This window comes from Lissotriton vulgaris, chromosome 2_1, assembly GCF_964263255.1.
Source record: "Lissotriton vulgaris chromosome 2_1, aLisVul1.2, whole genome shotgun sequence".
NCBI classification, from domain to species: domain Eukaryota; kingdom Metazoa; phylum Chordata; class Amphibia; order Caudata; family Salamandridae; genus Lissotriton; species Lissotriton vulgaris.
The window spans coordinates 909,846,779-909,918,867 of record NC_141687.1 but is presented as its reverse complement, the minus strand read 5'-3'; the positions used below and the strand labels follow the sequence as shown (position 1 = coordinate 909,918,867).

Sequence of the window (72,089 nt, the reverse complement as noted above, 5' to 3'; positions counted from 1 at the left end):
AGTGCAGATTTTAATATTCAACAATGTAAAAACATTCGCCACTGAACCTGAGTGACTAATTCAAAGGATAGATGAATTTCATTTACTACGAGTAAATCCCTTTTGTTTACTCTTCATATACTACGAGTAGATCCCTTCCGCCTACCCTTCATGCAAGCATTAGAGAACATGTTACTCCTTCAGACTTATCCACTCCGGGATATATACTAAGACCAAAGTTTCACCAGCGAACCCCTTTGCTATCAATCAAGCTCAGACGAACCTGCTACTCCTTCCGTGTGACACTTTCTAGGTGACATCACACTAAAAGTTTTGCTAGCGTACTCTTTGCTATCATTTATTCACACATTCATACAGAAAAACCCTAAATAGTGCTTCCGGTTTTACCTTAACCATGCACTAACTTCATCTAGGTAAGCGACCTCACTGCAGTGTGGCTTCCATTTACCACCGGCTATTCTGCCCCCGGGGATTCCAGACAAAACATATAACAGGTACGGACAATTTTGGTTAAGACATAAAATCAATACAGCATCAACAGAATCAATAAAATTTAAATAATACCACATTTTATCGATCAACAGTAATATCATGACCAACTAACTACCTATCTTTAACTAACCCCTAACCTTACCTCTGCTACCAAAAGAATATACAGATACAGCGCGCAGGTCACCAGACTATAATTTTATCATACTCACCTGGGCACATAATCAATAACTCAATTTTACTTAATCAGGTAACCTTCGCTCTACTACCAGATATTTTTACCTACTAGGTCCTATACCATTGACTTACAAAAATCCTTGTCGCTGGTACCTGTAACCTATTGGATCAGGAAGTTCGTTTTAAGATAGTTCGATAAAGTAAAATGTACACTCATATAATACCCACAGACCTGGGAAGTTTTAAACTCTTTATCTAAATGTCATAAATGGTCATGATCCAGAGATTAAACACCAAAGGACTCTCAATAATGAAAATCTGAATTAATGTATAACTATGCAAAATATATATTATACTAATCATTTAACAATAAGGGAAGGTAAGAAAGGGGAACATGCTATATAATCAAACAATATGAGCTGTCAAATTTAAAGGGGCAGTAAGAAAAGGAACACGCTAAATAAATCAATTTTATCATTCAACTATAGGGAAGAGAAGAAAATGGAACACACTATTAAATTGAAACGAATTGATCATTTACTAATGGGATGGGTAAGAAAAAAGGAACATACTATTCAAGAATTTCTCTTAAAAGATTTAACCATAGGGTGGGTGAGAAAAGGAACATATATATATATATATATATAATCAAAACTTCACATTAGGGAGGGTAAAGAGAAGGAACAAGATATACGATGACAAACCCACACAGATTTATATTTACCTAAAATGGTGTGAAGACCAACACTGGCCACGGGTCAGTTGAAAAACAGAAACCCCAAAGGTTGCAGTTGCCAGTAGGCCAGCAGGTGAATATCAGAATCAGGACAGGAAAACCAGATTTAGATCAGGACAGGACCACCAAAAGGTTAAGACCAGGACCCGCAGTTCAGTTGCAACGCCTGCGCTACTCCCTCTCTGCAGCTATCAAACAGAACCCTGATTGGGTTATCGATTTCACGACAAAGTGCTTTGCCAGCACCTCAGCTTCTTAGAACCCCGATTGGGTCCGCGAATCTTCTGACAGAGTGCTCCGCAGCCCTCTGCTCTGAGTCACCTATTGAGTGCGTTGGGTCACTGACAGGGCAGCTATTCGGACAAGTCGGACAAATTAACTCACACCACACCAAATTCTCATACTTCAGTGTTGAATATTAATTTTACATTTTCGCCCATCAATTTATTTTCTCATGACATCTTTATTCCACCCAACAATGGAGGTTCTATTGGCAAATACATTGTTATAACATTGTAAAAATTTGAGTTCAATAGTTCATGTTCCCAGGAGCATCTTCTAGTCAGTCAGCTCCTTGGCTGCAGTCCAAAGGTCAGAGACTTGAGATTTTTGCACAGTCGCAGTTTCAACAAAGATGGAGTACAGCATTACAAATCAGGCCAGTTTTCAGAGTGTAACATGAAATGGAAAAGAAACAGTTTTAGAACACAGAATAAATGAATACACTGTATACCATGCATCTCTACTGTATACCCATTATTTTATATTTAACTATAGCTTTAAGATTAGGCAACTCATTCAGCTTAGCAAAAGCAGCAGTGCAAGCTTCTCGCATGTGAGGACGCAGAACAGCAATTTTAGTTCTAGTGCGCAGAAGCGACAGATCCCCTCCTGAGCAAATATACGTAATGTCATGTGAGAATGACAAACGCATGCGCAGTAGAAACCCTCGCTTAGCAGCAGCCATCTTAGATGCAACCGTATTACAGTTAGTAAAACACATAAGCAAGCTTCACTTGAACACAGAAATGTTTATGTAAATTGTGATATTAGTAAAACAAACATGTTGATTAATCCATTAACGTTATTCGAGGTTCATGAATACAAGCAAGTTGCTTCACGTGCAAATCCTTGCTCCATCACAGCGAACTAGATATGTTGCAAATTAATTCCACTGTACACACCCACTCCAACCCCCTGCATTCTCTAACTACACTTTTTTCTCCTGCTTTACAAACTGAACATTAAAAAACTACTAAATTACACAATATTACATCATGGTCAGATTGATGTAACAGATTGTTTTTAAATCGCACTTGCTGAGAAAGCTGTGTGTCCTCATTGCTTAATATCATAACAGAGTAAAAACATTGTAGATTATTGGAGGGGATCAGTTCCCTACCTTAGTGCACCTCCAATACATGTGTTCCTCGTCTCAATGGTGATAGGTCTCAGTCTCAGTACAGACACGTCCTCAACCACAGTTGAATGGTCTAGCGGGCAATTGGACAAAATATTGAAGCTTTATATGTTGTTTAAAATATAGAGTTTTTTTTAATATTGATGTAGTAAATTTCATTCGTGATATCTTTTTCTACTGGTAAATAGTGTGTTATAATTTGTTTTGATGTTATAAATGCTTATTTATATAATGTTTTATAATTTTTAAATACGTTAATCTATAAAAAAAATAGTTTGTAATTTAAAATGTATTAATGTTGTTTTCAGATATTTCAAAATATTTTTAGTAGCAGGATGTTGGGTTTATTGCGGGTAAGGGTGTGTAGATTTTTTAAAATTATCTATTAATGTTTAGTTGCAAACATTTTTTTTACATTTCATTCTAAAATTGAATAAACATTTTTAGGAATGTGCACATTTGATAAAAGCCGATTGCTAACTATTTTATTTTAAATTAGAGTTTTTATTATTAAAAACAATCTTTTTTTTAAATGTAGTAGTATTTGTTTCAAAAATGTAATGAGTGGTAGAACATAGTTTAAAACATTTAGAAAATAGTTTTGTGCATTTGTAAAAATAATAATTTGGTATTGATATATTCTATAGTAGTTGCAAATAGTGTGCTATAATATGAAAGTTTAGTCAAAATGGAAACATTATTTATTTGGATAATGTGTAATATAAATTAAGTATTATGTATTTTTTTTAAATAAAATTGTCTTTAAGGAAATTAATTTTTGATTTGAAATAATTTAATTTGTATTTTTTATTTTATTAAATGTTTCTTACATTTATTTACATTACTTTGGGAATATTAAATGTAACCCCTTTAGTGTGCAACACCTTCCTTGAGTTGGTTTGTACTGAAGTGGGAACAGTAAACCCTTTAGAGGTCGATTGCGACGCTGTTCTAAAAGGCTCCTAATCGAGTTCGGGTCTGCCGAATCGAATTCGGAAGCCTTATTTCCGACTGATTCAGAAACATTTCCAAATGACCAATTATGATGTTGGACTTTCTAAATCAGTTCTGAATCCGAACTGGACAGCATTCAGAAAGTCCGAGACATCGTGTGTGTCTATGGACTGCGTTTCTGAACGACTGAAAAACTTTCCGACCGAGCGATTACGATGTCAGATTCGTACAGCCTTTCCGAATCGGTTGTTCTGAATCGGATCGGCTGTTGGAATCTGACTTTGGAGAGCCGTAGCAGCCACCCTTCAGCCCGAGCCTCCCAAATAGGGCCTGTGGTGTTGCCCAAGGGACTCCCCTTTCCAACCATGCACAGTGTGGCAGGCACTAAGGGGTTCCTGCCACAGGGTGCACAATTTTCTCCAGCCACCCCTTTCTTCAATGGGAGCCTGTGTGTTCGGTCAGAACACAGGCTCTCATTAAAGTGAATGGGAGATCGGCCAAAACGTATCCAGAAGCATACAGATGCATTGTAATTGGTCGGTCGGACTTCCTGGATCTGATTCACTTGGAAACCATTCCAAGACCTATTCGGTTGGAATACTTTCTGCCTGCATCTTAATTGACCCCCTAGTGTCCAACACCTTCCCCTAGTTGGTTTGAAGTGAAGTGGTAATAGTAAGTTTTATTTTTCTAGTGTCAAATACCTTCTCTGAATTTTTTTGTATTGGATTGTGAATATAACATTTTATTTTTGTACTATTATTATTTATATATCATTAAGTATAATAAATAAATCACCCACATTTAAAAAAAATATTTTCTTAACAAATAACATTTATTAAATAATGTAAGTAGTTGTCAAATCCATTTGTTAAATAAAATAGTACTAAATTTTCATGTAAATACATCACATATTTCTTTTAATTGTAAAATAAGAAAACTTTAGTTTTTTTTACATTTTTGCATAATAAACATTTTCATATTTCTTTATTCTAAATACTATTGCACATTTTTGGTAACTGTTTTACATACATGTTGTAGGTGTTGTTTAACATGTGTATTATTAGTATATATTAAATAATTGTATACATGTCATACTATTCATTAATCGCCAGACTCGTAATAAGCCCTTGTTATTGTTAGATGTGTTAATATGTTTATGTTCCTCTATGTTCTAGGAACAGGTGGGGTGTTGCTGGTGGCCTTTTTAGTGTGTGTGATTAGCCATTTTAAGGTGGAGATTGATGGTAGTTGGTCCGTTATTTGTTCAGGGACTTTTTGTAGTATATGTTTTTAGGATTTGGCTTATTGACAACTAGTGCTTGCTTTTCTAATGTCATGCAACATTTTTCTCACTACTATCTCTGTGACATTTGTGGGATGGTTATGCTTTCTTAGGTTAATTGCATCATTTTCTTTTGTAGTTACCCTCCCACAACATGCATTGGAATAACATTTAGTACATTTCCAGTTAATACTTTCTCCAGATGCACTTTCTTGGCAGTAGGTGTATCCCATATGACTGAATAAATGTTTTTTTTTTGTGAAGAGATAAAATTGGTGTCTTGTGTCAATATTTCTATAATTGCTATAATAACATAAATATAAAATGTAGTTACATGACACTTCTTGTTTATGAATATATATTTAAAGATGTATTTACCATTTTTTTTATTTACTTTTATGTCTTTTTAGAGAAGTATTGTATGAGTTTGCAGTGTTTTTTTCAGCGTGTTTGAAAATGAACCAGGTGTTTCTTTTCTATTGGAAGAGAAAAAATGTAATCAATTTCATTTGGTATATTTTTTTATGTTTGACGAGGTTTAGGGGGTTAGGAATTTTTTGAAATGCAAAAATGTGATGACTTTAAAATTAATATTTATTTATACTTACTTTATTTTGTAATTTTCCATGTGTTGTTTTTTAGCAGGTTGGTCTGGCAGATTCCCCTTCTAATTTAGTAATGCTGTGCAAAACTATAAAAGTTAAACATTGTGTTAGCATTTCTTTGTGTATTGATAATTTTTTCGTTTAGCATAATTTGACTTTTTAGATTAAATGTGATTGTTACTTACTTGGATATGCAGTTGTATATTTTGCAGTGTTTTGTTTTTTAGCAATAAACCTGCAGAGTTTCCTCCTCTTCAAATATTTGTTGTTTTTTAGTTTTTATTTGGTTTAATTAGGGTGACTTTTATATCGTTTGTTTAATTGTTTAAGGCACTTGCTTGGTTAAAGTTGTTTATAGTTTGATTTTACTGTTGATTTAGTCGAAATCAAATTATTTTTGTCAGTTAAATCTTTTTTGAGTAAGCATTTGTTTGGAAATAATTGTTTGTATTGCTCATTTTCTTAAACCGTTTAAACTATGTAAATCTGTTTTAAATATGTGTATTGTATATTTTATAGGTGTACTATTTGTTTTGTTTATTGATAACCAGCATAAAGAGGAAAGGCATTACAGGTGTCCTATTTTTATAGGGTTTAAGTTTTATTTTTGGGTCATCTAAAATGTTATTATTTATAATTATAGAAGGGTATTAAAATTGTAGGATATATTTATTGTTGTTTGCTTGTGTAAATATTAGGCGTTTGGTGTGTTTTAATTGTATTTACTAGTCGTGTTGACAATAATTTTGTAGTCAATATTGCTGTAATTGATATTTTTGACATAGGAAATGTTTATTTATAAAGCAAGATATTTGTTTCCAATATTTTTGTCCTCGATATATGTAAAAGTTGATGTTTTTGTTAGTGATATTTAAGTGTACGATATAAGTGACTTTTATAGTTATGTATAGGGACTCAATATTTTTGTAATAGATATTACATTTTTGAGAATTGTGTGACTTGATATTTGTTGTGCCGATATTATGTCATTGATTCGGTCTGGCCTCAGTGGGGCATTTCCCTTCTCATTGTGCTCTTGTCCATTATTAAACTTAGTACAAAAACGTAGATAGAAGCCAGTAAACAATGAAGAGGAATCTTCATTGTTTACTGGCTTCTATATCCGTTTTAACCAGTCCATATTTGTTTATAACGTTTTATAAAGCGCGAACAAGATCCTGAAGGATATCAGAGCGCTTTACAATAAGTTGGAAGAGGGGACAAAATGAAATATGCTCAGCAATTGTAGATAAAAAAATTGATTAACAGTAAACAATGGTACACATATAAGGTATAATATTATGCAGAAGAGACGATCCGTGAGTGTTAGTTGCGCCATGGAGTTAGAAACCAAGAAACAGCCGCCTCATGAGTGCCTCCACCCCTTATGGTAAGAATTTGCTCATTAAGAATCTTTTGGCTTCCAGTTTGAAAGCCGTCGTTGTGGAGAGCCTGCGTACATACAGAGGAAGAGAGTTCCATATTTTAGGGGCAGCACAAGAGAAGGCTTGTGACAAGTTCTCTTTTTGCTAAGGATGGTCAGTTTCAGGGGAGAGTAGAGCAGCTTCTAGATGCCCTCACCCCACAGGAAAATTCAAGTTTTTGCGCAAGATACGTGGGAGTATTGTAGTGAAGGGCTTTGTATGTCAGGATTGCAATCTTTAGCTGGATTTGTGCTTCAAAGGGTAGCCAGTTGAGAGATATAAGGACTGGGGATATGTGCTCATTTCGTTTGGGGCCTGTAATTAGTCTTGCTGCAGAGTTCAGTGATGCCCTAATTGGAGCCAAAGCGTATTTAGGAAGGTCACAGAGAGTTGCAATGCCATAGTCTAACTTTGGTAAGATAAGAGCTTATACCACCTGCTTGAAATCCTTTTGTGGCAGGAAGGGTTTGATATTTCTGAGTGTCCTCATCAAGTGATTCGCTCCCTTACAAACATTGGTGACATGAGTCTTCATACTCAGGTGCTTGTCCACTGTGACGCCGATCGATTTGGCTGAGTCTATGATGAGCGGAGTGTAGTACCCTAGTGCTGCTTTAGCCACAAAGATACTTCCAGAGAGACACAGATGCCAGAGACCATGGGGTGTTCCCTTGTACGCTGAACTGCTGGGGAATGCAACAGAAGTACTATTACCTGTGACCCCTTTTTCAGCTGTGATGATGTCCTGCCATGCCAGTCTAAGAAAGTATTATGCTTTTGTAGACTCTAAACTCACACATAAGGAAATGGGTATTGTGTAAGCATGGGCATAAAATCTGGTCCGTTGGCGGAATTTGCGGATTTTTTGCAATTTTGCGGTCCGCGAATCTCACGAAATTGCGTGCAGAACGGATTTTCAAAAACTGAAGTACATGAAGCACTTACAGGGTTACAGCAGGTGCCCAAGTTGAAGATAATTTCTTTGTAACCATTTGCAAAGTGGTTACAAAGAAATTAACTTCAACTTGGGCACCTGCTGTAACTCTGTAAGTGCTTCCTGAGTGGCGCCTCCAGAGTTGTTGCCTACTTGCAACTATTCTCTGACCCTGCTCTGACCCTCGAAGCAGGGTCAGAGAATAGTTACAAGTATGGCACAATGCACCAGGCTGTCACAAAAATTAAACCACAACAGGAAGCACTTACAGATAAGGAATCAGGTGCCGGACTTGAAGCTAAAATTCAGTAACACATTAACCAGCCCACGGTTGAGGCTGGGCAGATGTGCTTTCTCCCCATAATCTACAGTGGTGAACCAGAGGGTGCTGTGATGAACCGGAAGGTTCAGTTGTGAACCAGAGGGTGCTGTGATGAACCAGAGGGTGGCAGTGGTGAATCAGAGGGTGCTGTGATGAACCAGAAGGTGCAGTTGTGAACCAGAGGGTGCTGTGATGAACCAGAGGGTGGCAGTGGTGACCCAGAATGTGGCAGTGGTGAACCAGAGGGTGCTGTGATGAACCAGAGGGTGGCAGTGATGAACCAGAGGGAGGCAGTGATTAACCAGATGGTGGCAGTGATGAACCAGAGGGAGGCAGTGATTAACCAGATGGTGGCAGGGGTGAACAAGAGGGTGGCAGTGGTGAACCAGAGGGTGGCAGGGATGAACCAGAGGGAGGCAGTGGTGAACCAGAGGGTGGCTGTGGTGAACCAGAGGGTATCAGTGGTGAACCAGAGCGTGCTCTGATGAACCAGAGGGTGGCAGTGATGAACCAGAGGGTGACAGTGATGAACCAGAGGGGGGCAGTGGTGAACCGGAGTTTGGCAGTGATGAACCAGAGGGTGGCAATGGTGAACCAGAGGGTGGCAGTGGTGAACCAGAGGGTGGCAGTGATGAACCAGAGGGTGGCAGTGATGAACCAGATGGTGGCAGGGGTGAACCAGAGGGTGGCAGTGGTGAACTAGAGGGTGCTGTGATGAACCAAAGGGTGGCAGTGGTGAACCAGAGGGTGGCAGTTGGAAACCAGAGGGTGGCAGTGATGAACCAGAGGGTGGCAGTGATGAACCAGATGGTGGAAGGCGTGAACCAGAGGGTGGCAGTGGTAAACCAGAGGGTGGCAGTGGTGAACCAGAGGGTAGCAGAGATGAACCAGAGGGTGGCAGTGATGCACCAGAGGGTGACAGTGGTGAACCAGAGGATGACAGTGGGGAACCAGAGGGTGCTGTGATGAACCAGATGGTGGCAGGGGTGAACCAGAGGGTGGCAGTGATGAACCAGAGGGTGGCAGTGGTGAACCAGAGGGTGGCAGTGGTGAACCAGAGGGTGGCAGTGGTGAACCAGAGGGTGGCAGTGATGAACCAGAGGGTGGCAGGGGTGAACCAGAGGGTGCTGTGATGAACCAGAGGATGGCAGTGATCAACCAGAGGGTGGCAGTAGTGAATCAGAGGGTGGCAGTGATGAACCAGAGGGTGGCAGTGGTGAACCAGAGGGTGACAGTGATGACCCAGAGGGTGACAGTGATGAACCAGAGGTTGACAGTAGTGAACCAGAGGGTGACAGTGGTGAACCAGAGGGTGGCAGTGGTGAACCAGAGGGTGGCAGTGATGAACTAGAGGGTGGCAGTGGTGTACCAGAGGATGACAGTGATGAACCAGAGGGTGGCAGTGATGAACCAGAGGGTGGTACTGCTAAACTGCCCGGGAGCCCTGTGGGTGTGAGCCCCCACGATGCTGAGCCGCCCAGTGGTTGTGAGCCCACGTGCTACTGAAATGCCCCGGGGCCCAGTGGGTGTGAGCCCAAACATTGTGCCAAGTGCCCCCCTGCCCCCAGTTCATATATACCCGTACCGCACAGCACCATTATGCTCTTGCACCATGAAGTCTGGTGGCTGGATGCTCCTGATCCATGCAGGTGGTACCACCGTCTGGTGCAGTCAAAATGTAAAGTCATAACTTGCTACACAGCACCAATAAACACGTGTCCCCCTGGTACCGGTATGTGCACGTACCAGGCGTGGAGCACCCGCATGCCACTGCACCCTATTGCCCAGCACCAGAATATTCCTGTAGGGGGTAGTTTAGTATGAGATGTGACATTGTCCAGCAGCAGCAGTTGCATGTGCCTGAACCCACTGAGCAGGATCAGAATGGCTTTGTACCAACACGCGCAGCAGAGCTAACTTGGACATCTGAAGGATTCTGGGGTCCTGTGCCAAACGTATTTTTGCATCCATGAGTTTCCCGAGCGCCATCCCGTGTAGCTCCTGTGACCAGGAGGCTGCTATCTCCTCATCTGCTGCTCTGCTTGGTCTCTGACCCTTTATAAACAAGATGCATGTGAACTCCCTTAGAAGCCTCGCCCGTTTGGCCCCGTCCACCACACACTAGCGGAATGAAACATCTTACCGCCCGTCCCCACTATAATGGCCTGCTCACTCAAGGGACCACGGCGCCTTTTGGCGCGCTGGCAAAGTTACAGGCACACGTGGTCACATATTCGTGCACATGGCACAAAAATTTGCGAGTTCGCTGGAAAATTCCCAAACTCGCTGATTTTTTTTGCCATTTCGCACGAATTCGCGGACCGCGAATTCGCAAAACTTCACCCATACTTAGTATTGTTGCAGTGATCATCCCATGGCATGATGGTTTTTCAACATCAGTGCAATAAATAAATAAATGAGTACATTCAGCTGTTTCTCAGGAACTGCAATTTGTGGGAAGTGTTAGTAACACATCACGCAATCCAGTGGCATACATTGTCCTACTGAGGTCCAGAGCCATCAGGGCAGTGCTGCTTTTCACTGCTATGCCTCACCCTGATTCAGTCCTTTTGCTTTTCTTGGTCTCCCACTCTGCTCCTATTCTTGTCATCTCTCAGGGTGTTGTGCAAGCACTAGAGTTGAGCAGAGGCAATCTCTGAGATACTGCCTGGACCTTGTCCAGAATCCTCTACACCAGCGAGGTCTGGTAGCTTCTGCCCAGATTCACTCTCAATAATAAGACTGGTCAGTGAGTAGCTGAATGTTCTTTTTCCTGCCCTGCCTCTACTTGCTAGAGTCACATTGCTTGAATGCTCTTAACCTACTCACCCACTAGTCACTTCGCAGGGTGTTGTCCGTGAGGTGACCTGTGAGATGGTTCTGTCCAGTACAATGCTCACTGGCACAACCTATATCCCCCAGCCCTGACTCTATGACAGTCACAGCCAAAAGGAGGCTGGGATAGGCCTCCCCTCTTGGTCTTGACTTAAGAATTCTGTGGACTATCTGCTGTTGAGGGGTTAATGGCCAACCAATAAGCTGGTGAAAAAAATTAGGAGTACAGTATAGTGAACTATGTATTTTCATTGATAATACGGGCAAGAGAATAACTAAAGTATCAGTACATCCCTAAAAAAATAGTTGCAAAGGAATTCCTAGTGATTTTCTTTTCCAAAAAGCTGAAGGTGGAATTAATGATAAAGTAGCTCTGTCACAATCCTAAGTAGTATCATAGGAGATATAGCCTATCACAGGAGCCATTGACTTTAGAACTAAGGGATCAGGTACTAGAAGGGCCATACTGAGGAGGAAAAAGAAGCCCTAGCAGAAATACTCAAATCAACGCTTGTCCCTTCGTCTCCTTGCACTGCGTCTCTCTATCAATCCATTCCTTCTCCCTCTCTCTCCTCCTGTCTCTGGTCGCTTTCTCTCAGCCTTTCCCACTCCCTCTTTTTCCCTCTCTTGAAGTCTCCCGGTGCCTGCTGCAAAGGCCATAAACCTCATGGAGCTGGGAAAGTGACAGAGAAACCAGGAGCGGCCCAGGGTTTTTGTAGCTGGCCACTGGGGAATTGCCCATTTGGAATAAAATGCCTGAGCCCTGGGTTCTAGTCACTTGATTTCCTATTTCATGACTATGAGCAAATCACTTAATTTACCTGTGCTTACAAAAAATGAATCTGACCATGTTGTGCTCTTTTGAAACACTGTAATGCAGTGGGCCAAGCTTTCTCTCTATAAAACTGCAAAACAATCCATACAGGAAGAACGCACATCTAACATTACTCGCTCCTTTTTGTCATGGATTGCAGTCTGCTGCCTAAACTGTCTCACTGGGTGAGAGGGAAGCAGCACAGATTACCTACTCATTTTTGTGTTTGAAAAAGGAAACTTTATTGAAGACAGGTGCGCATCTCATACAAAGCGCGAGGCCATTTGCCCTACAAAACTAAACCTCACTATACAGCAATTCACCTACTGTCACTGCTCCCCCCACCCCTAACACTTCCTGCCCATTGACATATTATCCTGCAAATGTCTAACTCCTCTTGCTACACTATTAAACTTGTAATCTTTAACTCCCCTACCACTTAACCTACATCTATCAACATCTAACAATCTAAATTTCGTAACTCGTAACTTTTGTTTCTTGCCTAATCCAGATGTGGTCTTGTTTACCCCCTCCTATTTTCCCTGACTTGCTGAGGGTAAGAACAAAAGACAATCTAGAACCAGGCCAACTTATCAACCAACCGCCATGCACATTTAACATATCCTCACTTTGCACACCGGAATCCAACTGAAGCTACCCTATCAAAATGGGCCTAACATGATCCCACCTATAAGTAAGAGAAGGGTGTATGGGGAAATGTTTTGCTTCACTATCCCAGCTACTGTTTCACCTTCCTCCAAATGTGCTGGTTTGCTGGAAATTGGCGATTATATACTTGGGCTATCTTTTACATATGGAACAAACCAAAAATAGCCCATAAAGAGCCAGGGCTGTGGCACTCTCCCAATCACCCTAGGGAGCATACCTCCGTCTAGTCGGCTGCTGCCACCAAAACCCACTGGGTGAGAGGATGAGCACACATGGACCACATATTCATGTTTGGATATGAGACAAGGCTTAACATACATCTATCAACATCTAACTATCTAAGTATCCTACAGTGTAACTTTTGTTTCGTGCCTCATTCAGGTGTAGCCTTGTTTACACCCTTCTATTTTTTCTGACCTGCCGATTGCAAAAACAATAAACTTAATCTAGAATCAGGCCAAATTATTAACCAACGGCCACTCAGCAAAGTCCTAGCCCCTTTTCTGAACCCCAAGTATGCCCAGCTGCTTCACTTGTGAATGTTCAGTGTTCTAGCCAAAACCTCCTTCAACAGTAACAAGTATAGCACCTTACTGTAGCAAGACAAATTAACCCCATACAAATGCTCAACCCTACCCAATCCTTCTGCTGAAAAAACTCATCTCTCTATTAGGTTGTCTCCTGGCTTTATCAATTGAAGAGGGCCTCTTTCCCCCTCCACTCTCTTCTGGAAATACACTCCATCAAGATGTCAGAACACCCAGACCACTGCAGTTTAACTACTTCATATCTCTCTTCATCTCCTTCAACAACACCAAATCCTTGCAGATGACCATGTCATTTTCTCCCAAGTGAAAAATCAACACATCCAGGCACCTATGCCTACTCAACAAGTTATTTAAACATTATCATAGCTCGCCCAATCTCATCTCTCATTTGCATGCCATGAGCCCTTCACCAAACTTTTGTCGAAACCCAAGTTTGTGCCTTGACCTCCCTGTGCCCTGTGCCTCTCTGCCCACTAAACAAATAAGTGACTAACAATCCAGACTGAAAGTTTGACAGCCTCCGGAGCCACAGCTGCACCTGGAAACATATGTGGGTAATGCAGAGAAAACTCAAACTTAGAGTTAACAACTCCCCCCCAATCTTGGAGGGTCATGGCCTGAAAGCATGCCTGCCTAGACTTGTTTTAGGTGAGCTTCTTGCGGCGGCCAGATTCCTGTAACAATCCTTCCTTATCCTGTACTCCTGCTGATCCCGGACTGCAGCCTGGGGTGATCTCAAAGAGATCCCTGAGCTGAATGAGCAGCAACAAGACACAAAATACTGGGACTTCTGCTCTACGTGACGGCGCCATCTTGATTCACCGAGCTCTAAACCGTGACCCTGCGATGGGGGGGGTCAAGTGTGCGGGTGCTCCGGAGATTCCTTTGCTGCACCGGCTGCAGAGCAACGTGCGACTCCAGAGCCCTTTGTTGGTCGAGCCACTCTTCCTTCTGAGGTGTGGCGTATCCTGCGCCATCGGCGGACTGCTGAGGCCCGATGATGAGAGCTCGTGCCCGGGACCGGGGGTGGGGCCCGGTTTCTGCCCTGAGTGGATCCGCCGGTGGTCTGATTGACTTTGACGATCAAAGCGATGACAACGATCACAATGACGCGGTGGTAAGTAGTCTCAAAAACTTCCTAATCGCTCTTGACCTCACCCAAATCTGCAACAGCCCCACCCATGACCAAGGCTCTATCCTCAACCTTATCATCTCCAAAGAGGACTCTACCCAACTTGGGTCAATCCAACCCTGTGACTGGTCAGACCACCACATTATCACATTCCTCATCAACAAAAAAGTTAAATTTAACCCGGTTCAATCCACCAAATCCAAGGTCTGGAAAAGGGACCTGAAGAAACTCAATCCCAACTCTTTACCTTCCCATAGCTGCAATCTCCTCCTTCCCCATACCAGCGCCTCAGACGTTCAAGCTCTGACCGACCACTACCTCAACTCTATGACCTCAATAATTAATGAGACCGCCCCCTTGCAACTGAAAAGAGTCTCCACTAAGAACTCTAACCCATGGTATGATGGTAGACTCAACGAAGATAGACGTACCATGCGAATGGCAGAGCGCACCTGGAGATCAGCCCCTTCTGCATTGCACCTTAAAGCTCTTAAGAAAAAGAGAAACGCCTACTTTAGGAAAATCAAGCGCTCAAAATCAGATTTCATCAGCCTCCAGCTCGACCAAGCAAAAAACCGGCCAAGAAAACTGTATGAACTAATCAAAACACAATCCAAGGAACAACCCCAACTATCACATAGCACAATGGGCAATATACCATCCTGTGAAGACTTCTCTGCTTTCTTTAATCTAAAGACTGTTAACATAAGGAGTGATCTCCTCAATGACGTAAGCTTTTACTCCAGCCCCCACAGCATAACACCCACTGAACCAAAAAACAATGCTGCATGGTCGTCCTTTGACACCTACTCAGAAGGAACAATTGGCAAACTGCTTGGCACATTGAAACCTTCTAATCACCTCACAGACCCCCTTCCTGCTAATGCTGTAAAGGACTTCATCCCATTGCTCCTCCCACTTTGGACCAAAATTATTAACAGTTCACTTCAACAAGGACTCATCCCCGACTCCCTCAAAGTGGGACAAGTCACGCCGATACTCAAGAAACCAACAGCTGACCCTACTGACCTCGTCCTATTACCAATATCCTCACCCTGGCTAAACTGTTGGAAAAATGCATACAACTCCAATTGACAAAACACATTGATCAGTTTGACCTCCTCAACCCTCATCAATCAGGCTTCCGAGTAGGACACAGTACAGAAACAGCTATGACACACATAATTGATGATGACCTCCAAATCCTAGATCAAAACGATACCTGTCTCCTCATCCTACTTGATCTCTCCTCAGCATTTGACAAAGTCAAGCACGAGAACTTACTCGAGCTGTTAAATATCAGAGTGGGTCTATCAGGGACTGTACTCAAGTGGTTCACTTCCTTTCTGCATAACCAGTCTCAGAAATTCAAGATCAACAACTTGATGTCCCCACCTGTGCCTGTAACATTAGGCGTCCCACAAGGATATTCCCTATCCCCAACATTGTTCAACCTAGTCATGGAGCCACTCACCACTTTGTTACAAGCATCCAATGTACACTTTCACATGTACGCTGACGACACCCAACTCTATATCAAATTACAATCCCCCGAAGACATCAAATTTCTGAACTCACCGCTCAGAAACACCCAATCATGGCTGGCCGAAAATCACCTCAAACTCAATGCTCTGAAAACTGAGTTCCATCTGATCTCATCTCACGCGAAATCTCCACCACTCAAACATGGCTTAAGCATCTAACTGCACTCAATGTCCAAACTACCATCGTGAACTTCGCGAAATCCTTAGGCATAACCCTTGACACCAATCTCAATATGCAACAGCATATCAGCAAGGCAACTAAGGGAGATAATTTCCAAATCAATACTTTGAGGAAGCGTAAACCCTTCCTCCCAGCTATAGATTTCCAAACTGCAGTACAAGCCCAAGTCATTCCTCGCATAGACTACGAAAGCGTCGCTCTCTGCGGACTCCCCCTATCAACAACCGTACCCCTAAGAGCCTCTTTGAACGGTGCAGCGAGACTTATCACTGGATCAAAAAAATGCTCGCATATTTCCCCTGACTTTAAATCCCTGAACTGGCTGCCTTTTGAAGCCAGAATCCATCTGAAAATTGCCTGCAGGACACGCATGGCTGTACATCACAACTCGCCCAGCTACCTCACTCAGAAGCTGACAATATCAGGTGGCTCATGAGCCACTAGAAGCACTAAAAGTCTTCTTCTGAAACCTCGAAGATTCCGGAAGGAAAAAACGTACAAACGCTCCTTTTCAGGAATGGCACCGAGGATCTGGAATGCACTCCCTCCAGAAACCAGACTTATCTCCTTCACTGCATTTTTCAAGAAAGAAGTAAAAGCTATCCTCATGGCTAAATTCACCTGAACTTTTACTTTAGATCTATTTGAGACTCTGCACCTACTTGTACTATTTGTTTTGTCTAATCGACTATGCTCCTTCATGTACCTACCCTATCTTGCTACCTTATTACCTACAGCTATTCTGTGCTCAAAAATCTGTTAAACACTCTCTTGTTTTTCTTACCCCCTTGTTTTTGTAAAGCGCTCTGATATCTGCAAAGATCTTGTTTGCGCTATATAAAATTTTCAAACCAAAACAAAGCCTTGCCAGCAGTGGGAGGACTCTCCCTTACTGGGTGAGAGGTGGAGGATCGTTGCTTGACGCCCTCTGAGGGGGTTAAGGAAGTTGCTGGGCCCTGTCTACAATTGTTGGTGAGTGCATCCCTCATGTGGGGCCTGTGACATTGAGGGGTCCTGACGGTCACAGTGTCTTACACGGCCTCCGGACGGTGTCGGACCATTGTGGTCCTGGGTCGTGTTGGGTGTCCTCTCCGCCCCACTGGAGTTATTTTATGGCATACGACCCCCACCTGTATCTATAGCGCATAAACAAGACATTCTGGAGTGTTGTGCATTCCCTCAATTAACATACTCATACTCTAAGTCTGCAGACTGGGCAGCGGAGGTGCACAGCATTTGGCACCTGGGGACTCCTGCGCACACCTTCTGTCATCTAATGCTGCATGTTCAATTACAGGCACCCACTGGTGAGATGGGAGTTGCATACCAGTAACCCCGGTACACATGGAAAATCATGTGAAGAGTCTGAAGCACCTGGGTGGGAAGCAGTCCCTGAGGCGGCGCAGAACTGTGACGTGGGGCAGACTGTGATTTGAACGCTGCTTGAGTTGATCTGCCACCTTCTCCTGGTAGAGAGACAATGTGAGGGGTTCTTTTTCATGGATCCTTGGGGCGGTCTCGTTGCTGGCTACTGAGCATTGCTGAGTGACGACCTGAGGCTTACACTGAGCGAGTAGTCCAAGTCCCCCGCGGCACAGCTCTTGCCCCAGCTGACACTAAACCGGTGTGTAGAGCCAGACCGGGCAGGAGACTGGACGTGTCCCATGCGAGACTGTGGATGATTCAGTGAAGTGCCTTGATTATTCTCTCGGAGGCAGTGTTGTCCAGGGCAAGTTCCTGCTCGGCAACCGAGTATCATGGGGAAAGACAAACCAGCGAAATCTCAACCTAATAAAATATCGAACTACGCTCAGCTGGTTTTCCGTGGTCCTGCGGATAACACTGGGAATAAAGTAATGAATGTAGGTGCCCTGGTAGAGGGGGCTGTGGAGACACAGACGCGGATGGATGTCCTACGTTCCATCCAGACTACCAGAGATATGATGATTAAAAAATTTGACGCCATTGACGTCAATCTCCTGCGTTGTGACCTCCGTAAAGGTCTCGGACAGAGTAATGGTCACGCAAAATAATACTGACACACTGAAAGAAGAAGTTACAAGTCTTAGTGCCATGGTGGTGGAGCTGAAGCGTCAAGTGATTAAACTTGATGACCGGGCAGAGGATTCTGAAGGGCGGTTACGCCAGGGGAATCTACGGTTTGTGCGTTTTAGTGAAAAAGCAGAGGGACCCGCAGTAGACCTGTTTTTGGAGGACTCGTTTACCCACGAGATAGCACTTACACAGTTATTTAAATTCTTCAGTGTGGAGAAGGCGCATTGAGCGTTGGCGGCCCCTCCAAGGCCTGGAGCATCCCTCCGGGCTATCATCGCCAAGTTATTTAATTTTAGATTGGGACATTCTGCTCCTGCTCTCTCTCAGTGGACAAAGTTTCTTTTTTGAAGGCCATTCCATTACTGTATATCGCGATTACAAGCAATGTATTCAAGATCAGAGGAAGTCCTTTGTGGCGATGAAGTGGAGCCTTTTTGATCTGAATTTGAAATACAGCCTTATGTTCCCGGCGATACTCCGGGTGGTGAGTGAGGGCCGAGTTCTGTTCTTTTTCTCTGCGGAGGAGGCGAGAGACTGGTTAGACACTAGAGCCCCGGAGAGACGACAGCTGGTGCCTTTCATAAGCTCTAATGGTATGCCTTCCTTACAGCCCTCGCTGGGAGGCTGCAGACAGTCCACCCGTCACCAACTCAAAAAGAGAACAATGAGCCTGAGCTGGGTCATGGTGTGTTGTGATGGAACAGTACAAGCTTCTGCCTCTGAGGTGGTTCTGGACTCTCTACCGATCTTGCACATATTTGGCATACACCGCACTTACAGGATAGGGACTGGGCCTTGTGCTTATTAGATATGAAGCAAGCCTTTGACACGGTTGAATGGGGGGATGTCTGGGCATTGCTTACTAAAATGCGGTTGTGTGACAAATATTTGAACTGGTTGAAGCTTCATTACACCGGACCGACGGCTTGAATCTGTTTGCGCAACCAGGTGTCTGACAGTTTTGCACTTCAGAGGGGTACTCGACAGGGTTGCCCCCTGTCACAGCTCCTCTACTCCTTGGCGATGGAGCCATTGGGAGCTGCATTGTGACACAAAATGACACAATGGGGTATTCAGCTGGGTCCCACGGTGCACGTTGTGTCAAAGTATGCCGACTATACACTGGTGTATCTCCAACGTGCAGAGGAGGCGGTCCCAGAGCTCCTCAGTATATTTACTACTTTTAGTGCAATCTCAGGCATCTGCCTTTATCCGGGAAAGTCAAAGCTTTTCCCTATGGGAAACCTGAGTGACAAAGCAGCAGAGGAACTGCCTGCAGTGAGGATGAGCTGGATCACCGGTACCTGGGAGTTCGGCTGATACATACACCGGAGGCTTACTTGGAACATAATATGGGGTGTTGTGTGGAGGGTCTCTACAAATCAGTGGAAATCTGGCATACATTCCCCCTATCACTGACATATTGCTCAGATTAAAATGGTGGTCCTCCCGAGGTGTTTATACGGTACGCATAACTCACTCTATCAGATACCGCGGGAGAACTTTCTCCAGTTCTCGTGTGCTTCCCCGTGGCCCTTCTCTCCTTCTTGTGAGCCCTGTGCCTGCCTTTGATCACTCTCTGATACCAGGGGCTCTGCTGGTGTGCCCGGCCCGGTGGAGCTGCCCCACCCCCCATACATCCCCCCCCCCAGCTACACCACTTTACCCACAGGTTGTCTCCCCCTCTTTTTTTCCCATCGGAATGCCACTGTTCACCGCCGCTTAGTTCCCATTTGGGATCCCTGTGGACCAGAGCCAACATTATCTCTGTCTGCGGCCAATCTGACCGGGCCCACCTTTTGATGACTTCCAGACCCCTGTTCCTCCGTAGGCACCTGCTCTGCAGACGCCCACTTCCTTAAATTTCTTAAATCGGCCTGTGCAGCCCTATTCACGTGCCGCAGCATTAGGAGCCTGGGATGTGCCACTCTCCCAATCCACCTGAGAAGTACACCTCCCTCTAGTTGGCTGCCCCCCAAAGCCCAGTGAAGTAGAGGCAAATTAAATAAAAAATTCTGCTGTTCTCCAGTTCTGTGGGAGGGCTTAAGGTGAAACAGGTTATGGTATTTTACGCAGACATTGCAAAGGTAGTTTCTGATATTTTGAAACCATTGTCATGTAAACAAAATGCTTTCACTTATGGAGTCCACGTTTCACTTCATCGTCTCATAACTACCGCAGACTGAAAAGAAAATAGGGAAGTCTCATTTTATTATATCCCCCAAAACCTTCAGATTTACTTAGTTCTTCTGTTTGGAAAGACTCAGAAGCAAGCTGGAGTCACAGATTTCGGTTGAATGCCTAATCAAATATAAAATCACAGTTTTTTCAGGGTATATGGACTCCAGCAGACTGCTTTCTAGCAGGCTCACAATGTTACAATGTTCTAATATGCCATCAAATCCAGCTAGTCCTACTGAGGGTTTGAACATATTAGTATGTTTGGAGTTGGGATTCCACTCTTGAAACTATTGAAGAATATCTAATCTGTGGAAGTCAAATGTGCTGGTCTTAGTGTGACCATTGTCAGTTTGTTTACAAATAGTTTTCAGGCCATGCAAAAATACCTTTCGAGGTTATATATTTAACGTGAGATATCAAAAGACCACTAAAGGTGCTGTAATTGCAGGGGATTTTAATTCAAAGGTAGGTGTTGGAATATAATTATTCTTGGTGGGATATAGTACTGAGACACCGTTGACACTTATGAACATGCAGTCACATGATTTCAGTGTAGAAACAATTACCTCTATTAGAGTTGGTTGATGTTGTGGCACTGCTTGGTGACTTTAAATGGCCATTCTACATAAGATATATCTCCCAAGCTAGCATTTGTTTCTACTGAAGCAAGTGGCATTTTTGTTTGTAGTCTTTATTTGTGTGTGGCAATAAGCATGACCTAAAGTTAGTTTTGCAAATTGACCAGAGAGTGATCCCGATCCATAATCCGTCATTTTCAAAAGAGCAACAACAAAGTGAATTTCTAAATTATAATTCCTACCGATGAAAGAATAACACACACCGAATCTAAAAAAAAGTATTCGTCAACGATTAACAATAACACTTTCTTTGTAGAATTTATAAAGACCACAATACAAGAATATCTAGCTTGCTTAGCGGAAGCAGTAATAGATACAAGGTTGTGGCTTCCTTTCCAGGAATTAACCAAACAGTATCAAATTAACTGATTGATCACAAGTATAGGAAAATAAACTGATTGTCTACTACTAATAAGCGGTTTGATAAGTAATGCAATAAAATCAGAAAAAAATATGGAAGATTCCGAATATCAAATAAAGATAAAAAAGAGGAGTTTAATAAATACTTTGACATATGTGTGGGAATCCCGAGGAATAGTAAGAAGCAGTTGCAATGCTAACCCTAGCACCAATAAACCCTGCTGGTCAAGAGCACTCAACAAAAGTCAGCTTTGTATAACATAGCAAAGAATGAAATAAACTATAAGCCACATATAGGCCAAGAGACACTGCTAATGTTTGTACTAAAGAGACCTAATTAGAGCTGAATTGTGCTTTAGATGTCCATACACCAGGAAACACCTGGGCTAGTCATCTCCGAAATGTACAACCCCTTTTTAGAAACCCAGCAGGATCCTGAAAATCACAAATGTCCCTCATGAGAAAAACTTTAAAATGTCATTAGAATTTCTATTGTCTCAATGGCATTCAAACTCTAAAAGCCCACACACAGATGGTATCCTCCTAGATCTGTGCAGGTATAATGTGTAACTAGGTACCCCTGTTGACAAGAGCATTAGCATTTAATGCATTGATGGTGCAGAAATGGTGGCTCTAGTTGGCAGCGGTTTGCACCTTGTTCAAGTAGGGACCCTTACTCTAGTCAGGGCAAGGGAGTAACACAGCAAAGATAGCCCCTAGCCACCCCGTTGGTAGTCAGGTTTATCTCAGAGACAATGTGTAAAGCATTTGTACAAACACATAGACTAACACAGTAAAAACACAACAAACTGAGCCCTCACCAGTTTAGAAAAATCACCAATATGTATCTGACAAAAACAAGTCCAAAACGACAAAATCAAACATACACAAGCAAAGATGTCACTTTTAAATGATTAACTAAGTTCAGTCCATGGAAAAAAATATGGATGTGGTTGTTGTAGCACAAAGGACCTTAGATGCATCAAAATCAAAGATGAAAACAGGCGCAGGGGAGGTGAGGTGCTGCAAAACAAAAGCAATGTGTCAATTCCCTAATCCCAGGGGAAGCGAGGCATCAGGTCCTTATTGCTAGGCAGGGGAAGTGCTGCATCAAATCCTTACTGCAAGGGGAGGTGATGCATCAATTTCTGAACACGATGCCTCACTTCCATACTATGACCCAGCGTGGTTGAGGAGATGGGGTAAAATGACGATGCGCTGAAAATCCAGATGCACTGCGTCAATGTGATGGCGGCAATACAGGTATGGTATTGATTTCACAGCCACAAAGCAGGCGGTGCATTGATTGTTCAGTCACACTACATTGTTCTGCATTCTGTCCATCAACTGTGGTTTTTGCATTTGCCACCACGAGTGGGATGGGTATGCTCAGACGTGAGTCCCATGCACTCAACACCACTGGATTCAAGCAAGTCGGGCGGAAGACGGCTGGAATGCCAGAAACCGGTCCTCGGAAGCTTGTTTCCGGTCCAGGGAAGGCATGGCTTGGCAGTTTGGGCTGGACTGTTCCCATGAGGCACAGGGACAGACTGATTTGCATATGGCCATGTCTGAACTGGGGTGGAGTGTAGTGCAAAAAAACGATGGATTTGGGCCCAGATCTCTGTACTGGGGTGAATGTATGACATTGTTCTGCATTCTGTCCATCAACTGTGGTTTTTGCATTTGTCACCCCGAGTGGGATGGGTATGCTCAGACGTGAGTCCCATGCTCTCCACACCACTGGATTTAAGCAAGCCGGGCTGAAGACGGCTGGAATGCCAGAAACCGGTCCTCAGAAGCTTGTTTCCGGTCCAGGGAAGGCATGACTTGGCAGTTCGGGCTGGACTGTTCCCTTGAGGCACAGGGTCAGACTGATTTGCATATAGCCATGTCTGAACTGGGGTGGCAGAGTGGGCTAAAGAACGGTGATGGATTAAACCCAGATCTTTTGACTGGGTGTGAGTGTTTGATTGGTTCAGATGCTCCGTCCATTACCACCCCCTTTTGTACCGCATCAATTCCCCAGCTGTACCACAGGTGCAGCGTAGAAGCTTCGGCTGCATGGCGGTGCTTTATTGATTCCTCAGCCCCATGTCGATGCTGTGTTGGGAAAATGGGCACTGAGAGTTGATCCATGGATTTTCTCAAGTCAGGATTCTCAGCAGAAGAGCCCAAGCACTGGTAAGTGAAGGTTTGATGACCCTTTTTAACAGGGGGCAACCATGCACAAGCCCTTGGAGAACCTTGGAATCAGGATGTAGAAAGTAAAGTCCAGTCCTTTCACTCTGAGAACAGAAGCAGCAAGCAGCAAGCCACCACAACAAATAAACAGGTAAAGTGCCAGCCCCTCCTACAGCATCCTGCTCTTCTTCCTAACAGAATGTCCTTTAGTCCAGATGTGTTCTGATTTGAGAGGGTCAAAGGTCCAAGGAAAGTCTTTGTAGTGCACAAGGCCCTAGCTTTCTGGCTACAAGTACACTACAGGGGGTTGGAGACGGCTTTGTGTGAGGACAGTCACAGCCCTATTCAGGTGTCAGTGACAACTCCTCCCTCCACTCTAGCTCAGGAAGGCCCATCAGCCTGGTGATGGCCCAACCGGATATGCAAGGCACACCTCACCTTCGTTTGTGTGACGTCTAGAGTGAATGGCCCACCTGTCAAACATAGCCATACGTAGATTCTACAGACAGGAGGAGGCACAGAATGGTAAAACAAGAAAATGCACACTTTCTAAAAGTGGTATTTTCAATCACGCAATTAAAAAATCAACTTCACCAAATGATGTACTTTTAAGTTGTTAGTTCAGAGACCCCAAACTCCAAATCTCAATCTATTCCCAATTGGAAGATACACTTGTAAGATGTTACAAGGCAGCTCCAATGATACCAGAGGAGAGAGATAGTCCTTGCTGCAGGGAAAACCGAAATTAGAAGTATTTCTCTATCAGGACATGTAAAACACAACAGTACATGTCCTACTTTTAAAATACATTGCACCCTACCCATGGGGCTGCCTTTTGCCAAGCTTGGTGGTTACTTACATGTGGTAAAAGGTAAGTTTTGGGCCTGGCAAGTGGGTGCACTTGCCAGGTAGACATGGCAGTTTAGAACTGCACACAGAGACAGTGCAGTGGCAGGTCTGAGACAAGTTTGCATGGGTACTCTTGTGGGTTGCACAATCGGTGGTGCAGGCCCACTAGTAGCATTTGATCTGCAGGCCCTGGGTACCCCTGGTTCACTATACTAGGGTCTTACTAGTAAATCAAATAGGTCATTCATGGGTAAACCAATCACAAATATAATTTGCACTGGGAACACTTGCACTTTAGCATTAGTCAGCAGTGGTAAAGTGCCCAGAGTCCTAAATCGAGCAAAAGCAAAATGAATGACACAGTCAAAAAAAACAGGTCAGAAGCAAAAAGACAAGAGAAAAACATGCCAAAGAGGCAGGTCTAAAAATAATCCTACAGGTAGTTCCTGAATCCCTGGCCTACATCTACCATTATTTCATTTTTAAAAACAGGAGACAGATAACACCGTAGCAGCTATTGCAAGACTGCACACATGGACAGACATTAATTTTATTTCAGTTGATAGACAAATGTGGTTATAGTAAGTCGGGGGAACATCCTTTACAACGCAACTTTTACCATGCAGTGCCTTTACGATGCAACTTTTACAACGCAAACCATTACAACGCATTGCGCTGGGGGGCGCTCTAGGATAGGGAATACGTTTAATTTACTATCCAACACCTTCCCTAGTGTCCACGGGGACTGGAGTTGGAATAGTAAATTAAACTTTTTACTATCCAGCACCCCAAAGCGCTATGCGTTGTAAAGGTTTTCGTTGTAAAAACCGCGTTGTAAAGGCATGCGTGGTAAAAGCATGCGTTGTAACGTCATACATTCAGTAGGTCGTTCCCTGAAACTGCTGCTGTCAGTAGAAAAACAAAGAACTCTTTATATAAAGGTACGATCCAGCTTGGGTTCTTGGATTTATCTGCAGCCTATGAGATCATAATCGGAGCAAACTCCGAGTTTTTTTAAAGGAAATTAGGAAGTGTAGATGGTTTATTGACCATCCTAAAAAGCATTGGTGCCCAACTGTTTCCTACATTAGGATTCGCTATGCAAGGAGAAGTCACTGAAAGATTTACTTCAATAAGAGGAGTCAGAAGGCTGTATAGCAATGAGTTTGGGAAGTGCTGAAGAAGAAATGTGAATAATGTATTTGTACAGGGATGACAAAGGTCTCTAAAACGCAATAGACTCCAATGTATATTTCTTGGTTTCATTGCACATGTGCATCCATTAACTTTTTGACGGAAGTGAGAGTAATTGTGTAAATCAGCAGCGCTCTTGCTATACCAAGCATTCCAGGTAGAGTCAGGAAAAGTGCTGGGTTTCTGTGGGTGGAGCCTCTGATGACTCCGCCTTCAGAAACCTCTGACCTGACTGCTTATTTGCCACAGTGCCTCCAGGTGACAGTGCATGCCCCTCCCAATTTTGGTAGAGAGTCTACTACTTGATTTCCACTCTTGGCACCACTATCCAAGGGGTGGTGATTTCAGGCAAATAAACACCCTATGGCCCAAACAAAAATGGAGAAAGTGCTCCGCTTGGTGGGGTCATGGATTGTTTTGTTTTTCATGAAGAAACTCCCGGTTTGGGAGTTGACGCTTCAAAAGCAATTTACTTTGCTGAGTGGAAGCCTCAAACATAGTGTCTGCTCTGTACAGCTTCAGTACCTTCAATGTAGCCATGGGGTTTTCTGCTGGAAAGGCAGAGGCGATGGCTCCCTCTCGGCTTGGCAGACTGTCCTCACACATTAAATCACCCCTTTAGTGACCAGTGTTTGAAAACCTTTTGTGACGGCACTGGTCCCTAGGTGTGAAAATAAAATCCATAAGAGCTAAGGAGTCAGCTGTAAAGAAAGTACATACAATGTCTATTTCTTATATGGGATAACTTTTGATGTTAAAGTTGGTTCACACGAAATTCTTGGTGCTATACGCAGGGTCCATCTTTTTGCCATAGTCTCATTTAGTAGGACTCTTGGCCGAAAAACCGTTCACACTAATGCTAATAATTTCTTGACCACATTGTGTTATGGGTTATCATAGAGTTAGTATTTGAAACTATGACATAACTTGAGCCCTACAAATATAGGTGTTTTGGGTGATTTACTTCCACAGCATCAATTAATGCAATGCGCCAGAGAACATTATTAAACTGCTCTAAGCGTTGCTTTGAATGGGTACCTGGTTTATGTGTCAAAATGTTAATGAATATGCAAGAAACTGGGACACTCTTTTTGTCTAACACACATTAGAATTGGAAATCACAATAGAAGATCTGGGCAAAAAGGTAGTTTCTGCTTTTACAAATGACTGAATATGAATTTAGCAAAAACTGTAGTATGGGGGTATTTACTTCATGCACTTTATTTTTTCTGAGTAAGACATTCTTATGACAGAAACATGTAGTCCAGATTTAGACTTGGGCTTATACAATTCTCTGAGAGACGTATTATCAAGCCCAATTTCACCGCTTTAGTGGGCGTTTTTGGCCGAACAGCAGCAATTTAATTATCGCTCTAGTATATCGGACACGCTAAATTGTGTTTCCTTGAATTAGCAGCTGTCTTTTCTCCACTTTACATGTCAGCGATATATATCGCTAATGACATGCAAAGTGGGCGATCCTCCCTAAACCTACCTGGAAACAGTCGCAGACACAACTACTCACTATTTACAATGCGGCCGCGGACCCGCAATGCGATACTAAAAATTAGTGCTAAGGGGGATTATTATCGCAGGATTTTAACACTGCTTTATTCTTGACTTAACCATCAATTGCATGGGAGGTGGATTGAATGGTTAAGTGCACACTTGCCTATTATTAAGCTGTTCAGTAGCAATGTACAATTAGCGCTGCATTTTCAACATTATTGCCGGTTAGCGTCGTCTATCGCAGGATTTTACATCGCCTGTGAGCTAAGCATTGCTGATACGCCGCTAACAGGGCGATGTATTCCAGCGATAGATGGAGATAAGTCACCAGTATGAGAGCAGTGTTGTGATTGCTCATCCATTCCAGACAGCCTGGCTTTACCACTGATGGCGTTAAGTGTTACTTCTTTGCTGGCGCCCTCATTGACCTACTTTTTCCACATATTCCTTCACCACTACCCTCAATTGGAGAGGTTGTAGCGATATGGCCAAAGCTGCCGTCATCAGAACTGGGGAACCAGGTTCAAGTCTCTGTGTCGGCTGAATATTCTGTGATTCTGGGCAAATAACTCTTTACCTGTGCCTGAAAATGAATACAACCTTGTGTAATGTAACTGGTGCTCATGTAAAGCACTTCAAGAAACTGCGATCAAACCTCACTATAAAAATTGCAAAAAAATAAGGCTTCCCTTAACCTTTCTATAGCCCCTCTCTCATGTAATTTCTTTTATAGCACAACTTATACCAATGTAGGATGACAGAGCATTTCACATCACTCACACATTTTACAGAAACAATGAATCATACAAGTGTGTAAATCAATGTATAGGAAATGTTACGTAAGACTACAAAGACTACAAGGTGTAGGGGTCAAATGCCATCCATACCAGCAGGCAGTATATTTTAAGAGTACTTGGTCTGGAGAAGCACAAACTCATCATAGATAAAGAAAGAAAGGGATTTACAAAGAAAAGGATTTGTGTGACAACATCAGTAACTCACCAAGCTATTGATGAAAACAAATCTGTGACCTGCATTTTACACGTGCTTTGCGGCTGGCACATTAACCCTCTGCACTAATTTATGATGAGTCAAAGATGTGACAAGACAAAACTCAGTTCTCTCCAGTAGGTAAATTATTTACCAGCGTTATCATGACAGTTTTAGCATTGCCTGAAAATTACTGCCCATGGATCTCTGCTGTAGGTGCTTTTGATCCATAAGATATTACAAAATGGTGTGTCTACCCCTGACCCACAGCCACGAGCTTCACGGCCACCACTGTGGCACTGGTCACACCACCACAAAGTCAGCACTGCGTCCTGGGCAGGAAAATAGGAGACAGTTGCGCTGCCCCAAAGAGCAAAGGCCAGTTCTGGGGTAACGGGTTACTGGCTAATGGTTTTTGGTGGTGGATATGGCCGAAGCTCTACCAATGGGAACCCGTCAGTACGGCCACTTTTAAAGACAAGAGTAGTGGATGAGGGATGTCCCGCACCCACCAACCTCCAAAAGACCCCTTTAGTATGTTAGGCGCATGGAAATGCAGGATTTAAGATAGGGGTATTTATTCAAGACTAGCAGTTAAAATGTTTTTAAAAAATGCGCTGAATCTGTTGTTTTTTTAACTATCTATTGAAATGTTTTTGTTATATTTTTACAAATGGTTTAATGCTTTCAAAATTATTGTGTGCGGCTTCATTACAAAATTTGACATGGAGTTAAATTGACTGACTCCCCCACATCCACATCAGTAAAAGGCATTGACCGAAGTGTATATCTCCAGCTTCATTTGTACTTCCATCAACCTCTGTTTGACTGCGTGTCAATAAGTGAAACTGAAGCAATGCAAAAAGATAAAGCCTCGTTCGTCGAAGTAATAACAGCACTACCACAATCTGCCCATCAAACCCTGAAAGGGCCTTTATCATTGACGATTACCATACAAATATATTAAATGGAAAGTAAAAATATACGTTGAAAGGAAAGTAGACAACAGAGGTCAAAAGTGAATAGCGATCAACTATTACAATAGCTTTAAAATGTACACAGGCGCGCACCTTTTCTTCCTTATCAACTTTTTCCGCTGCGGGGCCTAGTGTGAGCAGACTGCCCTTGAAGTGCGTGAGACATTGAAGGGTAACGCTGACGCACCAGTAGGTCATTGGCTGATAGGGGTTGGTGGTGGGCGGGCGGGGAGGCGGTCCAGCTTTCTATAAAAGCTTGGTTGAGGCCTTTTTTCTACATCCAGCGCCTCGTTCTTCTCCTGAATTTGGCTGGTCCTTTGGGGTACCATGAAGTTCCTCATCCTTGCGCTGGTCTGCCTCCAGCTCGCCGAAGGGCTGGTCAGGTGTGTATGCCAGAGAGCTGTGCATTAGTGAAGCAATTATGGCTGCTTGTGAAGAGTGGGGGTTGACTTTTCAAAGGAACATGCTCTCGTTTATACTTTAAATGGTTCTTTTGTAATACTAAAGGTCCCATTTCTTTTCCTTATTGCAAGGCGCTGCTGAACTACCACCTGCTATATCTTGCAAAATCAGTACTTCAAGACCTATTTTGCCTTCATCAAAGTGGTTTGCAATGTAGATCTGTGGTGTATAAATTTATTTTTCATAAATGCCTTCATTTACTGTAGAATGTCTTTGTGACCATTGAACAGAAGTTTTTGGGCAATTTGTTATACTAGCGGGTATCAAAAGTAATAAAGAAGATGGTGATTTCTCATTCAAAAGAGAATTGTACATCTATTCTCCCAGGTTTGCAATATTGGAGACTGAATCTGGTCTCTGGATTACCTATCAATTGCTGTTAGAGCCTTCATAGCCCCTTTGGTAGCTGATAAATTCTGATGAATTTTCGGCTTGAAAGGCGGTTGAGCACTACTTTTTCTGGGACCGCAGGTGGTGGAGGAGCATAAGAAGGACATTTCATGTGAGCTCTTCTTTCTCCTGATGCAGGGTCCCTCTTCACAAGTTCAAGCCCATGCGGCAGGTGATGGCTGAACATGGAGTGAAGGCCCCCCGGGTGGATCCTGGGACCAAGTATCGGTTCAATAACTTTGCAGTGGGCTATGAACCTCTCTCTAACTACATGGACGTAAGTGACACTTTATTCACACGATACTCTTCGCTTTCTCTATTTTCTTAGCTCTTAGGCCTGATCCCTTGCGTACTCTCAATCTCTCCCTCTCTAAATTATCCCTTTTTCATCTCAATGTTTCATTCTTCCAGTCGTCATTCTTTATTGACGCCAGTAGAGTAACTCTAAAGTTCACGCACATGTTGAAAAGATCTTTGTGTAACCTTTGGGTAACTGGAATGAACCACTGCAAAACTGGCTCTGTCTTTTATCTTGTTGAATCAATAACACCTCTCTGGGGAAGGTAACTGCAACACCCATTCCCTGTGTCTTAATAGAAAATTCTACCTGTGCTTTGTGATAAGCAGGTGGTTCATATGTGAATTTGACCCTTCTCTTTTCATCATTTTTGATTCTTCTTTTATCTTGTGATCCTTGACGTTGTCTCTATGGTTCTACTAAATCCATACTAATGAATGCTTCTAAAAAATGAATTATACCTTTTACATATGTTTACTTCTTCAATGCTATGTAAAGTCACATATTACTCTATCAATATCCATCATTCTCTCATGTGCGAACTGAATCAATCACTCAATCTCACACATGCTAACACTTCTGATTAAGCAGGGAGACTCGAGGTATGGTGCCAAAAATAATGTTAATTGAATTTTCCCCCTAGAATCCAAAGATATTGGGGAAAAAAATAAAAGTGTCTCCTTTTTGGGTTGTTATGGCTTTGGAAATACACTCATGCATTCACTTGAAATCTATCAATCTTGCTGCATCCCTGTCACTGCCTAAATCATTCTCATGAACTGATGTCAGTTTCTGTCTTACTGTTTCGATTCTTCTTTCTCACACTATCTTTATCAGTCTCTACTATCTCACCACATCGAACCTCTCCATTTCACTTTGTGTCTCACTGTCCCTTTCATTATACCACTCTTCTATTCTCTCTTGCAATCTTGACCTTTCTTCTCAATTTTTGCTTCCTAGCATATTTTCTTCAGCATCCCCCTCAAAAATTGTTTTCAAAAGGGAATAACTTATTAAGTGTGGTAAGCATGGTAGCATGGCAACTACGGTCAGAGTCAAAGGTAATATGTGAGCAATGCTCCTGACCAGCAGATTGGCGATGGACACCAAAGGTGAACATTTAAAAGAAAGGCTGGGTATCTGCATTGTAACATGAGCACATTGGGCCTTTGATGGAGAAAGGGAATCACAAAATGGCACCAGTGTGAAAGGAGCCGAGAAATGATCTGTTGGCAGAATCGCACTCCTTAGCCACGCAAGGAATGATATTTTGGGTGAAAGATGTGGTTGTTACTATCGATGAAGCCAACAGAGAAGAGTTGTATATAAAAAATATTTTGAATGGGAGAAAACTGTGCAACGTTTTAAGATAATGGCGGCAGAAAGATGATTAGTGTTTTTAATTGCCTAGTAGGTACCAAGGTAATCCCGGATACTAAGCAGTTCTTCATTTTCAGTAGGTCTCTCTATTTTAGAGGGTTAATGGGCTTTGAAATCCATTTTGCAAAACCAAGTAAGTAAACATTGTTGTCAGTGATAATTGTTTCCAAACATGGAGCCTCTTGAATCATGAATGTACCTGGTGCTCTGAAGGGCTTCTGAAGCCACAGGTGGAGGGGTTCAGGGGGCTTTCTTCATGAACTCCCCTTTCCTCCACAGATGTCCTACTATGGTGAAATCAGCATCGGCACACCACCACAGAACTTCCTGGTCCTCTTTGACACCGGCTCCTCCAACCTCTGGGTGGCTTCAACCTACTGCTCTAGCACTGCCTGCAGTAAGTATGGATCACAGCCTTTCGCAATCTGAACAACGCACACCTACTTTTCAAAGCGAAGATGGTTTACCTCTATGTTTAACCAGTTGGACATATAGATGATGCTTACAATTCTGGAGTTGTGGTCCTTTGTGAGTCAATGACGAGTGGGTGGGGGAGGGGGATGACAAGGGAAGACCAGGCAGTAAGGAAACAAGGAGCTGTTTGCCAACATGCTGGATGGACAGTCACCGATGTTTGCCTGGCCTGACATATGAATGACTCTACTCCAGCACACCTGCGTCTGCATGTTGGACAGTGCTTTGTCCAAGCAGTGTAAGGTTTTAGCCTGTAGAGAATAGAGTCTTGGAAAGCAGTCACCTGCACCCTCCCAGTGGTAATTGACACCTTGTTCTCTTCTCTTGATACAGCCAACCACGCAACCTTCAACCCCAGCCAATCATCCACCTACACCAGCAATAACCAGCAGTTTTCCATCCAGTATGGGACAGGCAGTCTGACTGGCATCCTGGGTTTCGATACTGTGTCCGTGAGTACCACGTTTACCATCCACTAATGAATAATCCATAAAAGACTAACGAGAGCCACAATCTTCCTCAGGAGGTTGTCTTGTTCACCACTACTGGGTATACCTATTTCCATGACTAGCACAAACACTGCCGCTCTGGGTGCTCCTGGCCACAGACTGCATTGTTAGCCCTAGACTGATCCAAAAGCAGTGATGGAGCTGGTGAACTTTTAAAATGGTGGGGTTAAAATATCTACCTTTGAATTGGACCATGCAAGCAGGTGAAGAGTCACGTCTATCTGTTTCTTGGAGGGTTGGGGGGTGCTCTCCTTCTGTCAGACAGCCCGTGCACTTCCATGGATTATTGGACCCGCCACAATAGCTGTTTGAATCAATTTCCGAACCTCCTCCTTTCTTACCTGATTTTAAGGCAGCGCCAAGCCACCACTGGGGTATTAAAGCGCATTATAAAATATATTAACATAACAAGAAATATGCAAAGAGGTAGGTGTGACCAAGCAACAAAGATTAACAATAATACTACCCAGCTATGCATAAATTAGCCATCAAATACAAGCTTTTAATTGTGAAATACAATTTTAAAATACATTCATTTGGTCTGAAATATCAGCTTTACCACTAAGGAGGAGAGCGGGAGATACAAATTAAGGCATGTCCAGGCACCATCCCAATATATACCTCATTAGTCACAGACGAACTGTTATGGCATAAGTGTGAATGCTTTTATGCTGGATGCTTCCTTGTCTAAAACCTCTTAGATCTAGGGAACTCTATTGATGGAGACGGAGACTGATAATAAAGGCACTCACTATTAAAAGAACCCAAAACCCTCACCCACCTAAGTTGCTTGCTTCATCCCATGGCATTTGCTCATCATCCCAGGTTTTCTCACATCGCCTGGGGTGGACTTATGTATAGAGGAGCGCTTGACTGTTGCTTAGTTTTCACCTTGTATTCACAAGGAGATAGGAAACAGTCAGATCTGTAAATTTATGAAGGAATAGGGCCTGTTTATTAAAATTGCCCATGGTAGACCAAATGTGAAAACTTTATTGGTGTCTTCACACAGTATTTTATTTTTTAAACCAAGAGGATTGATTATGAGGGCTGATTATAACGCGTCATGCCCTTTAACTCAGAACGTTTCTTGACATTTTGTGCCCACTAAACAGTCAGCGGCAATTCATCAAGACACATGGCCCTTACTTACTACCTACCCTTTGACCAGTGGCGGCCCGTGCAGGTAAGCACAGTGGGGCGGGGTTGGAGGTGGAAGTTACAAATGACAGAATAGCCCTTACCTTGCGTTCTCCGCATCTCTGACTCTACAATGCAGCGAGCACACGGTACATGGTTATATTTCTTTCTTTCTTTTATTTTCACTATTCCATCATTCATCACTTCCACCCCAGCCCTCGCCCTGCCCTTTCCCCCACCACGCTTACCTGCACGGGCCAACACTGCCCTTGACTACCTATCTCATATGGCGTCTGGTAATGTGTAGGGCAAAATGTTTTGTTAAATAAAAAAATGGCGTGTATCACAGCCATCTTGTGTTGTCACTGGTAGTAATAACATTCCTGCAAACAGCATTATTTGAACTATTCATCATTACTATTTCACCAGTAGCCATTAGATTGGAGCTAAGTATTCAGCCTTACTTTTGAGGGCTAAATTACTATCCTCCTTGTAATAACTACTTCATGTACCCCAGTTCATGTTAGCTGCATGCTTATTCTTCCTAAAAAATAATAAGTAAACACAGAACTTTTTAGTTTTCAGTGATAACCTGCAGCACACACACTCACGGACATAGCATGTTCTATGTGGTTAATGAAACATCAGTGTCTGAAAATAGACATTTCAAACAGAAATTCAAAAGTTTCATTAGGGTATATAGGTTTAACTTTCCATCTTCACCCCGCACAATTTCTTGTTGAATGCCAGATTTTAATTTTTACTCAATACATGTTTGGCACCCAAACAATAGCATTTTATTTTCACCTGTCTCTCACATGTCACAGGTTAGATTGTACCTGTGACACGATTTAGCACAATCATCAAACACCAGAGATGTTCATCTAATGCCAGGGATTTTCCTCACCATTACATCAGGGATATCCTGAACTATGTCAAAAAGTGCGGCACTATGACAAAGATAACCACTAATTCGAAAGTGTCAGTGTTGCATAATGAATAGCACCAATTATGTCAGGAACACCCACAAAACGTTAAGGATGGTGTAGAAAACTGGGTTGTTGTTACAGTACCACACCACACATTTTTTGACTAGCATTCGGTGCAACTTTGTCTGTAGTGTACTGGGTATACCTACTAAACAGGTCCCAAGTGCCAGTATTCTTTCCCAAACGTGCACAATTGTTCCCCCAAGTGTCCATACCTTTAGCAACCTCTATAAGTCCCTAGTAAATGGGCGTGAAGAATCAAACAGGGTCCTCCATGGGCTGGAACATGAATTGTGCCAGCCTAAGAGACCCCTAACCAAACTCGTGCTGGGCTGCGATAGCAGGCTGTGTGTTTTGGTGCAAACAATAGTGAAAACACGACCTGACAAACATCCTTGTGTGCCATCCCCCTAACACTGCATGTAGTACTTGAAAGTCACCCATATAGCAAGCCTTACAGCCCTAAGGTAGGGTGCTTGTTATTACATGTGAGGGCATACCTGCATGATTAGATATGCTCCAATGGTGGTCAGTTCCATTACTGCCAGTGCAAGTAAACAGGGAAGCCATTTTAGAACATGGGCGGGACACTGGTGAAAACGAGTTCTCTAGCTACATGATGGTTCACTGAAAATAGGCATGTTTGGTATCAAACATCTCATATTGATAAACCCACACTGATTCCAGTGTTAGATTGAACAATACATGGAAACATAGGGCACCTTAGAGGAGCCCCCGGAAAACCTACCAGACTCTGGTGTGGTCAGTGATTGTTTTCTGGCAGTCCGCCTTGGGAGACACTGTTCTAACCTTCTAGTGTGAAAGCCTTTTGCTCTGAGGAGACTCCGAACAAAAGCCGGTCCAGGAAGAGGGTGTCACACCCCTTCCCACAGGATGAGCTGCTGATTAGCCTTCCTAGGTCAGCAAGCTTCAAAGAGCTACTGCGATTGAAATACAAATGTGCCTCCCCTCATTGGAGAGGAAGACTCCGCAACTGACTTGGCTCTACCTCTGTCAGCCTTCCTACTGACTTCATCTATTGCCCCAAAATTCGACTTGTCCTGAAGCTGCTGATACCACAAAACCCAGGATACCTGCCAACCTTTGCCCAGGAACCAAGACCCCCTGAGGAACAGCGGAACTCTCCCCTGCATCCTGCAGACAGCACAAGAAAGACAAAAAGGACTCTGGCCCCTTCAAAACCCAACATCGCCAAGGACTTCCGCACCCAAGCCCCCAGCCCTTGTCGAAGAGGGCCAAAGGTGTCAGCGTGGTCTCCAAGCCAGCCCTCAAGGTAAGAATCCCTGGTGGAGTAACTACTTGTGAACTCTCCAACATCGCCTGCAGCCTCTGTTGGCAGGCCCCTTCAAAAGCAAGTGTTGCTGGATGGAGAAACCGGACACCCCAAAGACCCTCTACACCCAAATGCCCCAACCCGAGGAGAAGGGGCGGGTAAAGTTTGCGCTATATAAATTTGCATTAAATAAATTAAATAAGCGGACCAATGGTGTCCCCATGTCCCCCAATACAATAAGAACCGAAGACACTCGTTAGTTTCACCGGAATGGTTCCCCAGTCCTCCCCTGCAGCCTCTTCCTACCCCAACCATTCTCCATAAGATAACATTGGGCACCCAATGCTGTTTGGTACCTCTGCACCCAGTAGCCCTTGTGCCACTGGTAGTGTTCTGCTGACAAGAACTGGTGAACCGCACACAATGTCCATCCCATAGGATAATATTGAAGAACTGAAAATAATTCATATTTAAAAACATACTTACATGAACAATTGTCTTCTGATGCTTAAACATATATAAAGATACTTACCAGTTTTATAAATTGGTTTGCATCTTCTTTTTTAAGTTGTGTGTCTCATTTGTTGACCATTGGGTGTATTTTCAAATGTCTTGCACCCCTCTGTGTTAAGCCTAAGACTGCTCAACTACACAACCCCCTAACTTAGCACCTTGGGATTGCCATAGAAATCCCCCTGTCCACACATAAGGGAAACCCTGGACTCTTTACACGATATATCGCATCCTGATATATCATATAAAGAGTCAGCTTCACACAGATGGGTTACTATTTTGCCTCGGATAGCCATATTGTTTTATAAAAATGTATACTACAAATTCAAGGATGGGATAATATTATGCAAGGGATAGCCACAATATTGGCAAGCATATATGCAATTTCATAGAAGGCCTACATTACAATAAGCTACCCCAGTGAGACTGCATTTGGCCACTGCAAAGATTTTCAAAGCTCAGTCACATCACCAATTTCCCATGCTTGGAGTGGGTGGTGGCAAAAATGTGAGTGTTGCATTAATCTGTGGTTAAGAACTGACAAACCAGGCATTGCGTGGTTGATGTTATATAGAAGGTGCTTGCAGAGTCTGGGCTCACGCATAGTGGGTGGGGTCTGGGCTCAGCTAGCATAGGAGGTATGCTTAGACATGGGGTGCAAGATAGGATGCAGAAACATACATCTCACTAATCTGTGCATGTTGCACTTCCAAAAAATAAAATCAACCAATAGAGGCTCTAGCATGTGTCAGGCTGGGTGAGATTCTGTATCACTCAGTAAATTGCATGGAGGCATGTTGGGTTACAATGCCATTGTCAATGATAGATGGATGACTGTGATGTTCAAATACATCTAGGCCAAGAGACACTACTGTTGCATCATGTCTCATTCTTGGCCTGATAGTAGACCATGCATTTTTCACAAAATTAGGAAACAAACTGTCTGGTTAACATGTTGCTCGTATCACAAAATATTCCTGTTTTCAGAAATAAGCTCTGTGCTCATGAAAGAAACACGCTATGCACTGTGGCTCCTCCAGATGCAATTTCTGTGAAATTTCATTTGATTACAATGTTTTTTTTTATCATTCTTCAGATCCAGGGCATCACAATCACACAGCAAGAATTTGCCTTGAGTGTCAACGAACCTGGCACCAACTTTGTCTATGCTCAGTTTGATGGAATCTTGGGTTTGGCCTACCCCTCAATTGCAGCTGATGGTGCCTCCACTATCATGGAAGGCATGATGAACCAAGGCCTACTGTCCCAAAACATCTTTGGTTTCTATCTGGGGTATGTGACTGTGAGCTCCTAGAGCTGCAATGCATATATTGTCAAGACACGTAGATGTGACGTTAAGACTAGCAAATCCATTCTTACTCATATGCTCTTACCACAGTGAAATGCTGGTAGCTGATATGATATTCTGGATACAATTTTATTGCAGGATGTTAAAAAATATATTATATTTTGAAATGCAAGTGGATATTAATGCTGTATTCCTTTCTCCCCATCTTTTCTGCTTCAAAATCCTGCTGTGTGGTGTTTTTGAAATTTAGATGTAAGAATGCTATGTGATGTTGTGTACTGAAAAAATCCAGTTCCCTCTCCTTTGTCATATGACTCAGTGCCACTTACAGTTTTGTTTAGGGTCAGGAATGTTGCAGGAATGCAATGTTTCCAAAGGTATGTTTAATAACACCGAAATCATGTCTCATTTGTCTTTTTTGTATGTTATCTCTTGTCAGCCAACAAGGCAGCCAGTCAGGAGGTGAGCTTGTCTTTGGTGGAGTGGATTCTAATTACTACACTGGTCAAATCACCTGGACACCGGTCACACAGCAGATGTACTGGCAGATCGGTATTTCAGGGTGAGCACCTCTTAGTTGAAATGAACTAGTCTGACTTTTCTCTTTCATTATGTTTTTCTTCTGTCTCTTTCTTTTTGTTCATGAACACACCACAATTATCCATAATTTATAAACTGTCAGGCATTGTTTATCTTCCTTTACATGGTAACACATGGATGGCCATGACTTTTTTTAGATTGTACAGATAAGTTTAGTTTAATATGGTTTCCATGGTGAAAAATGGTTGACTATGGTTTATTAACCTTGGCTACAAAGTCATCCAGGGTTGACTGTTGTTTTACCTGATTTATATGGTCAATCATGGTTGCTCATGGTTTATTCGTTTTTACAAAGGTTATGGCACAAGGAAGAGATGATAGGTTACCATATATGCTTACATATGTTAAATAGGATTGCCTAGTTTGCGTACACCTGAGATGAAAGGTTCAATTAGAGAGTTTTCTGCTAGGATTGTTTGGGTCACTGGTGAGTAAGTTTAATATGGGGATTTATAGGAATGCTGATTCTCCAAACGTGAGTGTAAAACAATTGAGATTTCATTAAAAACAAGGAGGCTAGTATTATGCATGTCACCCTACATGTACTGCTCTGCAGCACTCAGAAGAAACCACAAGAACATCCGAACCATATTTGAGCACACAATAGCACACTCCTGCCTACATAAACTCTCCATCCTCCTTTTTTCCTCTTCTATTGTACAGCCCTGAGGTAGATAAATATCCTATGCTGCCTTTCAATTGGTGGGTTTTAGCTATTCATTCTGTTAAAATAATTGCATATATTTTAATACTAGGAGCATCTGGGTTATTTATGAACGGTTTTTGTTTATTTTGTAGTCAGCCTTCGATTTGGTATGTTTAGTAGTACTTGTACGAAATGTAGATGTCTAGGTTGATAGAATAGAGTTAAGCGATGTACAACTAAGGTGAGAATTTAATTAAATGGTTCGGGGGTCTTACCCGATTCCGTTGAAGTGGCAGTTATTTGGCATCCATATATTACTCTCACGTACACCGTCTAACGAGCACTCAAGTAAGGGCAGCTGGAAACGGTGTCCAGCATGTTGAATAAGCACACCGCATTACACAGAGATGCACTGTTGAAGTTGAGTTTTTCACAGCCATTTATGTTTTGGAGTGTCCGCGATAGGGTGTGTGTTAAAAATTGGATTTCTGGTTGGCTAAGGGTTACGCCAAAGCCAGACAGAAACCACCACTCTAGTAAGGGCAAGGGGGATACACACTGTTGATAACCCCTGCTCACCCCCTTGGAAGCTTGGCACGAGCAGACAGGCTTATCTCCAAGGCAATGTGTAAAGTATTTGCACTAACACTCACAGTGACACACCACAAATGGACACTGTACCAGTTAATATAAAAATATCAATATCTTTATGTAGCTTTGGTCTTATCAACACGTCAGAAGGATGAACATTCTTATAAAGTTACTTGAAAAATCACTGGGTCTTTTGGGATGTTGTTTGCCTTATTCACACTTCTCTCAGCAAAAACAGCCTTTGAATGCTCAAAGTTCACCTTAGGAATGCTCTTTGCATAAAAAACGGGCAAGTTGTCTTGAATGCCAAACTCTGGTTGTCAACATGTGGCAAGTCCCTTTCACCAAGGTACTCGTTTACTACTAACTGCCGTTTTGCACATAAGATTTCCTTTTCCAAAACGGGTGCTCCTTTACAATGCCCCCGCAGTACCCGGAGAACACCCCGAAGGACATTGTCCTTAATCTGGCCCCTGATGTAACACGGACCGTGTTACACTCGTTTGCTCACTTCCTTAGTTCCAAACTGCGAGCAATCCCAGCCACAACGAGGGACGCGTTCCTTGAATATTGCCCCTTGCACCAGGCGGCCCCTTTCAGTCACTGAGAAGCCGGAGGCCGAGAATGCTCTCCTGGAGACCCGCACACCCTGAACCCAATGGCAATACTACTCTGCTCCGTCATTTGTTCGAAGCCGTTACCTGGGTGCACGGTCCCTTTCCGTCTAGCACAGCTGATAGCTGGGGCTCTCCACTTCCTGGATCTCGGGATGGTGCCCATAATAGAAGAATCCCTTGCTGCTAGGCAACCGGTGAAGCTGGGAGCCAATCCCAGCGCCGCTTCCCATGACAGATTCGGAGGAAGGGAATCAGTGCCGATGAGGCTCCCGGCCCTGCGGCGGTGATTGTTCCTGGCACATCGCTTCGGTTCTTTTCTGTACCGGGCCGGCAGCGGTGATCTCTACCCCTCTGGTGTTGGCCTCGGGTGGTGCAAAGCGATGCACCCTCGAGCACTGATTCAATTACTTAGGAGGCATGGCCAATCTCCCACAGTGCCCCACTGTGTGCCAAAAGCACACCGAGCCGATTCCACACAGGCCGGTAGGGTCGAGATCACGAGACCCCAGGTAGTACGCAGCAACATGCATTCAGCACCAGCCCGATGGTTTCCTTTACAAACTTTTGTGTCCCTGAGTTTGGCAACATTAGGCCAGCTCTACCCAGGCCCTTGGAGTTAGCTGGACTTCAGAGGGGGCAAAGCACACAGCACAGCTCCTCTTCAAGCAAAGGGGACACAGCACACAGCAGAGTTCCTTAGTTCTTCTCCTCAGTAGTAACAGCAACTGTAGGTCAGCTTCCAGACACTCAGCAATGGCAGTACTTTTTATTAGTCTTCCTGGCTGTTCTTCTTTTGCAGGGATTCCTTCTTGATCACAAAGTATCCTAATCTAATTTTACAGGGGTCTCAGCTCTACTTAAATACCTCGAAAGTCTTTGTTCTTTCTGTGTGAGGGGTCCTGGTCCCAGTCCAAACCAGTTCAGAGTGCACTCTGCCAGGGCACATCTTCTTTTGTGAGTGTGGGCCAGGGCCATCAGACGCACTGCAGGACGTGGAGCCATGATTGTGGCAGGCACCGCACTATTCAGACCCAGGTGCTACTCCTTCCCACCACTCTACATGCAGATGGGTCTATTCAGCCTAGTGCTGACTCACCCAGTCTCCTGGAGCCAGCCCCAGCCCCTGTCACTCACAAACCAGACAGTCAATCCTCAAACAGGCAGAGGCACACAGAAAGGCTGAACAAGAAAATAGCCACCTTCTAAAAGTGCTATTCCCAAACTTAGAATTTAAAAACCATCTTCACTAAAAGATGTGTTATTACATTCTGAGTTTAGGGATACTAGATTCCATATGTCTATGTTGCCGTTATGGGAAGTTAAGGGTGGGCGCAGTTCGCGAAGTAGCGCTACGCGAAGCTACGCAAAGTGCACTTCGCACTACGCGAACTTCACGTAGCACTACGCGAGCTGCGTAGTAGCATGTTCGCACTGTGCAAGATGTGTTTTTAATGATTGCACAGTGCGGACAAGCATCCGGCACTGTGCAATCATTGAAAACGGCATCTTGCACAGAGCGAGCTGTAGTTTTCTGCTGCTCGAGTAGATTATTACTCAAGCGGCAGCTTTCTCAACGCGAACTGGTAGTTTCTCATTGAAAGCGGTCACGAGCATGCGCAACCACTCAAAATGAGAAACCTTACCTCCCCGTGTTGAGAATCTCGCCGGGATGTCATTTTGCTTGCTCGTGGTCGCGAACATGACGTTCAGGACCGCGAACAAGCAAAAAATGAGCACTGCGCCTGTTCGCACTGTGCTACGTGCAGCTCGCGTAGTGCGAAGTTGCGCACACTTCGCAAACTCCGCGAGCGTAGCGTAGTGCTTTGCCCAGGGTTAGAAGATATGCAGGTAAACATGTTAACCAGCATTCCACATGTTAGCCTATGGGCAAGATAGCCTTTCAATAGGGAAAAACGAAATTGGCAGTATTTCACTATCAGGACAGGTTACCCACACTAGTACATGTCCTACCTTTCACATACACTGCACCTTCACAGGGGGGTATCTGGGCCTACCATAGGGGTGTCCAATGTGTAAGAAAAGGGAAAGGTCTGGCCTGGCAAGTGTGTACACTGGCCAGGACCACATGGCAGTTCACAGGCCTGAGACACCATTTTAGGGCTACTCATGTGGGTGGCAAAATCAGTGCTGCAGGTACACTAGTAGTATTTGAATCACCCGCCCTGGCACACTCAGTGCGCTTTAATAGGGATCTACTGGTAAGTCAAATAAGCCAATCATGGATAACAAATCATGATAACAATTTATAGAGAGAGCATATGCACTTTAGCTCTGATCAGCAGTGGGAAAGTGCCCAGAGTCCTTTAGCCACCAACCACAGGTCAGAAAAAACAAGGGAGGAAGAAGCAAAAAGCTTTGGGATAACCCTGCAAAAAGGGCCATTTTCAACACTGTGGTTTGACAGTTGAAGCAGCATCATTGCAAGCGGATAAGAGAGATGTTGCTTTCTTTAGTTGCAAGGTAACTCACTGAGTGAGCTTATACTGGCGTTGTATTGGAATGTAGAGAGTAAGCTTACACTGGAGTTGTGTGTGTACAATAGAGGGTATGGTATCATGGAAAATGAGCTTACTCTACGCATATGTCAGATCATGAGAAGTGTGCATGTACTATGGTTGTGTGGCAATCTAGTGAGTGAGATTACCCTATGTCTGTGTGGTCATTAACAGTGAGTGAACGTACACTGGGGACCTGCGGGAATGGAAGGAGTGAACATACATTCTGTTGTGGGAATCTCAGACATCTTATACTGGACCTAAATAATATGATGTAGTGTGAGATTACATGTTAAACATGCACAATAACTCATTTTCTGCCATGTTTCTCATCAGTTTTGGAGTTAATGGTCAACTGACTGGCTGGTGTGCCCAGGGGTGCCAAGGAATCGTGGACACTGGCACGTCCCTGCTCACTGCCCCTAGTACATACTTTGCTGCTTTGATGCAAGATATTGGAGCAACTCAGAATTCAAACGGAGAGGTAGGGACCCGCAATAACCCCCTCCTCAACACTTTTCCCACTTATGGGGGATTCTAATGTCCCTGAGGGTGTGATACTAAAAGGTCCATATTTTAATAATGTCCTGCACATATATCGACTTCACAATAACGACTACCACTATACCTCCAGCGTAGGTAAATGCAGGTTAGAATAGTAAATATACACTTCCTTATGTAAGCTTACCTTGCAGAGTTGGTAGTCTTCCATATTGTGCAGTCAATATATGTCCAGGTTAATTTTATTGACATTGGCATGCAACCTGATGGATGAAGTAGAATTTCTTTGTGGGTAAGATGGGTTTCTGCCCTTTGATTTGTGTGTTGGTCTACATCCAAACAAGAGAAAAGGCGCTTCTATTAATGTTGTCAACTATCTGTTCACAGTATGTGGTCAGCTGCAGCAATATTGACAGTCTACCCACCCTGAGCTTCACCATTGGAGGTACCTCACTACCCCTACCGCCCTCTGCATACATTCTCCAGGTATGGTATACTATAATTGCTTTCAGATATTGGTACAATGTGTCAATCCTAGAAGATTCCATTACATTGATCATCTTGTCTCACATAAAGGACCAGGCAACATCTGACACATGCCTCTATACATAAAGTACATAGCCACACCTAATCACCCTGCCACACATACAGCACTATAAAACACCTCGAAGACCCTGACATTTCAGGTCTTCTCAACATTCTTAGTTCATTCAGTGTGCATGGCATCAGATCTCTCATATTTCTATATTCCATGCTTGAGAAGCTCCTTGGTTTCAGATATTAGCTTTGCAAAATTAAATTCCTGAGTTCACAACCAGATAGGCTGGACTTGCAATACCAGAATGCAAAGATAAAAACAGCACTGGATTACTTTCTTTTACATGCTATTTGCGAAACTTGAAAGCTCTGTGATATTGTCCTTTCCCATACCTAATCAGCCTATGCTATTTCTAGTACTTCCTGTCATATATGTTGCACCTTGTCACAGCATGTAGATGTTGCAATCTCCTGAGACCTCTGCCGCAGCTTGTTCAAAATACACTGACTCCATTGCCAATCCCTACCCTATCAGGTCCAACCTGCCATCCAGGACGCACCCTGCAGCGCATTCGTAACCCTGCCACACCCGCTCCACCTTGCACTAAAGAAGCACTTGCTATACCTGGCGCCCCATGCCACACTGTGTGAGACTTGCACTTGCAGCTCCAAGTACTCACTATCTCCTTCAAGGAGATAGTGACAAGGGTGCAACACATAGTACACCCTTGTCTCCTTGGCACAGGGTGCTCAGTTTGATGCACTGTTCCACATTCAATCCAAACTCTTCATCCTTATAGACCCTATCACATGTGGCAAAATTGCACTCCGTATGCATCCGGCCACTCCAGTCACACCTCCCACACCCAGTATCTTATGCCGGGCCTTGTAAAACCACATTTGGAACATCCTACTACACTAGGCACAGCACATTTCACCTGAATTATCCTGACACACACTATGAATCCCTGATAAGCCATGCTACCCTGTTACCCAGTTTGGGCACCCACACTGGTGTAATCTACCACACCTTTTTACCTGCACTCTTTCCACCTAGAAATCGACTTTAACACAAAATAACAGGCTCTTAACCACTGCACCACATCGTCATCCACTGAAAGCCGCCACCTTACCAAACTATACTGGCCTAATCATGAAAACTGCCATTTTCGTTTGGGAGACCTTTAATGACAGGCACTCCCTCACAACCATATCAGTCTCCATTGGCTACATCTATTTAGTATGTCTCTAATTGCCATGTGTAGTTTTCCCTGGTTTGCACTTCATATTTGTACTTCGTGTGCACAAGGCAAAGTATCTCTCTCTCTCTCTCTCTCTCTCACTCTCTCTTTCTCTCTCTCACTCACTCACTGTCGTTATCTATCTCTATAGCAACCGTGATGTGAAGGTATTTGAAGCTTTGGGTCTAGCATCTACTCCATAAATGCTAGATGACACCAAAGAGGCAATGCCAACATAGGAACCCGTTTTTTTCCAGAAAGCAATGGGTTCTACTAAGATGCGCGTTTGTACCCCTGCATTTTAATCTTTCATTGTCTCTCCATGTGAGAGAATTAATACGAAAGCATAAATGTCTTCTTCTGCCTTTCAACAGAACAATGGCGAGTGCTCCGTTGGTATCATGCCCACTTACCTCCCCTCCCAGAACGGACAGCCCCTCTGGATCCTGGGTGACGTCTTCCTGCGGCAATACTACTCCATCTATGACGTCACCAACAACCAAGTGGGCTTTGCCACAGCGGCCTAGATCTGGGACCTCTGTGCACCAGCCTTCCTGCATTGTTCATCTTACTTCTTAATATCACTGTTGCATGCTTATTCCAACCATCTGGGCGTATTCCACCTTGTTTGATTTAATAGATTAATGTACTGACTCTAATGTTGAAATTTGTTCTCAAATTAAAATTAAGCGTCGACCTACTTACTCCTAGCTGTCTTTCAGCTTTCTTAAGTGAGAGATTGGACCCACCAAATGATAATGTATTTAACTGTGAAACTGTGTTGACCCTGCTGGAAAAGAAAAAAAAATGTTTGGGTTCAACAATAGAATTACCCCATCTGCTACAGACATGGATAAACAAATATAAAATATGACCTTGTATCCTGAAAAAATAGGTAAACATATGAACATACAAAAATGATTGCAAACATCTTACATGTTCAGGGTAGTTTTTTGTTTCGTGGATCATGATGCCTTTTACTAAATATATGCATATCAGTTCTGAGGCGGAGCTACATCAATGCAGAGCCGCAGAGCCAGCTATCTGCGCATGGGAGCAATGCTCTTTAGGTATTTCAGATCGAGCCTGGGCATATTCTAAAGGAGAGAGATCTGTAATATCCACAAGAAAGAGCTTTATCAAAGGTAACTTGTTCTTTTTGCTCCTGCTTTACAACAAAGTTTAATGATTTGTTTTGAGTTCTTAGCTCATGAGGTTCGATTGGAGTGTGGGTGGCAGACAGGGTCAGATTGGTAACACGGGCACTTGGGAAATAGCTGTTGGCTGCTTTTTTGGGCGGCTTGGGGGCTGTCTGTGCTGTCAGGATGCCGCCAGCGGCCCAGTGGGTGCCTGAGTGGCCTTTCTAGAGACAGCTGGGCGGGGGTGTCACTCCCTTTCTCTCGCTGGGCCTGTCCATTAATGTATGCTGATTGAGAGGGGGACTGATCAGAAGTGGTCGCACTTGCATTCATGTGTGGCTAAGCAGTGTGAACTAATCTATACTTTTTTATTATATAAGTGAAGTTAAAACATACCCACAACCCCCTTTCTTTTCATAAAACTTTGCTGAAACAGTGTTTTGCGGAAAGGCAATACGCAAATGTGGGCCACTTTTTTTTTTGGTGTGCCCAGGCCGATTATTGATCCTAATCCAACCCTGGTGGCAGACAGAAGCCATATAAAAGTCCAGCTTCTTTTGGTCTCCTGGGTGCAAGAGCACCTTGAGCTGATCCAGAGCCGGACCTTTGACTTGAGCCTTCAATTGCTTGCCTGTTTCTACCATGTAGAGGCACCATCTTTTTATGTATAGTTCTGGGTTCATTGTTATTTATAATATGTAGGTTTAGCACATATAAAAAGTAAACATGCCACAATTAGCCTGGTGTTCAACCTTAAATTTGACCATGTACTTCTTATTGTGACTAACATTATTAGCTTCCTGTCAATACATGTGAACAATGTGAGACAGCATACCTAATTTGCAATATATTTTATGGGTCGGCATTGCCTTTTCTATAGGAAATGTTTAGAAAATATGCCCCCCCCCAGTAGCTAATTGAAACCCTCTACTACTTTAACTTTCTCCATTCCAAAATGTAAGCTGCAAAACTGGAGCTGTGAATCACTCCTAGTACTAGGAGCATCCTTTTGGAATTCACTGACTTCCTCTATTTGACTGGAATTCAGTCTGCTTAAATTCTACTAAAACTTCAAACTTGTTAACACTTTCAGTAATAATATTGAACAGTCATGCTAATATTACCTTGTGTCTGTATTAGCACAAAGAGAGTCTGTAAAAGAATGATAGTGTACTTTATAAAATCCCCAAATTAAAACATAGATAATGTATCTGAATTCTGCCCTTTGTTAGGGCTGTGAGAAATTGGGTTGTTGGTTGAGGGTGTTGTGACCTCTTTTCAAGCAACAGCCACAATCCTTGTCAGGGTGAACCACAAATGTCAAAAAATGAATCTGTACTTAAGCCCATAGTAGCTTGGCACAAAATAATCAGGCTGGACTCAGAGGAAATGTGTAATGATTTAAGCAGCACACAAACAGTAATAAAGTGAAAAAGCAACACTAGAAAATTCCCACAAAAATTTAGGAAAATAAAATAAACTTTCAAAAAAGTGTTGACACCAAAACGAGAAAAATCCAATAAGTAGGACAGAGATATGCAATTTCAAAGATTTATGGTATCAGGATACCAGACATCAATTTCTACAGGAACAGAAGTAGCTCCCAGTTCGACTCCAACACTGTGAGGGATGACTCTTTCAAACTCACCACAACACACCAGCAGGGGGAAGGGTAAGTGAGTAAAAAGAGAGACTGGCAGGCATCAGCTACACCCTTCAGTTCAGGAGCCTACTTGGTCTTCTTGGTGTAACCACTGGAAAAGATGCCTATATAAACCACAGTAATAACAATATTCAAATTAATATGAAATTGTCTAATATGCTAAATTCTATAAATTCTATTATACTTTCCCCACACTCGTCACCTGGACTACATTAAGGAACTATTTCTATCTTAAATACATAAAGTTAACATTATGTACACATATTCACTATTCTTTGGTGTTCTTTCCTTTTAAAGAAATTGCTACAACGGCACACTTTAATTCAACCTTGTGTGGAAGTATCCTTTCTCTTTAACCTTAAAACATTGGTCTATCTATCTATCTATCTATCTATCTATCTATCTATCTATCTATCTATCTATCTATCTATCTATCTATCTATCTATCTATATACATATATATATACATATAGGTGCCCAACTGGTTGGGAGATGTAGTCCTCTTGGCTGCAGAGGGTCCTTGGGGCCAGCAGCACCTCCTGCTACCTCCACTAAGTCCCGCACAGGAGATTGCTGAGAAGGGATCAGAGACACTGCCTTTTTCTCTACCACTCTGCAAATGCACCTCCTGGCACACTACTGGTTGAGGGATAACTTCCCTTGGATTCTGAGGGTCCTTGGGAGACAGGAACCACTTGGTTACCTCTGGTAAGTCCCACACAGCAATATTGCTGAGAGGTCTTGCCCGCTTTCTCCATCACTTAGCAAGCATGTCTTCTGGCACACAGCTGGTTGGGGGATGAAGTCCACTTTACTCCTTAGGGCCCTTTGGGGCCAACTACCCCTCCTGTTACCTCCAGTAAGTACCACACAGTGGGATTGCTGAGAGGTCCGCGGAGCCCATGCCTTTTTCTCACCACTCAGCAAACGTGCCTCCTGGTGCACTACTGTTTGAGGGATGAAGATCTCTTGGATGTTGAGGGACCTTGGGGGCCAAAAAGCCCCACTGCTGCCTCCAGTAAGTCCCAAACAGCAGGATTCCTGAGAGCTAGTCAGAGGCCCTGTCCCCTTTCTCTACCACTCCACAAAAATGACTACTAGTTAAAAAAACATAGAAATTCACTAAAAAAACAAAGGTTACACAGACGTTATAGTTAGGGAACAGACTTTGAAATACCTTAGAAATTCACTTAAAAACCAAAGGTTTCAGGGATTTTATAGTTAGGAAATAGAAGTGCAAGTGTGACAGGTGACAGCTTCGCCCCTCTGATCAAGTCAGGATGGCTCATCCTGCCTACACCCAGACCCTCTATTGTGTGACTGTCTGAGAGGAATAAACAAAGACCAACTGCCAACTACACCTAGTCATGTTACCCAGGAAACAAGCTGCAGGCACCAAATGGTTAGGACAAGAAAATGGCCGCTTTCTAAAAGTGCCATTTTCAGAATTGTGGTTTAATTCAGAGTTCACCATTAAAGAAGGGTTTAAATTACAATTCCTCAGACACCAAACATGACAGTTTCACCTTCTGCCAAATAAAAGTTATCACTTATTAAATGTTATAAGGTAACTCATCCTATGGGAGAGTTAGGCCTCACAGTAGTGAAAAACGAATTTGTGAATTTTTCACTACCAGGCTGTGTAAATGTTAAAAATACATAGTAACCTTTTAATTAAAATGCACCCTGCCCTTTGGGCTGTTTAGGGCCTGCCCTAGGGGTGACTTATGTATTGGAAAGAAAGGTTTACGCATGGCAAAAGATGTATTTAATTCTGAGAAAATGTCAGTTTAAAACTACACACAGAGACCTGAGACATGTTTAAGAAGGCTACTTATGTGGGTGGCAGCGTAAGTGCTGCAGGCCCAGAAGTAGCACTTTCTAGACTATTCCCCCTTCTATCCCTCAGTATCCTATTCAAACCATACATACTTGCATGTCCACTGCCCAAATTTCCCTATACTAATTTATTTATTTTATTTATTTATTTTATTTTTGACATTTATAGAGCGCGACAAATACCCGCAGGCGTCTCGGCGCTGAGAATGCACTTACTTGTAAATCAGAGACCTAGAGAGAGTAGTCCACCACTAATTGTTTTTGAGTTCTGGAGTCACGTGCTACTTGCAGAAAAGCACTTTGATGCTGGGTAGGTTACACAGACGTTATAGTTAGGGAACAGACTTGAAATACCTTAGAAATTCACTTAAAAACCAAAGGTTTCAGGGATTTTATAGTTAGGAAATAGAAGTGCAAGTGTGACAGGTGGCAGCTTCGCCCCTCTGATCAAGTCAGGATGGCTCATCCTGCCTACACCCAGACCCTCTATTGTGTGACTGTCTGAGAGGAATAAATAAAGACCAACTGCCAACTACACCTAGTCATGTTACCCAGGAAACAAGCTGCAGGCACCAAAGGGTTAGGACAAGAAAATGGCCGCTTTCTAAAAGTGCCATTTTCAGAATTGTGGTTTAATTCAGAGTTCACCATTAAAGAAGGGTTTAAATTACAATTCCTCAGACACCAAACATGACAGTTTCACCTTCTGCCAAATAAAAGTTATCACTTATTAAATGTTATAAGGTAACTCATCCTATGGGAGAGTTAGGCCTCACAGTAGTGAAAAACGAATTTGTGAATTTTTCACTACCAGGCTGTGTAAATGTTAAAAATACATAGTAACCTTTTAATTAAAATGCACCCTGCCCTTTGGGCTGTTTAGGGCCTGCCCTAGGGGTGACTTATGTATTGGAAAGAAAGGTTTACGCATGGCAAAAGATGTATTTAATTCTGAGAAAATGTCAGTTTAAAACTACACACAGAGACCTGAGACATGTTTAAGAAGGCTACTTATGTGGGTGGCAGCGTAAGTGCTGCAGGCCCACAAGTAGCACTTTCTAGACTATTCCCCCTTCTATCCCTCAGTATCCTATTCAAACCATACATACTTGCATGTCCACTGCCCAAATTTCCCTATACTAATTTATTTATTTTATTTTTGACATTTATAGAGCGCGACAAATACCCGCAGGCGTCTCGGCGCTGAGAATGCACTTACTTGTAATTTGGAGACCTAGAGAGAGTAGTCCACCACTAATTGTTTTTGAGTTCTGGAGTCACGTGCTACTTGCAGAAAAGCACTTTGATGCTGGGTAGGTTACACAGACGTTATAGTTAGGGAACAGACTTTGAAATACCTTAGAAATTCACTTAAAAACCAAAGGTTTCAGGGATTTTATAGTTAGGAAATAGAAGTGCAAGTGTGACAGGTGACAGCTTCGCCCCTCTGATCAAGTCAGGATGGCTCATCCTGCCTACACCCAGACCCTCTATTGTGTGACTGTCTGAGAGGAATAAACAAAGACCAACTGCCAACTACACCTAGTCATGTTACCCAGGAAACAAGCTACAGGCACCAAAGGGTTAGGACAAGAAAATGGCCGCTTTCTAAAAGTGCCATTTTCAGAATTGTGGTTTAATTCAGAGTTCACCATTAAAGAAGGGTTTAAGTTACAATTCCTCAGACACCAAACATGACAGTTTCACCTTCTGCCAAATAAAAGTTATCACTTATTAAATGTTATAAGGTAACTCATCCTATGGGAGAGTTAGGCCTCACAGTAGTGAAAAACGAATTTGTGAATTTTTCACTACCAGGCTGTGTAAATGTTAAAAATACATAGTAACCTTTTAATTAAAATGCACCCTGCCCTTTGGGCTGTTTAGGGCCTGCCCTAGGGGTGACTTATGTATTGGAAAGAAAGGTTTACGCATGGCAAAAGATTTATTTAATTCTGAGAAAATGTCAGTTTAAAACTACACACAGAGACCTGAGACATGTTTAAGAAGGCTACTTATGTGGGTGGCAGCGTAAGTGCTGCAGGGCCACAAGTAGCACTTTCTAGACTATTCCCCCTTCTATCCCTCAGTTTCCTATTCAAACCATACATACTTGCATGTCAACTGCCCAAATTTCCCTATACTAATTTATTTATTTTATTTATTTATTTTATGTTTGACATTTATAGAGCGCGACAAATACCCGCAGGCGTCTCGGCGCTGAGAATGCACTTACTTGTAAATCGGAGACCTAGAGAGAGTAGTCCACCACTAATTGTTTTTGAGTTCTGGAGTCACGTGCTACTTGCAGAAAAGCACTTTGATGCTGGGTAGTAAGCGCTATATAAACACAATTACAATTACAAAGGTGGTAGAGTGCATGTATAAACCAGCGTAGTGTTTATACTTTCTATCAAGCAAAAGGCAACACTATGGGATTGCCATCAGCATATTGGGTTACCTTTAGGTCACTTAAAAAATATACAGATGCTAAGAGAGATATGCAGTTTTACACAAAAGAGTAATATCAAAAGTCACTTCATTAACAGGTTTTCTGATATAACAAGAGTAGTTGTGACATTGACTCCGTATCCTACTTCTATGAACCCTTGTTATAACTTGTGAGCCCTTTATGTATAGGTTTGACAGCACAGATGTGAGACAGAGCTATTGCTAACAAATTATATAGAGTGATCTTTTGGGTCTGCCTAATTTAACAGTTGGGTTTCTTAGACATGGTTCTTTCAGCCAAAGGCCTGAGACTTTGTCAATCATGTCTTGGCTCAGCCCAGTGGAGTATTCTTCTTTGACATAATGCTATTGGCTATTTGAAAGCAAAAGACACACAAATGATGGACGGAATGCAGAACAAATCAAGACATTCACCCCCAGTCAGGAGATCTGGGTTAAATCCATTGTTCTTTTGCTCACCATGCCACCCACGTTTAGACCCAGCATCTGCATATCAGTCTTAAACCTGTGCCTCATGGGAACATTCCAGCCCAAACTGCCAAACCAGGTCCTCCCTGGAACAGAAACAAGCACCCTAGGACCGGTTTTTGCATTTGTTGCACTAAGTGGTGGCCTGGTAAGCAAAAGACCGATGGATTAAACCCAGATCTTTGTTAGTGGGGAGTGAATGTTTGCATTGTTCAGCACTCCATCCATCAATTGTTCCTATTACATTTGTTGCTCTAAGTGGAAGGGTATGCCCAGATGAGAGTTCTGTGCACAACTGGATTCAAGCTAGCTTGGCTGATGAGTGGTAATGCTCCGAAACCGGTCCCGGGATGCTTGTTTCCGGTCCAGGGAGGACCTGGCTTGGCAGTTCGGGCTGGACTGTTCCCATGAGGCACAGAGTCAAGACGGATTTGCATGTGGCTGGGTCCAAACTGGGTGGTGTTGTGAGCAAATGAATGATTGATAAAACCCAGATCTTTGTGATTGGGGTGAATATTTGTTCAGCATTCCGTCCATCAATTGCTCCTTTTGCAATTAGCTATTAGAATGCATCTTTCTGCCTCCACTTGAATTACACATTTAAATTAAACCCCAACCTATTGGCTTCACCAATGCTTATCTTTCAGCAGATGCCATAGATCCTAATTTAAAGAAGACCAAAAAAGTTTCAAGACTTTTATGATTGAAAATGAACCACCCACAGACATGAGCCAAAAATGTTGAGGTAGATCAGTATTTCAAGAAAGAGAAGTCATGATACATAGTAATGCCTCTCTACCCATTAGAGTAATTTAAAGAAAAAGTAAAAATAGCACAGCCAATTCCACCTCGCAGTCCCCAAAGCATAAGATACATTGTCACCACTTATCAAAGGGGAGATTGGTACCCATCCATGGAGAGGGTCTATCATCCCCTCACCTGGGTAAAGTACACATATCACCATTGGTAGAGAACATCCTCTACGCTTCTGAGGTCCACGCAGGTAGACAAAACCTAGCGGAGTGCTCCATCAGGGGAGAAATGCTACTATTAGAGCACGATCAAGCAGTCCCACCTGCCAATCCCTTTTTCCTCATGTTTCTGAATTTGTACAAGGCATAGATAAACATATTAGGAAAAACAACAATGAAAACAATTCCTTGAGGGACAGCATGACAGGCGGATTTCATGGATGAATCGTAGGGAGTATTCCAGTGCAAAATAACTTTTTGCATATAAAACATAATATGTTCACATAAGAGGACATTTTCAACACTCTAAATCTCGATCAATGTCTGTCAGAGATATCAAAATAGAATATCATTTAACACATCATGACACATTTGTTTATAAAGCCTATCCCATTTTCCCCCAGATTTCTTTCTGATTCATGTGGGCAATCTGTCAAATAGGTTGAATCCCATATATTTAAACTGTTTTCACAACACAATTATTTACTATATTATTTCTTACAGCACTTTCAGTTAAAACCGTTTTTGGTAAATACTGTTTCTACTGACTTTTGTTCGAACCCTCATGTAGGATAGTAGGATCTGCTTTCATGGTCACCTCCACTTTTGGCTGGTGTAATTATGTTTTACTGACCAATCTGACTGGTATCCTTCTAATCAGGACCCCAGCCTCTTCTCCCCTAAATTGGACATGGTGAGTACTTAGGTACACTCCAGATTGACTTCTGGGGTACCCTTGTAAGTCCCTAATACATGGTACTAAGGTACCCAGGGCATAGGTACACCAGGGGTCTCCCATGGGCAGAAGCATGTATTATGTCACCATGAGAGACTACTCAAATTGTGACTACAGGCCTGCCATTGCAGGCTGTGTAAACTGGTGCTAGCACATCTTACACCAGATATCAGTCTCCTTATATCTGAGGTTACTGCACTTAAAACCGATAAGTCACCCATAAGGCAGGCATTTGAATCCCGAAGGCAGGGTGCTAGGTTCTAAGTATGTGGATGCTCCTGCTTGAGCAGGGCACCTCTAACACCTTCTGAGTCCTTTCACCGGGGTTGTAAGTGCATCAGCCATTACGATATATAGAGAGGCCATGCGTCATTATGTGATGACCATCTCTAAACTGGCTGTAATGAACGCTGTGGTGTTTTGTTTCAAACATGTTGGAATTATACCTCCCACACCATAAACAGTATGTGAGGTATGATTCCATGCACTGAAAAGTTCCTCCGGGAGGCCCACAGTGCTTCCGGCAGCAGTCTTCTAGACACGGACTGCAAACTATGGCTGCTGCCGACCAGAGACACAATTCTGCCCTCCTGCTGCTGACCCAAGCTTGAGCATAGGAAAAGGACAATAGGTTACCTGTCACAGGGAGTTGTGACCACCTCCCAGACAGGACTTAGCATATTGGGACATGGTGGGGTGCTTGCCAGTGCCACTCAAACTGCTTGAAGGGCACATTTGGTGCCCTCCTTGCCTACTCCAGTTCAAACCAGTTCAGGGAACTATTGGCTCCCACTGTGGCGCAAAACAGAACAAAGGACATGGGAATATCTTTCCCACTGTCCAGCTCCTCCTCTGGGACGGACTCCTGAATCGTCCCACCCCTTTCCTTAGGGTACTTAAGGACTTACCTGTGGGTGGTTCCTTAGATTCCATGTGGGATAAGAATCAGATGCAACACCACTTCAACTTCAACTGTATAGGCACTCTGCACATTGCTGGACATCACTTTGGGAACCCAGACTGGTCTTGTTGTCCTGCACGTCTGCTGCAACATCTGTGCCTGTGCTTTATACAGGTTCTTCACAAGGCCTCTGGACACCCAAGACACCTGAAGGAATATCCCTTGGAGTGAAGGAGTCACTTCCCTGCATCTGCAGGCACCACAACGAAGCTGACCAGTCTGCTGTTCCTGAACTCATACGGACTCCGAAAGGTCAAGCAGCACAGGTGGTGGTTCTGCAACTCCATTGAGGCCTGCACTGTCTTCCTAGTAAATTGAAGGCCAGTATCCCTCGTCCGAACCACTGGAGCAGTACCCCTGTGCACCGCGTCAAATTGCCATTGCCAAGGCTTGGTGACTCTCCCCTCCAGAGATCTTCGGGCTCCAAGAAGCTCCAGCCTAAAGCATCTTCACCTGCACCGCATCCCTTGCACCGTGAGACTTCACTTCATCCTTTTGTGAGCTGCTTAAGGTCCTCTTGCCACTCCTGGGCCTCCAGCCTGTGGGTCCTCTTAAGGGTCTTCCCCTACTCCTGTGGGCTCCCCTCTTGCTCTGGCCTGCTCTGACTTACCTGCTTGTGGTGAGACACTTGGACCTTGCTGGTCCCGACACCTTTTTTGTCGACTATGTTGTTCACTGCTGCCAGGGCTTTTTGGTGCCCTTGCTGGACACTGACCCCTTGGCCCTCGACATGTGGTGTGGGACAGTTCGTGAATGGCTCCTTGACTTCTACAGCTTCGCCTGGTTAACACAGCTACAACTTCAAGGTCACCATCAAACTCTCCTGCATCTCTGACATCGGTGGAACATAGACTCTGTCCCCTCTACTTGCAAGTACCACTCATCTTAAATCCACCTTTGAGTTCCACCAGACACTTTCACCTCCCTCGCCAGATGCATCTTCCTGAAGTCCTCCATTGTGGTCCACGTCGGTTTCCGACGTCACTTCGCACCTATGCACCCGGTGTCCCTGGTGTATGTATGCTGGTTCCTGGGGTATCCATGGGTGGGGTGGCTCTCCAACCTTCCATCTTCCACAGGCTTTCCTCAGGGTCTACTGGGAAGGGTCCTTCTTCTTTAAAATTGCAACCGCGACTTACCCATAGACTTCCGTTGAGTACATGGTTGTATTCCCACACTGCACATGTCCTGTGTGGGGTTCCTAGATACTCACCTTGGGTTGTCCTTGGGTCCCTGACTCTTCTATATCTTCTGGGTACATTCCTGACTTAGGTCTTGGTTCACATTCCACTATTTTAGTATATGGTTTGGTCTACCCCAGGAGACCACTGTGTATTCTGCGCTATTTATGTATTCTATTAACAAAGTACTGTGTGTATTATGCATATATTACCAGCTAATCTGGGTGAGGATTAATTGAAAAACCACCACTAGCATTAGGCCTTTATAATATTTTATAGAATAAGTAAGTTCTACTGAACTTTTATTAGATTGGTAGTTAAGGGTCTAGCGCAATCCTTTATCCAGTCTTAGGAAGTTTAGTTTACACTAGGGTAGGTAGGTGCAACACCGCAGTACACCATGTCTTTAGTAATGGGCATCAACGAGGCCCAAGCTTCTATATACAGAGGTCTTATGTTCCAGGAACTAAGGACCCTGTGTACTTCTAGAAATGTAATGGCAGGTGGCAGCCACTAAGCATCACTTAGAACTGCTTATCATAGATGATCTCCAGAACCCTGACAGGTCAGAGGATCAAGATAAAGTGGGTGGGGATGTTGAAGAAGAAAGGGCAGGAGGGGTTAGCCCTATTGGCCCTATTTCTGAGATTGACCAAGAGAAGTCTGAGGACCCCACATTGGTGAACTTAGATTCCCTAGGGAATAGTCTGGATGGCACAGAGGGTGTCCCCTTTTTCCCTCCTGTGAGGGTTCAGAGTAGGTAGAGGAGGTCTAGATTTCCTTCAGTGCTTCAGATACTCCAATAGTGACCTCCATATCTAGTAAGAGGGAGAGCTCCTTAGAAAGGGAGTACCAAATGAGCAAACTTGAGAAAGTAAGACTTATGCTCAGGCGAAATCAGTTGGCCCTTAACAAGGAGTCCCTAGAAGTGTAGAGAGCAAGGAAGAAACTGGGACTAGAGTCCCATGGTGGCAGTAATAGTGTCCCAAGATCCATGGAAACATCCTTTTACACTAGGAACCTGAGCAGGACAGTCCCTCCTTACCAGTAGTGGGATGACATCCATAAATCGATCAATGCTTTGGAGAGGGCCTGTAAAGCTCTCCTTTGCTGACAAAGGTAGAGATACGCTCCTCACTGTTAGAGAAGAGGATGCTGACACTTATTCAGTCTTGAAGAATGTGCTCATAGATGGGTTTGGCTTAACCACTGAGCAATACAGGATTACGTTCAGAGACTCCCAGAAGGCACACAGCCAGGGCTGGGTAGATTTCATTGACAGTGCTAGTAAGGCTCTGGTAGGCTGGCTTTATGGAAGTAACGTATAGGACTATGAAGGATTGTACAATTTGTTAATGAGGGAGCATGTCCTTAATAACTGTCAGAACCATCTTTTGCAGCAGTATCTGTGATCTGACCTCTCCCCCAGAATTGGGGAAAAATGTAGACAAATGGGTTAGCACCAGGGTCAAGCCGAAACATCATGCTGGTGGAAGTGACCAGAAAAGGCAAGATTCTTCTAAACCCTGGGAGAAGGGTGGGGAGAAGGACAAAGACAAAAAGGAGTCTTCTCAAGGTCCCCAAAAACCTGCACCTGGGGTGAGCCCCAAAATTCCAAGAAAGGCAAAAAGAAACTGTAGTATTAGTTAATTAAGTACAAAGACTTGATGCTTGTAAGTTGGTTTATTCAGCTCAAGAGAATAACAGCGACATCAGGCAGAAGCAGCCATCCAACTGCCAGAATGCCAACATTCCAAACTAGAGCACAGAATGCCCACACAACAGGATTCTTTCTACAAGTGCCTGAGAGGCACAATACTCAGAACACTACATTATCCCCATTTCTTCCAAAACAAAGGAAAGAAAACCAAAAGAAGAGAAGTAAGAAAGAAAGAAGGGAAGGAAGGAAAAGGGAAAGAGAAAGAACAATAGAAGAATGGAGAAGGGAAAAGCGCAGGAAAAGAAGGTACAAAGAAGATTACCTGAACCTGACAGGAATTTTACAAACTCTCAAACTCCTGCGAGGTTCTGGCACAAAGTTTACATCATTACATTTACCATTCACATTCTTGACATAAGAACCAGGCCTAGTCAAATGGTTATTACAGTCACCGTCCTCATTTTTAACTTTAACAATTTTACATATGTTCCACCAATTCTTGTTATTGACCCGCACAGCATTACCGCAATTTCTATCAACAACTAAAGGTTCAGAGAATTTACTTCTCCCCTTGGTAACATGAACAGGACACTTGATACGAACAACATCTCCAACACAAATGTTTTGAGGAACAACTTTCTTCCTTTCATCAAAGTAAGCCTTCTGCCTTGCTTGAGCACCAGTAACTTTGTTCCTGACAAAACCATCAATACCATCCATAAAATCCATTTTTACCCATTTCGACATCCAACCAGGACAAATTTTAGTAGAAGGTTTCCTCCCTCTTAGAAGCTCAAAAGGAGACACTCCAGTCGACGAATGCGCAGTAGTGCGATAAAACCATAACATGGAACGGACCGCATTCTCCACAACACACTTGCTAGCAATAGCCCACTGCACACAAATATTGAGCACCCGATTCATCCTTTCAACAAGGCCATTAGCCTGAGGATGATAAAAGGAACTCTTCTTGTGTGTGACACCACCTTGTTTTAAAAAAACTTCAAATTCTGAACTAACGAACTGTACACCATTGTCCGTCATAACATAAGAAGGAAACCCTTCCCTCAGGAAAATATCTTTCAAAAAGAGAATCACATTGGCAGAGGAAGGCTCATTGATGAAACGAATCTCCGGCCATTTGGAGTAATAATCAATGGCAACAATGGCGAAACGTGAAGAAGAAGGTAAGAGATTGAATGGGCCAACCAAATCAACACCAATCCTCTCCCACGCTCTCTCCGGAAATTGAATAGGTTCCAAAGGGGGTGTCCTTACCTTGTGACCTTTTTCAGAGGATTTACAAATAACACAACTATCAACCAGTGTGTCAACACAAACATCCATTTGCGGCCACCAAAACACATCCCTCAACCTACGTTTTGTGAACGTTTTCCCTAAATGTCCTTCATGTGCACCATCAATTAGACGTTTCCTCAAACTCTCTGGTGGTATAAGCCTTCCACACCTCAATAGGATACCATCCTCTACAGTGAGCTCATCTGCAATTTTAACATAAGTCTGGAACTGACCAGATACATACTTTTCCTTGGGCCAACCTGATTTCCGATACTTGATGACTTGAACAAGTACCTCATCTTTCAACTCCCTTTTCCATTCAACTTCATTAATTGCACACATACCCTCAACATCTAAAGCAGCAACAAAACAATCCTCCTGATCATCTTTCTTTTCAAAATCAGATGTGTAAAGTAAAAATCTATTGGACGAGAAATTCTGATTGTCCAAAGGCAAGGAACCTACTACCACTGCCCCTAAGGCAACTGAGTTCCCTAGCACCAGTACAAGTGGTAGTACAGCAACCAAGGGAATAGTTGGGTTAATCTTGGGTTCTGAGATGGGTTCAGACTTAGTCAGAACTCTAGCTCAGGCTGTTCTAGTCTGTGATGGTGGCAATGATCTTGCCACCTTACTAGCAAGTCCCATTAACTTGGTCAAGTACAGGCAACAGACCTTGTTAACTGAAAAGGAAGCAGTAGCTTTCAGGGACAAATGTACCAAGTAACCAATGCTAGCAATGTCAGGACTGATCATTCCTTGGTTGTTGAGAATCTCAGCTGGGTGGGGGTAACTGGACCTAAGAGAGTTCTAGTATCTCCAGATCTACCTGTAGATTTTCTGTTGGGCAATGATTTAGAGACTTCAGCCTGGTCTGAGGTAGAGTTCAGGACTCATGCAGAAACGATGGGCTTCTCTGCCAGTGTCTTTGCTGTAACTAGGGTAAAAGCCAAACAGCTCAGCACTGAGGGAACACTGGATCCTGAAAGAATGGACCAGCTTGCTCCTAAAAGAAGGAGGAGGATGGGTAAGGAATTGTCCTCCTCCCAAACTCCTAGTGAAGATCACTCTCCTGAGGGAGATGATCTCAGTCTCTGTAAAGGAACTGTCTGAGAAGAACTTGGGTATGACCAGGCAAAGTTCTTGGAGGCAGGGCACCATTCAAGGGCCGACTTGAGTTTAGAGCAGCAATCCTGCCCCTCTCTTGAACCGCTCAGACAGCAAGCTGCTGCTGCGGAGGCAAGTAATGTCAGTGGATCCCACAGGATTTATTGGGAAGATGAGCTTCTGTATTCTGAAGGTAGAGAACCCAAGCCTGGTGTCACCAGTGGGTTGGTAATACCGTAGAAGTTCAGAGGTTTTCTTCTCTCCCTGGCACATGACATTCCCCTTGCAGGACACCTTGGGCAAAGTAAGACTTAGGACAGAAGTGTCCCTCACTTTTACTGGCCCTATAAGTCTGAAGAAACCAATGAGTTTTGTTGCTCCTGTGTCAATTGCCAAGACAGCGGTAAGTCAGATGGCACTACAAAGGCCCCCTTAGTTCCACTCCCAGTGGTTGGGGTTCCCTTTGAGAGAGTAGGGATTGACATTGTTGGTCCCTTGAACCCTCCAACTGCTTCTGGACACAGTTACATCCTAGTGGTGGTGGACCTTGCCACTTGGTATCCAGAGGCAATTCCCCTTATAACCACTACAGCACCTGTAGTGATCAGGGCCCTCCCGGGAATCTTTTCGAGGGTGGGCTTACCTAAGGAGGTCTTAACAGACAGAGATACCAACTTCATGTCTAGTTGCATAACTGCAATGTGGAAAGAGTATGGAGTGAACTATAAGTTTAGCACAACACACCATCCATAGGGCAATGGGCTTGTTGAAAGGTTCAACAATTCCCAGAAAAGCTCAGGCAAAAAAGAGATGTCTGACTACCCTGCCTTCTCTTGGCTTGGCATGATCAAAAGTCTGTCCTGACTATTATGTGGCCCTTAGGGTCATCCTCGACATTGCTAAATTAGTATAAGCTCTGCTGCCATGATCCTGCTTTTGCGCTTGTTACTACATGACTTTATTTTGCAAGACTCTATTTGTGTCCTTCACATGAGAACGGTTTGCTTTCTGCGTTCTCTGCCGTTACTGGAGTTTAGTCTGAACACAATGGTCATGGTCAAAAAACATGCCCCTTGTTATTCTGTTCTGGTCAGTCCCTATTACCTAGACAAAACATGCTACAGACAGCTGAAATGCTAGAGAGCTTGTGCTTTGATATTACAGAGTTGCAAGTTGTTCACACACACTTGAAGGGAAACCTTTCTTTGGAGAAGAGCTATGCCATTCCTATGATTACACAGCAATATTGGTGGTAGTGTTTCTCAGGGAGAGAAAACGTCCGCACCTTCTGTTAATGACTATTTTCACTGAGCAGGTTGTACGTGAAGTATCAAAAAGAGGTGCACTGGGAACCTGGTAAGACACCCACCACCAAGGGTGTGAAACAAAGCAACTTAATGCTAGTATCAAGAATCAGGAAGAAACCAAGTTACACAAGCACCCTCTAAAAAGTCAAATGTCAGGGAAATTTCCGTAGAGCATTAGTTTTTTCAAGGTTTTTACACCAATATCAACCATGAGTTCATTTGGAGTTAAGGAGCTTCAAAGTATGGATCCAAAACAGTTGTTGTACTTCAAAATCTTTATTTTAAACACATTAAAAGTTTTCCAGCTTTGCACTGCCGACACGTGTTTCGCCCACTCAGAGGCTTTTTCAAGGCAATCTTGGTCAGTATTGACAGGTCTGGCGGTCGGGAAGTTCTTATAAGTCAAAGGATGCAAGTATAATGTGTCAATATTAGGAATCCTATTAGTTATAGTGATCACTGCGAGCTGTGCAAGGTGTTGGTTCCACCTTTATAGCTTCAAGATATTAAGCCCCACGTTGAGTTTGGTTATAATACGGATAGTCGAGAAAGTATGTCTTAATAGGGTAGCGCGAGTCGCTGTATGGAGATAAGTCTTTTATTCATATATTCTAGAGTCCTGCGGACCTTGATAAGTCTTCTAGTCGTTTGCATAGGGGCCGGATCTCCACTGCTGGGCACTAACCAACACCTTGAACAGCTCGCCGTGATCACTATAACTAATAGGATTCCTAATATTGACACATTATACTTGGATCCTTTGACTTATAAGAACTTCCCGACCGCCAGACCTGTCAATACTGACCAAGATTGCCTTGAAAAAGCCTCTGAGTGGGCGAAACACGTGTCGGCAGTGCAAAGCTGGAAAACTTTTAATGTGTTTAAAATAAAGATTTTGAAGTACAACAACTGTTTTGGATCCATACTTTGAAGCTCCTTAACTCCAAATGAACTCATGGTTGATATTGGTGTAAAAACCTTGAAAAAACTAATGCTCTACGGAAATTTCCCTGACATTTGACTTTTTAGAGGGTGCTTGTGTAACTTGGTTTCTTCCTGATTCCATTCCTATGATGTAAAGCTTTCATCTAGGCTCTAATGTATGGGGTCTGCTGACAAAGCCCAGAGTTCTTCCTTTATATAATAAACCTTAACTTACTAAGGAGAGGGTGGTTAGGCCTTATAGTCCTTTTTCCACTGTCTCTATATAATAACATCCCCCTTCATATTCTGTGGTATTGAAACAATGCTAACTGTGTTAGGTTTATGCATTTTGCTGCTGGTAGTGGCTCGTATACTTCATTATAGAGCACGATAATTAAAATAAACACTTTGATCTATACAGTAACTCTGACAATCCTTATTGTGGACAAGTATGAGTGAGTGAGCGAAAGGGTATGTCTTGCTATCACGATTCCTGAGAGAGTTGGGAGTGTTGTGTTCTGGGTTGTCTAATCATTTGTATGTACCTGATTTTTTTAGAGAATGATTGAGACAATATAACTAGTCAGTTCTGGGATTTTGGGCGCTAAGGTGGTAGGAAGGTACAACCCCAATACACTCTGGTCCTGTTTTCCTGTGCATAGTTCTGTGTATGTGCAGAATCCCCGCACCATAACTGTGTACCAGCCAAGCCAGAAAGTGTGGGTGCAGGATCCTGTGGCTCCAGCATCTCTCCATGACAAGTGGAGTGGCCCCCACGCAATCCTTGACAAGAAAGGTGAGGCCACCTACCTGGTGGACCTAGGCACTCCAAGAAGTACCCACAAGATACTTCATATGAACCGCCTAAAACCTTTTTGTGACAGGGCTGACATGAGTTTGCTCATGGCTACTGATGAGGGCCAGGAGGAAGAGAGTGACCCTCTCCCTGATTTCCTCTCTAAGAACCCTGTTGAAGGGTCCTTCTTCTTTAAAATTGCAACAGCGACTTACCCATAGACCTCCATTGAGTAGGCGGTTGTGTTCCCACACTGCACACGGCCTCTGTGTGGTTTTAGATACTCACTTTGGGTCCTCAGCTCTTCTAAGTCTTCTGGATCTATTCCTAACTTAAGTTGTGGTTCACATTCCACTATTTTAGCATATGGGTAGGTCCCCCCTGGAGACCACTGTGTATTCTGTGCTATTTACGAATTCTAATTAAAAAGTATTCTGTGTATTGTGCATATATCTCTGGGTAAGAGATATTGTATTGTGTTAGTGAGTGTTAATAATAAATACATATTCTTTATAACTACACTGTGTGGTTCTTTTCCACTTAACCTATACCATATTAATAAATACTGGTAAAACAAGCTGCTTTACACTTCTGCTGGACTAAGCCTGAGGCTGCTCTCCACAGCTACCACTTAGAGAGTTTTTTAAGGTTGTCTAAGACCACTAAAAACACTGTAAGGTTTGTCTGGATTAGTGTAGGGTGCTACACTTACATAAGTGAGCGCCACATTCTAAGCCAGCCTCCTACACCTCACCTCACTGCCAACCAATAGCAATCCATTATTTTCACTAGCACCTGCCCCAAATGTATATATAGGTTGTCTGCCCTAGATGCCAAGCAACGCAGGCAGACACTATTCATATGTTTGCGGCATGTCCAGCCCTGGACTTGTTTAAAAACTCAATAGAGAAATTTCTTGATAAAGAATTAGGGATTAAAATCAGTATAAAAAATGAAGTTATGGTTCTAGGGGTTACCAGGGACGACGTAGAAATACCTCAATATGAATTTGTATACTTAGCAATGACTCTAAGCCGGTTATGTGTCGCAACAATGTGGAAAGATCGAAATCCGCAAACGATCCAACAATGGCTATCACGGTTGTTAGCGATATATGTATTAGAAAAAGCGATGTATGATAAAAAGGGTCGGAAGACAAAGCAACTGGGGAAAAGGATATGGGCACCTATTACTGATTGGAAACAAAGGCTAGAAAATGGTTAGAAGACTATACTCCTCCCTCGCTCTTCCCTTTCTTTTTCTTATCTCCATCTCTTCTCTCTCTCTTCTTTTCTGTAGCCTAATAGCAAATGGATAATTTGCTTAGTATGTCGCTTTATTATGTAGAGATATATTGTATGTATTCTTTTTTCTACTTATACAAGATTGTGATTTATAAATTGGCAGAAACAATTTAAATAATGAAAGTCTTATGTTTGATGATGATGAATGAAATTTATTTTAAAAGGAGCACCTGCCCCAAATGTATAAATTCTGCAGTGAACTGGCTCTTCCTCTTATTCAGCACCTGCCTCACCAAGCACTGAGTCTAATTACGGGACAGAGGGAAGGGCTACTCCACCACAAACATGGCGGATATCCTATCCACCTAATTACAACTGTCATATTATTTAATTTACTTGAAAACGATGGACAGGATATCCACCATGTTTGTCTTCCATATCCCAACCTTTATACAAGCCAATACTTAGCCCTGGAGATGATTTCAACAGCCAGTCAGATAATATGGGCAAGAGTTTGATGACCTCTTACCACAAAAAGAGCCACTTTCGGATGACATCTGGGACAGCATTCATGCAGAATTTTATTTATACATTGCAACAATGTTCCTTCTAATTTTTTTCCTCTGTGTGCGGCAGTGGAGGGTCTCTGTGGCTACAACCATGGCTATGTGCGCCAGGAACCAGAACGCACGTGTTTGCAGCATCAAATGGCACTCCAAACGTTTCCTTAAAAAAGTGAAAAGATTGGGCATTTTCACACATACAGCGCCACATTAAGGGTCTTAAGGCCGCTTTGCAAAATGGATAAACACGCCATGACATGAATTGGTTACACAGGCAAGTACACTTCGTGTTTAGCAAAGCACAAGACTCCAACGGTGGTACCATCATAAAATATTACAAAATATTCTTAACTGGAGCACTGTTCATTGGGTGGGGAAATGTTGAGAGCCTATACAATATCACATATACACAATAAATTACAAAATTACATAACATATTTACAATTTGATCTGAAAGCTACTGAGTAATGTTGGGTTATCCCGCCAGAGATAGTTTGTGAAATTCTGACACCCAGACCAACATGGACTGTGGGAGAGGGATGTTCAGACACGCCAAGTGGCATCACAAGATGGTTGACAGGGTTGTTTCTCACGGCAATCCTAGCCCTTTTTCCAGTGCTGATAAACTCTATCAAGGTCAACTTTTCCATTCAGGAGGTAGGCCTTTGTCCTCATCAGCATATCCAAATGCTTCTGCTCTAGTCTATTCCTCAATTTACTCTTGATAGTATTCATGAGGCTGAATCCTCGTTCACAATCTGCACTAGATGCTTGAAATGTTGCGCAGACATCAACAATCTGAGACTCCACACCATACTGAGCAGCACTGCGTACAGTGAAATTCACCATGTCTTGAAAGGTGGTAAATAACCCACCCTTTACTTGTTCTGCCACCACATATTTATATTCTCTACATACTGTACAGCTTTAACAGTAATCAAAGAAATTTTTTGGAACAATTTGCACAAAGATGAAAATTCACTCAGAATGTCATTAACTACTGCAAGGGAAATATGGTAGTTTGAGTCAGATAGCTTTTTGTAACAATATTTAGCAACTGGATCATTCTCTTCAACTTTCTCATGCTCAAAGTACTTAAGAAAAGCCTTGTAATTCAGAATTAGTGCACCAACTGCAAAAAGTCCTTGAAAGACACCGGACTTCATTCAATGGTCGAAAAGAGACCACTTCACAATCAGTGACCGATGTCATTTCATCCAGCTTGGACTTTCTTGCTAGAGATCTGGAGAACACAGTGTAGACAGTCCTCAATAATGTCTCACTCTCTTTAATCATTGGAACCCTCTTCCAGGCATCATCAACTCTCAAATCTTCTCGATGAGCGACACAATGCTGCTCAACTAGATGGGGAATGGATTGTTTAAGGCAAATACGAACACCATTATTTTTACCCAGCATCACAGATGCTCCATCGGATGTGAACCTGACCATTTTCATGAGGTCCAGTTCATTAGCAGTGTAGAATTCTTTCACAGCAGTAGTGATAGCCTCAGCATTACAACTAGTCAGCTTCACTATGCCCCCAAACTGTGTTTTGTGCTCTGTTGAGGTTAGTCAAGTCAAGTCAAGTCAAAGAATTTATATAGCGCACTACATACCCAGAGGGTCTCAAGGCGCTTAGGAAGGGGAGGAGGATTACTTGTCAAATATCCACGTTTTAAGTTGCTTTCTGAAGGCTAGGTGGTTCTGGGTAAGGCGAAGGTAAGTGGGGAGTGAGTTCCATGTTTTAGCAGCCAGGTATGAGAAGGATCTCCCTCCCATGGTGGTCTTGTTGATGCGAGGTACAGTGGCGAGGGCTTGGCTGGAAGAACGTAGTTGGCGGGGGGAGGGGTGTAGAAGGACAGTCGTGAGTTGAGGCATTCTGGTCCGATGTCGTAGAGTGATTTGTGTGCGTGGGTTAGCAGTCGGAAAGTGATTCTCTTATTGACGGGTAGCCAGTGGAGGTCTTTCAGGTGACCAGAGATGTGTTCGTTGCGCGGGATGTCTAATATGATCCTGGCTGAGGCGTTTTGGATTCGTTGGAGTTTCTTCTGGAGTTTAGCGGTAGTACCTGCGTAGAGGGTGTTTCCGTAGTCCAGTCGGCTCGTGACCAGAGCATGGGTGACTGTTTTCCTGGTTTCGGTAGGGATCCAGCGAAATGTTTTTTTGAGCATGCGAAGAATGTTGAAGCAGGATGAGGATACGGCGCTGACTTGTCTGTTCATTGAGAGTGAAGAATCCAGGATGACGCCTAGGTTCCGTGCGTGGTCTGTCGGGATGGGTGCTTTTCCAAGGGCTTCCGGCCACCAAGAGTCGTCCCATGCAGAGGGGGATGTACCTAAGATGAGGACTTCTGTTTTATCTGAGTTCAGTTTCAGGCGGCTGTGTTTCATCCATTCGGCAACTTCTTTCATTCCTTCGTGTAGGTTAGTTTTGGCGGTGCTGGGGTCATTGGTGAGAGAAAGGATCAGTTGAGTGTCATCCGCGTAAGAGATGATGTTGAGGTTGTGTTGGCGGGCGATGGCCGCGAGGGGGCTCATGTATACGTTGAAGAGGGAGGGGCTGAGTGAGGATCCTTGTGGTACGCCACAGATGACTTCAGTGGCCTTGGACTTGAATGGTGGAAGGCGGACTCTCTGGGTTCTTCCGGTGAGGAACGAGGTGATCCATTCAAGTGCTTTTCCTTGTATTCCGATGTTACTGAGGCGTTGTAAAAGGGTGCTGTGGCAGACTGTGTCGAATGCTGCAGAGAGGTCGAGGAGGATGAGGGCGACTGTGTCTCCATTGTCCAGTAGAGTTCGAATGTCGTCTGTTGCTGCGATGAGGGCGGTCTCAGTGCTGTGTTTTGCTCGAAAGCCAGATTGTGAGGAGTCGAGGGATTTGTTGGCTTCGAGGAAAGCGGCGAGCTGGTTGTTGACAGCTTTCTCGATTACTTTGGCCGGGAATGGAAGGAGCGAAATGGGGCGGTAATTTTTGAGTTCGGTGGGGTCCGCTGTGGGTTTTTTCAGAAGGGCGGTGAGTTCAGCGTGTTTCCAGTCTTCCGGGAAGGTGGCGGAGTTGAAGGAGCAGTTGATGACGTCTCGGAGGTGCGGTGCTATGACGGAGTCTGCTTTGTTGAAGATGTGGTGAGGACATGGGTCTGTGGGGGATCCTGAGTGGATGGAGTTCATCAGGCGGATGGTGTCCTCAGTGGAGATTGGGTTCCAGTCGTTAAGGGTGTTCACGGGGGGAGAATGTTCAGCATATGGTTGGGTGGGTTGGTCTCCGGGTTGGTTGTTGAAGCTGTTGTGGATGTCTGCAATCTTGTTGTGGAAGAATGAGGCTAGGGAGTCGCAGAGGGCTTGAGAGGGGGTGATGTCGTTGGAGTTGGCTGAGGGATTGGAAAATTCCTTGACGATGTTGAAAAGTTCCTTGCTGTTGTGGGCGTTGTTGTCAAGTCGATCCTTGAATGCTGTTTTCTTGGCCTTTCGGATTAGTTGGTGGTGTATGCGGGTGGCGTTTTTGAAGGCGTCCTTGGTGCTAGTGGTTGGGTCTTTTTTCCAGGCCTTTTCAAGGGAGCGGCAGAGTTTCTTGGACTTCTTAAGATCATCGTTGAACCATGAGGCCTTCTTGTTGCCAGGTTTGCTTTGACGTTTTTTCAGTGGTGCTAAGGTGTCGGCGGTGTTGGATAACCATAGGGTGAGGTTGGCGGCGGCTTGGTTTGGGTTAGAAGAGTGGGCTGGGGTGTTTAGAAGGAGCGATGAGGAGATCTGGTCGGTGGTGATTTTGTTCCAGTTTCTTTGCAGAGTTGGTTGGAGGTGGTTGGTGGGTTTTGGCTTGTTGTAGGTGAAGTGAACGCAGCTGTGGTCAGTCCAGAGGAGATCCGTAGTGTGGCTGAAGGAGACATGATTGCTGGAGGTGAAGATGGGGTCGAGTGTGTGACCTGCGATGTGGGTAGGGGAAGTGACCAGTTGTTTAAGTCCGAGGTTGGCGAGGTTGTCCAAGAGGGTGGTGGTGTTGCGGTTGTTGATCTTTTCAAGGTGAAAGTTGAGGTCTCCCAGAAGGATGTAGTCTTTGGAGGGGAGCGCGTGTGGAGTGATGAAGTTCGTGATGTCTTCACTGAATTTTGCGCGGGGTCCTGGTGGTCTGTAGAGGAGGGTGCCTCTGAGTGTGGTCTTGGGGTAGATGTGGATTTGGAAGTGAAGGTGTTCGGAGTTGGCGAGGTTGGCGTCAGAGCTGGTTGAGATGCGGATTGATTTCTTATGGACGATAGCGATTCCTCCTCCTGTGTGGCCTGTACGGTCTTTGCGAGTGATCTTATAGTCTTCAGGGATGGCAATGGTGATGTCTGGGGCGGAGGAAGCGTTCATCCATGTTTCCGTTAGGAAGGCGATGTCTGGAGAGATGGTGTCTAGTAGATTCCATAGGTCAATGGCGTGTCTGTGGACCGAGCGGGTGTTGAGAAGGATGCATTGTAGGTGGTTGGGGTCGGGAATCTGTGGTGTGGTCGTAGCGGAGATGTTGTCGGTGCCACTGAATTTGCAGGAGTAGCAGGAGAAAGGTCCATGGGTGTGTCCAGGAGCTGCTTGGACGCAGTTGGGGGCGCGACCGGGGTTAAGGGCTAGGAGGGTTGCGGCATCGTAGGTAATGCGGGAGGGCTGGGAGGGACGGGGGCCAGGGGGTCTGGCGCTGGGCGCGGTCCAGGCGCGGACGGGCATAGACGGGCTTACCTTTGGCGCACCTTCGGCGCGGATTGGGCGCGGTCGCTGCGCGTAAATGCTGCGCGCGGAAACAACTGTCATATATGGATAGTGAAGGGGGAGGGGCGAGGGCGGCTCAGCTGGGAGGCGGGGCGGGCTGCGCAAGACGACAACAGTAAACAAAATGGAGGAGGGGGGAGCACAACAGAGCGCTTGGGGAGAACGCGCTAATACAGCAGATAAAAGTACAATCACAGGTCAAAGCGCATACAAAGCAAAGCGGCAGCCAGGCACAGCTGAAGGCTATAATCACGATGAAAATTCGACAAAAGCGCTGCCAACGATACCAGTGAGGCGCTAGGGGCACTGGGAGCGACCACTCCGGCCAAAGCGTAGAGCGAGTCACAGCGCTTCCATGTAGGGAAGCGCTGTTTGTAGTCTGTGGGAGGGCGGCTCAGCTGGGAGGCGGGGTGGGCTGCGCAAGACGACAACAGTAAACAAAATGGAGGAGGGGGGAGCACAACAGAGCGCTTGGGGAGAACGCGCTAATACAGCAGATAAAAGTACAATCACAGGTCAAAGCGCATACAAAGCAAAGCGGCAGCCAGGCACAGCTGAAGGCTATAATCACGATGAAAATTCGACAAAAGCGCTGCCAACGATACCAGTGAGGCGCTAGGGGCACTGGGAGCGACCACTCCGGCCAAAGCGTAGAGCGAGTCACAGCGCCTCCAGGTAGGGAAGCGCTGTTTGTAGTCTGTGGGAGGGCGGCTCAGCTGGGAGGCGGGGCGGGCTGCGCAAGACGACAACAGTAAACAAAATGGAGGAGGGTGAGGTTCCGTGACAATTGTAAGTGGTGTTTTCGACTCACACGAATATGGTCGAGTCTAGTATCTATGAACCGCAAATGACGAGTTTAGCAAGTGTGCGCAGTTTCGCTGTGCTAACTTAAACCGTTCGTTTGTTATGTGGGTTTGTCATCTGTACCCACGGGTTCCATCTTAGATACGGCATCCATTTTGTCTCTTGCCCTCAAGTAGCCAGCGAACGGACGCTGTCCGCTTCGCGACCCTGGGACTCCCAAGATATTTGCGGAAGACACATGTTCTTTGAAAGTGTCTTTATGACGAGGGGGATGCTACTGTAAGGCAGATGGCGCCGCTCGAGGCTCATCTTGCCGCACGGGCTTATTGTCTCAGTTGTGCATCTCATTAGGCACGTCCCTTTGATGCCTGTATCTCGTGCTTCTCGACACTCCCCTTTTACACCCTTTCCGATCTCCCCACTGTCCCCGTCTTCCTCTGCACCTGTCTTCGTTCCTGTTTCGATCTATTTTACTGCTGATTGGAATTTGCTAATGGTGGGAAGATGGGTTTTTACAGTTGGGAACCGCCAAATGTTTCCGCACTTATGTTCCGGATCTTGTGTGTTTCAAAGTGATCTAAGCGACCCCTCTGAGAGCGACTTGTGGGAACCAGGTTGTAAACTATTGTGTATCATGTTATCCTATGGGTAGAAACTGTATAAAAGGAGCGATCCACAAATACAATTTGAAGCAGTCTCCCCGAACTACACTCGATGTACTTCTTGTGACTTCTGTGTTCCCTGCAGTAAATAAACCTTGACTCTTTGACGCCGAAGGAAGTGTCCCGTGTCTCTGTGATTTGTACGCCGGAGCAGGTTACCCACGAAGGTTTCAGGTGTTGTGCCCTGGCACCGCTGGGTCCAAAGAACCCAGTCCTTCAGTTGGCGCCCAACATGGGGCTGCATCAGTGGTACCGGTCCAAGCCTGACGATCGTGAGGAACTTCGTGTGAAATCTCCGAGGGAAGGTGCACCCCGCTTCATCGATCCTGTTGTCGAAATAAGTGGCCCGAAGACTTTTCCCGCGAAGATTCCCGCCTCCTAACGGCTGCGACGGACTGCTACCCTGACTGTAGACCTGTTTTGGCGCCTGGCGTAGACCTTGGTATAGCGAGACGATTGACGGGCCTTCCTGAGGACGCCATTGATCTTTGAGTTAAGTATTTGTGGGTCGCTCCCAGAGTTCTTTGTTGTAAACACTTTA

At 43.9% G+C, this 72,089-nt stretch overlaps 1 protein-coding gene across 1 annotated transcript; it reads left to right on the top strand.

The window, feature by feature from the left end:
- The first annotated feature begins 29,249 nt into the window (after window positions 1-29,249).
- LOC147731404 (gastricsin-like) lies at window positions 29,250-45,717 on the top strand. Its single transcript, XM_086956446.1, has 9 exons — window positions 29,250-29,389; window positions 29,997-30,135; window positions 31,816-31,933; window positions 32,344-32,462; window positions 37,552-37,748; window positions 38,204-38,326; window positions 43,071-43,218; window positions 43,623-43,721; window positions 45,388-45,717. The coding sequence occupies exons 1-9, from the start codon at window positions 29,334-29,336 to the stop codon at window positions 45,538-45,540; spliced, it is 1,152 nt and encodes a 383-aa protein (XP_086812572.1). The 5' UTR covers window positions 29,250-29,333; the 3' UTR covers window positions 45,541-45,717.
- Window positions 45,718-72,089: the final 26,372 nt, after the last annotated feature.

What these genes read in the sequence shown, in the direction of transcription:
- LOC147731404 (XM_086956446.1), top strand. Translation starts at nt 29,334, where the DNA reads ATGAAGTTCCTCATCCTTGCGCTGGTCTGCCTCCAGCTCGCCGAAGGG. An exon ending in ATCTTTGGTTTCTATCTGGG is followed by an intron (nt 37,749 to 38,203) that starts GTATGTGACTGT and finishes ATCTCTTGTCAG; the next exon opens with CCAACAAGGCAGCCAGTCAG. An exon ending in CCTCTGCATACATTCTCCAG is followed by an intron (nt 43,722 to 45,387) that starts GTATGGTATACT and finishes GCCTTTCAACAG; the next exon opens with AACAATGGCGAGTGCTCCGT.